Source organism: Trachypithecus francoisi, unplaced genomic scaffold (genome assembly GCF_009764315.1).
Source record: "Trachypithecus francoisi isolate TF-2019V2 unplaced genomic scaffold, Tfra_2.0 Lachesis_group16, whole genome shotgun sequence".
Classification (NCBI taxonomy): Eukaryota; Metazoa; Chordata; class Mammalia; order Primates; family Cercopithecidae; genus Trachypithecus; species Trachypithecus francoisi.
In genome coordinates this window covers 51088427-51145258 of record NW_022681461.1, presented here as the reverse complement: position 1 = coordinate 51145258, position 56832 = coordinate 51088427, and the positions used below count along the sequence as shown (strand labels likewise).

Here is a 56832-nt window from a genome sequence, read left to right as displayed (position 1 = left end):
TATGCCATATATAATTTATAATATTTAAGAATTAGGCTGTAATAAAACACAGTAGTAAAAGTGACAATAACTTGATTTTTTAAAATGTTGTTTCAGAAAGTATTTTCAAATTTTACTTATGGTAACTGAGGATACATACCCTAGAAATTAATTTTCACAAAAATATAAATGCATCCATAGCAAAATAGTCAGAAATTCATAGTTAAATATTGCATAGCAAAGAATGCACAGTATTTCAGAAGTTTTTCCCGTATAACTAAGAGAGCTAATCAAAATCCAGGAGCATGTGCTTAAATATATTAGGTGAGTGCAAAAGTAATTGCGGTTTCTGCATTGTTGGAATTTGCCATTTGATATAGGAATACATTCTTAAATAAATGTGGTTATGTTATACATCATTTTAATGGGCATTTCTCACTCTAGTGTTTTTGCTAATGATTTACTACTCATTGTTTATTTTATGTTTATTTTAGATTACGAAAATGATGTTGGACAAAAATCAAGTTCAAGCAATTTTCTTATTCAAGTACAAAATGGGTCGTAAAGCAGTGGTGTTCGCAACATCGATAATGCATTTGACCCAGGAACTGCTAATGAATGTGGTGCAGTGGTGGTTCAAGAAGTTTTGCAAAAGGGAGGAGAACCTTGAAGGTGAGGAGCGTAGTGGCCAGTCATCGGAAGTTGACGACAAATTGAGCGCACTCATTGAAGCTGATCCTCTTACAACTACACAAGAAGTTGCCAAAGAACTCAACGTCAGCCATTCTACAGTCATTCACCATCTGAAGCAAACCGGAAAGGTCACAAGGTTCAATAAGTGGGTGCCTCATGAGCTGACCAAAAATTTTTAAAAATCATCATTTTGAAGCGTCATCTTCTTATTCTATGCAACAACAATGAACCATTTCTCAACTGGATTGTAACATGCAATGAAAAGTGGGTTGTATATGACAACTAGCAACAACCAGATCAGTGGCTGACCCAGAAGAAGCTTCAAAGCACTTCCCAAAGCCAAACTTGCACCAAAAAAAGTCGCTGTTTGGTGGTCTGCTGCCCATCTGATCCACTACAGCTTTCTGAATCCCAGTGAAACCATTACATCTGAGAAGTATGCTCAGCAAATCAGTGAGATGCACCAAAAACTGCAGTGCCCGCAGCTGGCACTGGTCAACAGAAAGGGCCAAATTCTTCACAACAACACATGAACACATGTCCCACAACCAACGCTTCAAAAGTTGAGCGAATTGGACTAAGAAGTTTTGCGTCATCCGCCATATTCACCTGACTTCTTGCCAACCGACTACCATTTCTTCGACCATCTCAACAACTTTTTGTAGGCAAAACGCTTCCACAAGCAACAGGATGCAGAAAATGCTTTCCAAGAGTTTGCCAAATCCTGAAGCATGGATTTTTAAGCTACATGAATAAACTTATTTTTCACTGGCAAAAATGTGTTGATTGTAATGGTTCCTATTTTGATTAATAAAGATGTGTTTGAGCCTAGCTATAACAATTTAAAATTCATGGTCCAACTGCGATTACTTTTGTACCAACCTAATACTTAAGTTCCTTAGTTTTGAATCCAGTGATTGATAACTACAACAAGGAGAGGCAGTGTGAGAAGTAATGAGTACATGACTTGGGTCAGAAAATCTGGCTTGCAGTATGTACCAGGTATGGACAGCTATATATTATGTGACTAGACAGTCAATCCCTGTGAGGCTCCAGTTTTCTTAAGTCTGAAACTAGACTAATAATATTTACCTTTCCTACTCATTAGGAAGATCAAGTGAGATACAGCATATAAAAGTACTTGGGAAAATGTTAAATAAAATGTGAAATCTACTACCAAAATACATTTTAATTAAATCTCCTACCAAAAAGTACATTTAAAGATAATTCAAGAAACTGATCGCATTATTTGCCACTTAAATATTTTAAACCATAACAAAGCCTAATCTATTGCAACATATTTATTTAAGTAGCAAGTTACTGGTTTATTAAGAAGCACAATTTTGTTCTACTGTAACTACTATGAGGATGAGGTGATACCTGTTTCATTAAGAAAAAGTTAACATGTCAATTTCTATTGATTAGCAGCAAAAAATATTTTAGCACCAAAGTGAGTGTGCCATCCTTGCAGATTATATAGTTTAATAAATAATTTATTAAATTTTAGCTACAATGAGCCAAGCACCATGCTACCACCACACACACACACACACCACACACACACACACACACACACAGAGCGATGCGTGATTTGGGGTGTCAACTTGACTTAATCAAGGGATACCCGGATAGCTGGTAAAGGATTATTTACTCTCAATCATTGCATTAATCACCCTCAATGCTTCAGTGAGCACTTCTGTTGAAAAGGGAACCAGGTGGTTTGGCATTTTGATTAGAATGATTGGGCTGCCCCAGGTGTGTCTGTGAGGGTGTTTTTCAGAGGAGACTGGTATGTGAGTCTGTAGACAGTGGGAAAGATCTGCCCTCAATGTAGACAGGCACCATCCAATCAGCTGGGGCCCCAGATGGAACAAAAAGGTGGAGGAAGGGCAAATTCTTGTTCTCTCTTCCAGAGCTGGGACACCTTTTTTCTCCTGCTGTTGGAAATCGGAACTCCAGGTTCTCCAGCTTTTGGACTCTGGGACTCACACCAGCAGTCCCCCAGCCCTGCAGCTCTCTGGCCTCGGATTGAGAGTTGCATCATTGACTTGCCTGGCTCAGAGGTTCAGACTTGGAAGAACCACATCCTTGGCTTCCCTGGTTCTCCAGCCTACAGACAGCCTATCACCAGACTTCTCAGCCTCCATAATTTTTTTTTTTTTTTTTTTTTTTTTGAGACGGAGTCTTGCTCTGCCGCCCAGGCTGGAGTGCAGTGGCCGGATCTCAGCTCACTGCAAGCTCCGCCTCCCGGGTTTACGCCATTCTCCTGCCTCAGCCTCCCGAGTCGCTGGGACTACAGGCGCCCGCCACCTCGCCCGGCTAGTTTTTTTTTGTATTTTTTTAGTAGAGACGGGGTTTCACCGTGTTAGCCAGGATGGTCTCGATCTCCTGACCTCGTGATCCACCCGTCTCAGCCTCCCAAAGTGCTGGGATTACAGGCTTGAGCCACCGCGCCCGGCCTCAGCCTCCATAATTAAGTGAGAATTTCCCCCTAATCAGCCCCTTCCCATGTATTTCTCTACACGTCCTATTGTTTCCTGGAATAACTTTAACACACCAAACAAAATATGACTTCTTCCCCACCACAATGCTGTGAAGTTAGAACAAATACTTCACAGACAACGAGACTAGGGCTTAAAGGGATGAATGAGTACCTCACTCAAGGCCTCTTAGGCACTACCTCTAACTTGATCATTATATTCATATTGTTTTTAAAAAGACTTTAACATTTTTGACAATAAATCATTATGGCTTAGTTATCATCTTAAAGATTTTTCTCCTCAGTTTATCACCCATCAATGTTATCTTCTTCTAAATTATGCTGTAACACCTGTGAGGACTCCATCCTCAAGATCTCTACAACACCCCAACACTGGTGTTGTGTATATTTTCCCATATACATATAAAGGGCAGGTCCATCCGGCACTACCAAGCCCATTTAGAGGCCTGTACACTGAGCTCGGGAAGCTAGGCTTACACAGGCCTGCACTCAGCCTCCCAGACTGTGTGTACAACTCAAGTTTGTACCTTGATGAAATCACAAACATCTTGAAGGTATCTCTCAAATCAAAGCCAAACAAGCTAATTGCCTAATCACCAAAGATCTTCAACACAGTATCCTTCTAGGTGAGCTAACAATTTTCCTATTAGAAAATTTCTAGTGTTCAAAGAAACTCTTGGAAGGAACCTTAGTTCAGGAAGAGCAGAGCCAAGAAGGTGAGGACACATCCCTCTCCTGTGCATTCCTTGGCATCCTTCCCTCACCCTCTCTCATGATAATATCCTGTCTTTATTTCATAAGCAAATTTAATCACTTACTCTCCACAGCATTCTTTTGCTGGGTCTTCAAACATGCATAGCTTCCCAAGTGTGGAGAACAACTTTGATAGTAATATCCACAATTTTCCTGGAATAGGATTCTTTAGCATCCCCAAGTTACCTGACAGCATTCTCAATAGTAGCTGTTTCAAACAACATTAAACCCCAGTTCATGAGTAGCTGCTCTGCACCTAGTATCGTGCTGGGTGGGGGTGAGGATGCAAAGGTTCCCGTACTCAGAAAGCTGGAAGGGTAGTAAGGAGGCACACATACAATCAGTACAGGTTATGGCAAATGGAAAGCCTGAAATGAAAATGAGGACCCAAGAGGGAGAAGCAGATAGGGTAGTGGACAGCAGTAGAGCACTGAGGGCTCAAAAGCAGGAAGTGGTTAACAACTGGCAGAAAAGCCAGGAAGATGAGGTCTGAAAAGCATGCCATGCTTGGCTGTAAATGGAAAGACAGAGCTAAGGCAACAGCTGGAGCAGAAGGCACAGATAAGGGAAAGAGCCTTTAGTTGCATCTTAACCTGCCTTAAGGATGACAGATTCAATTGCTTTAATATGAAGATCTTCCCCTATGGCTGACAGCTGCCACGGAAGATGAGGTGGTGATGGATGGGTATCTGAATAGCTTCAGATATAATTAAGTTGCAGGGGGAACATCCTATGGGACACAGACTGGAATTTTAGATTAGTGTAAAGACAAGCCAAACATTCTGTTTAGTTACTACTGCCTTCTAGAGTTCTGAAGCAAATTTTAATTCAGCATTTGTAAAACAGTACATATGTGAAAGCACTGTTCAATCATTTGAGTAGGCCTGAGTTAAAATACTAGCTTTACCATTTGCTAGCAGTGCTAACCCTGGGTAACTCAAATTGTGTTCCAGTTTCCTCACCTGTAAAATGGAAACAATAAATAGTACTCCTATTGCAGCTTTGCTGGAGGAACAAATTAGTTAATCCACATAAAGTGTTCAGAATAGTGACTAGCAAGAGTCAACCCTCAATCTATTTAGCTATAACTGGCATTATAATGATTACCATTTGCTCTTGATCAGTTTCTATCAAAGTCAGACTACTTACCTCATTTTACAGATGAGGCAAATTGGTTTCCCATGAGTAAATGATTTTCTTTGCACCCTATCCCAAGCCAGAATTACAGCAAAATTTGCAAACTTTCACTCATACACAGCCTAGTCTCTGTTAAATATGAACAAACCTTTACATGAAGGGCATTACAATTGCAAAGCAGTCTAATTATTTTTACTTAAGAATTGAAGCAATAAAAAAATTAGACTCAGGTTCATTTCATCATACCTGCCTGGATCACAAGGTCTACAAAAGTTAAATTAATTGTATTGGAAAAAATAACAGTAAAAGAAATTAAAAGGAAGAAATGTTGATATCTGATAAAATATCCAACCTGGTATCATTCATAAGCAGCCCTAAGTTCTGTGGGGCCTTGAAAGGGCTCTGATATGAATATAAACAGAACAGCAAATCAGCCCTAAGTTTTTATGTAAGAAACACACCAAGGAAGCTGTTTTCATGATTTTCCATTTTGTAGGGAGTCACAACACTCCTCTCCATCCTTGAAATGCCAGCACTTAGCACCTCACTTGGCATGAAATTGGTATGTGACAATGTAGGTTTGAATTGAGTGGAAAAGTAAGTTAAAGAGTTGAAAACAATCTAAATCTCCTTTGAAAATGGACAGAAGTATACCATCCATTATAATACAGAAAATAAAATGGAAACATTCAATGATTCTTAATCTGTAACAATAGAGGAGATGATTCTAAAGAGATAAAGCAAAAATCAGGTATATTAAGCATTGGAATGCACCAAATAATTATAACTTATAGATTTATTTTTATGCTATGCATAAACTAAGACAGGAATAATTTAGTTTTCCAAAGGTCAAATGGTGGGAAAAGGTAGGGGGAATGAAGAGAGACAGGGAACAACACTCACATGGATGTGGGTCCTACACAAAATATAGTAACGGTTCATAAATATCAAGTTCCCATTTCATGAGCTCTTGAGGGGATCCATGCAGAATAAGGTTTATTTATAACTGTGACTAAGTTCTTGATAAAGGAGTAAATAGTATTAGTGTTTCATTTTGAAAATCAGAAAAATGTATACTATATTTTACAACTTCTATAAGCAATCTTTACTTTTTTAAGATTCCCGTGATTGAAGTTTAAGTGTCAGTTATCTAGAGAGTTCACCTGTATAATGATTCTGGATTGGATAGAATAATTGGTATCACACTTTAAATGATGATAGAACTTAACAATAAATCAACTCTATAAATCTTTCAGGCACTGGACAAGAAAGAGTCCATGGCTGTGGTCCCTGAGAGAAGGGTAACACCAGCTTTCTGCCTAGGGGAACTTTCCAAGTCATGGCACAGGGAAGTGAATTCCTATTGGAAAGCAGTAGTCTCTCTGAGAGAGAAAACAAATATTGGAGTTTAAGGAGGCTGAAGAGGCTAGAAGTGTGCTGTTAGAAAGAGCCATACAGTGAGGGATCTCCAGATGTCTTCATAGGTGTCCCCTTGTGTCTTTTGCCAAATGCTAACCTATACAATCACAAGGCAGGGATCTGCAATGCCTGGCTGACAGCAGCTACTAGAAGCTGAGAGCCAAACAGAGACTCCAGAAGCTTTTCCACAGAAAAAGGTGTGGCAGTTCCAATCAGCCAGAAAAGAAAGACTTTACTGAAGACCCTGCTTATTTAGTTAAGACCTGAGACAGGTCATGTTTTAGAAGGGCTACTCTAACCCTAGGCTAATGGCTGCTCTAGATCTGCCCTAAGCAAAAACAAGCTTGGACAGGATCAAGCTGCCTGCCAGTAAATCAACTGCCTGCTAGCACAAAACCCAATATTCTTAAAAGGATAACAAAATACAGAAATGGTATGAGATGAAAAGAGAATCTATGTGACAGAATGAAGAATTTCAGAAAAGGTACACATGGGGGTAAAGATTTCCTCCTATTGGTATGAGATGAAAAGAGAATCTATGTGACAGAATGAAGAATTTCAGAAAAGGTACACATGGGGGTAAAGATTTCCTCCTATTTAAAAATTTATATAAAAGGCAATTGACTTTCTAAAACAAAATAAAATTTATTGTGGGACTTATATGCAGAAGCAAAATGTATGACAGAATATAGAAATAGCAGAAATTATGAAAGTGAACAAATGGAATTTTGTTGTAAGTTTCTTACAATACAGCGTATGTGATGTGCTATAATATTCAGTGTATGTTATGATTATGATACATCTGATAATTCCTAGAGAGATCACTAAAAGAATCAAACTTATAGCTAAAAAGCCAATAGAGGAAACAAAATGGGATTCCCAAAAGTACTTGATAACTCCAAAAATGTCAGGCAAGGAGGGAAAAAAATTAAGGCAAATAGAAAATAAATAGCAAAATGGTAGATATTAACCCAATCATAGCAATAATTGCCTTAAGTATAAACTAAATAATTAAAAGGCAGAGATGGGCAACTAGATTAAAAAAAAATAAAACCCAGCTGTGTGCTGTTTATAAGAGACACAGGCAAAATGTTAGAAAAAGGCTAAAAGTAAAGGAATAGGATGAGATATAACATGCAGTCACTTGTCATAAGAAAAATTTAGAGTAACTATTAGTATCAAACAAAGTAGACTTCAAGCCTAATATACTGGCAAACAAATCTATCAACACATGAAAATGATGACACATCTTGACTAAGTGTGAGGCTCGACCCAGTAATGCAAGCTTGCTTCATCACATTAACAAATATAATCTCAACAGATGCAGAAAAGTCCTTTGATGAAATTCCATACCTAGTCCTGATTAAAAACAAAAAACTCTCAGCAAACTAAGAATAGAGGAAAATCTCCTTAATCTAACAGAATATCTACAAGACATCAATTGCTAACCTCATACTTAATGAAGAAAAAGACTTAATGATTTCTCCCTAGGAACAGAAATAAGGCAAGGATGTCCACTCTTACTACTTCTATTCAGCATTTTATTGTGGATTGTAGCCAGCGTAATAAGCATGTAAAAGAAATAAAAGGCATAAAGATCTGGAAGAAAGAAATAAAACTAACTTTATTCACAGATGGCGTAATCTCATTCTAAGGAATTTAACAAAATTAAGTACTAGAACTAGTAGAATTTTAGCAGAATACAAGGTCAATATCCAAATAATTGTCCTCTAAAAGAAAAAAACAGGCAAATATTTTTGTCAATCTTAGGGTAGGTAAATATTTCTTAGAGATGACACAGAAAATGCTAATCATTAAGAAAAATCAAACTTTATCAAAATTAAAACTTCTGTTCATCAAAAGACACCATTAAGAAAATGAATCTGTCAGAATCTGAGTTAAAAACTGAATAGTTGTATATTATAATATATGCACAATACATACATCTGACAAAGGCCTTGTATTCATATTATACAAATTCCTATATTTCAATCAATAAGACATGCAACCCTATAAAATGGAGAAAACACTTGAAGAGACACTGCACAAAAGAAGATATATAAATGGTTAAATAAGCACATGAAACTGCACTTAACATCCTTCACCAGGGAAATGAAATTAAAATTGCAATTGTATACTATTATGTACCCACGGAATGGCTAAAATTAAAAACACTGACTACATAAATTACCAAGGACATGGAACTCTCATTCATCACTAGTGGGTATGTAAGTGATTCGATTACTTGGGAAAACTATTTGGCAGTTTCTTATTAAATACTATATATATATACACACACACACACACACACACATATACACACACCCTATAATCCAACAATTCCATTCCTAAATATTTACCTAAGAGAAATGAAAACAAATTTCTACAAGTAGACTTGTACAAGGATGTCACTAGCTTTCTTCATAATATTTTCAAATTGAGAACAATCCAACTGTCTATCAAGAGAATGGAGAAACAAATTGTGCTATATTCGTAAAATGGAATACTACTCACCAAGAAAATGAACCACTGATACATGCAGCAGCTTGAAGGAATCTCAAAAACATTATGCTCAACAAAAGCCAAATATGAAAGAGTACATAATGAGCCCACTTATAGGTTTTAGAACAGACAAAACAAATCTGTAGTGATAGAAATAAGTCACAAGGAAGGGACATGAGACAGGAACCAGTCAACTGAGAAGACATGAAAGAACTTTCTGGGGCAACGGAAATGTTCTATATATTCATGAGGAGTGAGTTATCTTGGGTATACGGTTTTTTGCAAAACTTATTGAATTTTATATTTGAGATTTTTACATTTTACTATATGGAAATGATGCTAAATTTGAAAAGGAAAAAACATTAAATGGGCCAACTTATTCCCTGAAGATGGCCTACTGTCAATAGTATATGAAACCATGATATTTATCTTGTGACTAAGGACCATCTTGCAACTGTTTGTGTATATTTCTTGTGGTGTGTAAATCAGTGTTTTATAAAAATGGGATGGGATGGTCTGATGCATATACTCTACCTGGTCATATCTTGTTTTCCTCTTTCAGGAATACATAGCAGAAATTTCACCAAATGCGCTGGATTGGCACTAACTCATTTTGTCCCTATTAGCAGAAAGTGTTACAGCTTCTTAAATTTTTTGCCAACCTGATGGATCTAAAATATGCTATTGTTACTTCAATGTTTATTTCCTTGACTATTAAAGAGTCAAGCATCTTTCCATATATTTAACATAAATTTGGATTCTTGGCTGGGCACGGTGGCTCATGCCTATTATCCCAGCATTTTGGGAAGCCGAGGTGAGCGGATCACTTGAGGTCAGGAGTTTGAGTTCAGCCTGACAAACATGGTGAAACCCCATCTCTACTAAAAATACAAAAATTAGCCAGGTGTGGTGGTATGTGCCTGTAATTCCAGCTACTTGGGAGGCTGAGGCAGAAGAATCATTTGAACCCGGGAGGCAGAGGTTGCAGTGAGCTGAGATCGTGCCACGGCACTCAGCCTGGGCAACAGAGTGAGACTCTGTTTAAAAAAAAAAAAAAATTTGTATTATCTTTTCTGTGAATTGCTTATTTATCTTCTTTGCCTATTCTTTTGCATTAAAAAATCTATAATCCTAACTTGGTTGAACAGCTCTTTCTAACACATAGGTTGTCCAAATAATCATCTAAATTTTATAAAATGTTTTATTGCCTTTGTCTTTACCTGTAATTCTTTAATTTTATGTGGCGTGTGGTAACTTTCCAAATTTACTTTCCTCCAGATGGATTAACTAGGTGTAAAAGCTGTTTCTCAGATAATAATCTTTTATTCAGTATCTTCTTTATTTCTAGGGATCTTACAGTTTTGTTAGTATTGTGAATGGAATTTATAATTCTATTTTTTTAACTGGTTATGGCTTTTATAGAGGAAGGATTTATCAAAAAAATTTTTTTTTATTAAAGCTCATATCTAGAGCCTTTTGGAAAAGTGAGAAGAGATTATCTCATCACATAAAGGCAAGTCTGAGCCAACAACATCATCAATCAGGATTCAACAGAACTAGTCCCATTTTCTTCTAAATCTCTGTCTCCTCGTGGCTTCCTTACCTGGCTACTCTCTGATTTGGGCACCTATTTTGCAGTTCTTTTCTGTTCTTCCTTAACTAAATTCTACTGGCCCTCTATTCAATGCCTTAGCTGCTCATCAGGCTGGTCTGAGAGGATGCCTGCTGCTTCCCAGGGGCTGAAGCCAGCACATCTATGGATCTGTCCTCTCAGACAATACAGTAGACACCACTAAAGCAATCTCCAGCTATAGAGAATAAAACTTTATATGAGCAATATAAAACAACCATCTGCACTGTGGTCTTAAAAGTTTTATATGCAGTAAAGATTATTCCTAATGAGGAGATAAGAAACCATTACAATCTTGAAGAGTGGACATTTAAATGTAGTTATATTGAGCTAATAAACCTTAAAAATTAACCGACTAAATCTCAAAGCAGGGTTAACCTGCATTGAGTAGGCCAAGCTTAAGTAGCCCACTACTAGTGTTAAACAGGGGAAGTTTTCTTTCTCTTCCCTTGACCCTGGTATCTAATGTGTAGAGATGCTATCTAGCGATCTAGCCATCCTCTGATACACCCTACGGAGATCCAGTCTCTACCTACCTTCAACACACCTAGCCAGAGACAGTGAAACCCGTTTTCTATCTGCCTAATAGGCAAATACAAGCATACTTTGCCTATGACATCTCTCTGCCTCCTCTTCCTGCTTTTGTCTAGTCAATCCTTAGTTAGAAAACCAGCCCAGATATTCCTATCTGGGTTCAGCCTTGACTTTTTGATTCATTACAGAAGCCTCCATTTCTGAATCCATCTCGTCTCTTTCCTTTGTCATGCTGCCCCTGATCTGATCTGCTCATTACCTCCTCTTCTATGATATGACTCCTTCTCAATACAGAAAATGTATTGAGGTCTAAGCTCTTGAATTTCATTTGTGATGATAATTCCTTTGTCTACCATGGCTTGCCCCCCACTTTTCTGTCTTCTACGGGGCTCCACATAATTTGACAGGCAGCATCCAGGGCTCTACCTTCAAACTTGCTTCAGGCAGGTTGTTTGCTGGGCTTGCCAGGACCTTGGCCTCCATATCATTTGAACTCTGACAGTTACCTCAGTTAGTCCTCACATGGGAAGTAGAACAGGGTCTGTAACAGCATTACTTTCACTTTAAAAATAGAGGAGCTGGGGCTCAAGAGAGGCTTTAATACTTGTCCAGCATCACAGAGAAGTGAAAGCTACACTTCAACCCAGGTCTCTCGAATAGGTCTCCTGACTGAAAATTCCTTGCTTCCTGTAACTGTTTATTTCTGCCTCTGAGAATAATTTAATAAAAATATCTGGCCTTTTATTAAACTGTAATTTTCTTGAGGATGGAAGCCAGGTCTTTTTGCCTTTACATTTATTATCTCCCAAACATCCAGTAAGGGCCCAGGTCTTATACAATATTTTTGATAAACAATTCTGTGGAAAGTATACACAAACAGCAGAGTGAAAATGTAAAACCAAAGCATGAATGAAGAAGTACAAACATTAACAACATTTACAGCTGATGGCTTTTCTAGGAACAGCTTTTATAGAAAGTGTATATTTGAGAAATTGAATGAATCATGGCATTTTAGAGTATTAGAACCAGATCATAAAAATCTTTATGATCTTCTTATCTAATCCCTCTGAATTGAGAGAATAGCCAACATTTAGGAGGCAATATGGAATAAAAGAGTCTGAGGAGTAAATCTTTTTTCTTGATCTCAGAAACCCATTATTCAAGGAAGAATTTTTTCTGGTCATATTTTTATTGAGACCAGCATTTCCTAGCATTGTTAAGTTTATATAAGTATATAATATGAGCTATGTTCATCTACTTAAACATCCAGTGAGTTGATAACTTTTTTTTCTTTCTAAAGAGGTTGGTCTTGAACTCCAGGGCTCAAGCAATCCTCCCACCTCAGCCTCCACAGTTGCTGGGATTACAGGCATAAGCAGCAATGCCTGGCTTTCAATAACTTTTAGACAAATTAATTTTAAATGCTTAGATCATGTCTTTTAACGTTACCTCTTTGTTTTTTAACTTTCCTTATTCAAAAATAGATTACAAAAGACGTTGCAGGGGCCAGTCATAGTGACTCATGCCTGTAATCCCAGTTACTCAGGAGGCTGAGGTGGGAGGATTGCTTGAGACCAGGAGTTCAAGACCAGCCTGAGCAACATAGTAAGACTCGGTCTCTACTAGGAAAAAAAAAAAAAAAAAAAGTTGCCATTTTGCTTCTTGACTCTGTGTATATCAAACAATTACAAACTCTTAAATTCTTACAGGCTCATTCATTTCAAAAACCTTTTACCTTAGACTACCAAAAAGCAACACTGCCTTTAATAATGACCAGAATATAACACAAATGATTTTATCTGAGATACTATAAAAGTTATCTTCTTTTGAAACTATTTATATCTACAACCCAAATAATGTTCCCATTACCAAAAAACTGAACTCTAAAGAATTAGCATATCAGTTGGTTTTCTCTGAGTGATTCCTCTAAGCAGTTTATAAAGTGAGTTAACCTAAGAAAAGTCATTTTCAGTAATCATAGACAATGAAGTTGAACAAGAATATATAGAAATGAAAATTGTGAATTTAAATAAAACTTGAACTACATATAACAGGAATAACAGTTTTTAAACATATTACAGTTGGCTCTCCATATCCGGGAGTTCTGTAACTGCAGATGGAAAATACTTGGGAAAAAATACAAATTAAAAAATATATCACAACTATTTATATAACATGTACATGGTATTCAATATTATAAGTAATCTAGATTGAAAGCATATGGGAGAATGTGTGTAGGTTATATGCAATTATGTCATCTTCTATAAGGGACTTGAGAATCCTGGACTGTGGTATCTTGGAGTGGGTCCCGTAGCTTGTCCTGGAACCAATCCCCCATGGATACCAAGGGATGACCGTAATATGATTTTCTTTTTGCATTTCTTTGCATGACCTTCCTAGCCTGCCAGAATCATCCTTTTTGCCTCAGGAAATTTGGCTTGTGGTAGGAAGAATGTAAAGGAATGAAATGGGTTCATGCTGGGTTTTTACCTATCAAAGTGGGCTCTTGCAGTCCCCAGTGAAGCAATGGTTTTGAGTAAGAGGAATTTCTCAGTTCCCCCAAAGGACTTTTCTTAGGATAGCAAAGCTTAGAGAGCTGTGGACTGAGTTTTACAATAAGCCACAGGGAACAAAAACCTAGGATATGAAAATACAGGAAGACACACCTGCCTAGGGAATTAGTAGCAAGGTTTCTAGGATAGGAGGAAAGAGATTCTAAAAACGGAAGAATGGAAAAATGGAATGTAGAATTTTAAAAAAACATATAGAATGGAAAGATCTACATAGCAAAGTCCCTATTCCTTCTCCCCAGCTCCCTACCCCAGGACTAAACCAAAACCACAAATCAGGACAGGGACCTAGTGAGAACAGGAGATGCCTAAGTTGCAAAATTTAAGCAGGCATCCCCTCTCAGTACTGCAAGCTTGAATGGGAGCTCCTCCTCAAAGTCCGTACCCTAGGTGCCTTGCTAGCCTCATCTACCCCAGTCCTGCTACAAAAACAGAGATGTGGTAATAGAAATATCCTAAGTCAAGAGGAAGAATCACACACCATAGGTTTAGTGTCCTTTCTCAGGCAGATGCAGGGAAACCTGTGAGCTCTTAGGGCAGCACCAAATTCAGGGCACAATGTGGGAGAGAGAAGGCAGTGCCTGCACAGAAGTTTCCTAATGAACTGCCAGGGGGATGAGGAGATGCAGAGAGAATGAAGAACGAACAGAGGCCTGGGGATGGAAAAGAAGACTGTCAAGGGAAAGACAGAAGACAGGAAGTGATGGGGGGTCTTTAATCGGTAGTAAGTGGGCCTAGGTTACTATTAACATATTGAGTGAGGATACATCTAGTGTACAGACACCAGTGCAAGCAAGCCCCTCAAGAAGCTATCATGAACTAAAAGACAACCCAGGGGCCTATGTGTACAGGTCTGAGACTCAGTCTTCACCAACTGCAGGTTGTATAAATGTCATACGCGAAGGTGCCTTGGGAAGAAGGGCAATAAATCAAAGAGTCTGCCCTGGAGGATATTGCGTTTTTTTTATTGACAAATTTTGTTTTGTATTGTTTACTTTTCCCTTGAAAAGTATAGGATGTTATATCATAAGTAATAATAAAAGTTATTCTAAACAAAAAAACCCTACATTTCTCTTTATAATATACTTCGCCTATTTTTGGGGGGTTTATTGTCTTCCAATTATTGAGTTTTGAGAGTTCTGTATATATTTGCACACCCATTCTTTATTAGTTATGTGATTTTTAAATATTTTCTTCTGCTATATAGCTTCTCTTCACTCACTTGAAAGTGTCTTTTGAAGGCCTGAAGTAACTAAGAAATGCTTGCTTAGCTATCTAAGAAGGCTTCTAAGAAGTATCTATGAAATACCTAAGAAATCTCTGCCTAACCCAAGGTCACAAAGAGTTTTATCCTGTGTTTTCTTTGAGAATTTTTATAGCAGGGAGAGGCGTGACCTCTGAAAACTCAAGGTGCTGAAAATTTTTAAAAGAATTTCTTTTGTAGCCAGTCTGTTACTGCCATGAAATATATTTCAAGGTTTTAGCCTCCCAGTTGGTGCTCTTTGGAATGAAAACAAATTGAAACATTTGCCCAAGGAAAACAAAATTGACATGTTCAAATAATTTTAAAATGTCTTCTAAAGATTAGAATATATTAATTCAGTTATTATCTTGGACTCTGACTTCGGTACCAATGGATAACTGGAAGTTGAATATACATAGTTCAGTAATGGAACTATCACTGAATGTTTTGTTTTGGTTAAAATTATGGAAAACTCCAGAAAACTCATACTGGATTTAATTCATTCATCCAAAATGTTTATGGATACATACTATGCCAAGCACTGTACTAGGGGCTTATTTTCATCTATATATTTTCTTATTTGATCTTTCTAATAACTATGTGCTTTGGGCAAAAGAAACTTCATTTTTAAGGTTAAAAGTTGTGAAATTCTCACTGTTAGTGAAAGAGAAGCTTCTGAGAATCTATAATCTAGTTTAATAGTCAAGTACCTTGACAACAACAATACCCTAAGATAAATGTCATGATAGACATACGTTAGCCTCTGTGGCTCCCAGAGGTTCTTAAAGAATAGAATTTTGACAGGTAAATAATGGGCTTTGATAAGGGGAGGAGGTAGAATAGAAAAGTTATAGGGGAAATTTTTCACCGAGGCGCATTGGCCTGAGAATGCCTGGTGTGGTCATGGAACAGCAAGTTGCTGTGATTTTTGGTAAGGGGATAGGATGGTAGGAGATGTCAGCATGTGACAGGTTTGGGGGCAAGAAGAGATACACTGTAGCAGGCAACAGGGAGTCAGCAAAGGATTTAGATCAGGAGAATGGCTACATCAGAACTGTGTTTCAAGAAATATTTTTGCCATCCTTAACTAATCCATGGCAGTCTGTGTAGAAGGAGGAAAGAGATAGGAGGCAGGGAGGCTGGGGGAGGCCATCTTGATAATGCTGGCAGGATGTGGGAAGGACTGGGAACTGACCAGGGGAAAGGGAGAATTTCACTTTTCATCCAAAATGTTCTCTTCTAAGCTCTTTTTGTACTCTTTCCTTGGGAAATAACGTAGAATCAGCTAACAGCTTGATTTGAAAGGATTTTTTAAAATTTTTTGATTGACTGGCTTGTTCTTTCTTTGACAACTAAAAAGGGCAGCAGAAAGATATAACCCAAGACGCTCCAGGAAAGTCAACTGAGTTATGATGTAAAGAAAGGATGTGAGGGATGAGGGAGGCCAATTACTCCTCACCCAGGTACTGGAAAATAAAGAATGGACACAGAACACTACTGATCAGTAGGAGATCTGGAAAGGATGGGATCAATTGAATTTGATTGGATGGGGGTACTTAATGATGACTCCCCAATTTTAAAACCAAGTGGCTAGAAAAATGGTGGTCTTTCTGTGGGAAATAACACAATGATTTAGGAAGAGAGATAGTGTGCTTATTTTAAATAGGTTGAATTGGAAGACGTTCCTATTCAAAAGATAGTCCAAATGATAGGACTCTCATGAGGAAATATCCAAAAGCTATTCATAGGCCAGAGATAGTGTTCATAAAAGAAGAAAGGGCTGAAAATAATAGTCAAAAGTTGTCCACATGGAGATAAAGCCATGTGTGGTTGTCTGTGCTGAGGGATAACATGGTGACAAATAGATGGTGACTAAGGGCAGACTTTTGAGGAAATTCAGCAGGAGAAGAAGACCCATCCAGAGAGACAGAAAGGACATAAGGCAAGAGACGCAGAATATGTAGAACTTCAGGGGTAAATGGAAGACAGGCAGAATTGGTAAAATGCAGCAGACCTGTCAGTGAGCATGTGGATGCAGGGGCTGTGTTTGGTGATAAAGGATCAATTCTTCTGGGCAGGCTTTCCACCTTCTCCCTCCTGCCCCACTCCAGGCCATCTGGGTCTTTACTTTCTCTCTTGTTGCCTAACCTGAGCAGAGACAACACTGATAATGGGTTAGCCACCAGTTTACCCTTTGGATCAAATGTTCTCTAAAAGCAAGGACTGTGGGGCCTCATCCCGCAAGGTCATACAGGATGGGAATTTGGGGAAAAATAAACATAATCCCTGATGGAGCAGTGTCAGGAGAGTCAAACTGTAAGGTATTATGGAACAGGAAGATGGTAGGAAATGAAAGAAGCACTTGATTATAGAAGGCAGGCAGGGAATTATGAGAAGATTCCATTGAGAGAGAAACAGAAAGAATAAAATGTTTAATTATATGGTAAGAGAGAGTTGTCTATGTCCCTAAACTGCAGTGAAAGCCAATGGAAAGGAGGAGATGACGATGCAGGAAGAGGCAATGTCTAACTACTGATGGAGTGATTCTGAGAAGGGACTGGTAAACACAAGGGTGGGGTTAACCTCTGACTGACGGCAGGGTATGAGAGAAGATGCAGAGAAATGTAGAGGTGAGAGGTAGGCATACTGAATGGAATGGACTATGAAAAAAGGAAGCCACGGCCTAATGGGAAACAAACAAGAAATCCCCCCAACCTTGAAGTTCTGATACTGCCATTTTATCAGTTGTGTGACCTGTGGTAAGTGACTTAACATTTTTTAAATGCCTCAACTTCCCTTTTGGTAAAAATGGGAGCGCTAACTTCCAACTCCAAAACCAGGCGCCATTGTCCCACTTACTTGCAAGTGCCCTCTTAGATGTTTCTCTGTTTTTGTTTTAACGTTTCCTTTTCTGGGTAGATGAGCTGGAAGATGGGCTGGATCTTATTAGCAAAGCAGGAGGTTGGGTCATCTGAGTACGGAGACAGTGATGCCATAAGCCTGAGAGATCACGAAGAGGTTTTAGTAGTGCTGGGCATAGGTTAGAGAAATTAACACAACGTGAATAAAGATTTGCAGGCACCAGTGAGGACCCAAGGGAGATTAGAGGGCAGGGAGGCCTAATAGAAGAGGAATCAGGCCCCTAGCTGAAGAAGTTTTGGGGAAGTGTGCTACAAACTTCGTTTTATTTTTATTTTTGAGACAGGGTCTCGCTCTGTCACCCAGGCTGGAGTGTAGTCGCCCGATCTTGGCTCATTGCAGCCTCTACCTCCCAGGCTCAAGCGATCCTCCCACCTCAGCCTCCGGAGTAGCTGGGACCACAGGCCCACGTCACCATGCCCGAATAATTTTTATATATTTAGTAGAGACGCGTTTTCGCTATGTTGCCCAGGCTGGTCTCGAACTCCTGGGCTCAAGCGATCTTCCCGCCTCGGCCTCCCGAAGTGCGGGATTACAGGCATTAGCTACCGCGCCCGGAACAAGCTTTGTGTCTGAACCTGGCTCACAGGTGGGCGTTGAGCGGAGCCCACCCTGGAATCCACACATCTCGGGAGGCTTGGGGATGGGCTTCAGCGAGTTCGGAGGCCCCGGAAATCGCCCAGATGCATTAATTTCCACAAGGCTTGCAAAGGGTTCTCCACACAACGATTAGGAACCTGTAATTAGAGCTTGGTAAGCCCTCCGGGAACGCGAGCCGCCTCCCAGCCTTTCGCCCTGACGCGCTCTAGCAGTGCTGCAGAAACTTCAGGAACTTCGTTTTCATCTCTTCCCCGACGCACGACCTCGGGCTTTTTCTTTTTGTAAACTGCTGAGTGTGGAGAGGCCCCGCCCTTCCGCGCCCAGCCGCAGGGCCGCCCCTGCCTCCTCCCCGGTGCTCCTTCCCGGACGGCGCTGGAAGCCCTGGCGGCGGCCCATGGGGCCCTTGGCGCTGCCTGCCTGGCTGCAGCCCAGGTAGGGCGCTCGGCCGAATCCCGAGGGGAGGGGGCCTGGGTGGAAGGCCTGGGGGCGGGAGCTCCCCTCTGCGGCGGGCGGGCGGCCGGGCGGCACCGACCAGGAAGGCACAGCGCTACCGTGCCCAGGCACCCCTTGGAGCTCGTGCAGGTATTTGCTTACTTACCCCTCTTGACCACCCTAGGAAGCAGGCTCTGTTATTTTCTCCATTTTACAGATGAAGAAATGGGAAGGACAGGCTGCATGGCTACCCCTGCCCTTGTGAGCCCTCTGCCAGTACTTCCCTCCCTCACCAGGGGCCCTTCTCTTGACTTTCTCAGATGCAGAGTTGCGGGGTGATTTTTAGATCTAACAGCGGTGGAAACACCTATCACAAGTATGGATTTCAGGGCCCTGTTGCGGGGGGGAACAGATTCAGTCATATAGCGGTAGGGCTTGGGGGGGTGTATATGTTTAACCCACAGACCAGGTGATCCTGATACAAGCTGAAGGAGGATTTCCTCTTCCCAAACTCTTTAGCAGTTCCTGCCTTATGGGGGATGTCCCCAGATAAAATCATTCTGTCTCCCAGCTTATTTTCCTTGTTTCTCGGAGGTTTTACATCTCCAAGGAGGAGTAAATCTTGACCACACTGGCAGGGCCACTCCCGTCACTCTTCTGAACACCCAGGGAACATTTCAAACAGTGCTTGTTCCTAACTCCCTCAAACCATGTATCTGTCAATCTTCTCTTAGTCATCTCCCCAGCAACTCACAACACATTGTTAAACCCAACTTGACTTCCCTTTTCTGGTATGAGCAACTAAATCGCTTTCTGTGTGTATCTGATGAAGGAAACTATCTACCCTTGCAAAATATTAATAGGCAGTGGCAAGATGTTAATACTAACCCCAATCACATAATGTGTTCAAAAGTCAGGTGTGTCCAGTTACTGAATTATCCAACATTTGGATTGCTCCCATCCCTACCCCCCTTCAGAACCAAAACACTTGTGTCTCAAGTTTCGCACTTAGCAAGCTGAGCTACTGGAACACATAGTGACACGTCAACCCCTCTGCACACATGGATTTTTTGTTGTTGTTTAATTTTTTATTTATTTTTGAGACAGAGTTTTGATCTGTCGCCCAGGCTGGAGTGCAGTGGCACTATCTCGGCTCACTGCAGCTTCTGCCTCCCGGGTTCAAGTGATTGTCTTGCCTCAGCCTCCTGAGTAGCTAGGTAAGCTGGGATTACAGGCATATGCCACCACATCCTGCTTTTTTCTTTTTTTATTTTTGTAGATATGAGTTTTTGCCACGTTGGCCAGGCTGGTCTTGAACTTCTGGCCTCAAGTGATCCAACCCACCTTGGCCTGCCAAAGTGTTGGGATTACATGTGTGAGCCACTGCACCCAGCTGGTTTTTTTTTTTTTTTTAAAGAATATTCAAAGCCGCCTTCGCAGTGGTTTCTTTTATTCCTTGGTGAGCAGCAAGGTTAGAACTTTATCAAAGATGAAAGCAGATTTTGAAAAAGCACTATATTTGGTTTTAAGCAAACTCACTCTACAGATGGTCCATGACTCACATTTTTTTAAACTTTGTGATGGTGTGAAAATGATATGTATTCATTAGAAACCGTACTTCAAATTTTGATTTTTAATCTTTCCCCAGGCTAGCGATGTGAGGGTATGATACTCTTTCATGATGCTGGGCCGCAGCATCGGGCCACAGCTCCCGGTTGGCCGCATGATCAGGAAGGTAAACAAGCAGTACTCCACAGTGCACTGTGTTGCCAGATGATTCCGCCCAATTGTAAGCTAATGTAGGTGTTCAGAGCAAGTTTAAGGTAGACTAGGCTGAGCTGTGATGTTCTGTAGGTCAGCTGTATTACATGCATTTTCAACTTATGATATTTTCAGTTTACAATATTTCAGCTGATGGGATGTATCAGGACGTAATTTCATCGTAAGTGAAGAAGCATCTGTACTTACTTTAGCAGGTAGTGTAGGCTATGGCTCCCTTCAAAATCTGATATGTACTTGGGGATAACCCGATAAAGGACTGATATGGAACAGTTTTCTTTTGCTTTCTCAGGGTGGCCAGTACATTAAAGGACATGTGTACAGTGATGAAAGGATGATTATAAAAGAAGTGTTTAATGGTATTTTCCTGTATTTCTAGGTATAGGAAGAATGCCTATCTTTTCATCTATTACTTAATCCAGTTCTGTGGCCACTCTTGGATATTTACAAATATGACAGTCAGATTCTTTTCATTTGGAAAAGGTAAAACTCCAAAACAGTTTTTTTATTTTTAACTTTTAATCCTTGTTTTTGCCTCATCCTGCTTAAATTTCTATACATCTCAACCTAATATCCTTCTCTAAAATTTTTATTTTTCAGCAACCATGTTTATTGCAAAACCTTCTTGGAGAAGGGGGAAGGTGGGATATGTAAGGGAAAGGGATTTGGCTTCCCTCTGAGTAGGCAGTTTGCCTAAAAACAGAGATGGATGGCACTGGGGTGGCATCATTTCATTATTCCTTTTCCATTCTGCACCAAACCTTAGCAGATTTCTTGTGTTTTGAGGAAATCTCAGCATAACATTTTATGCAGAGAAATCAGGAATGAATCAAATTCTTCCAGTGTTTGTATTATTCCCCAGGTTTGAGGTAACTGGAGACTACTAGTAAGTGAAATACAAATTTTATATTCCCCAGGCCTCTATTTGGTCCCTTGAAGAAGTTATATGTAAATGACACACACTGTAGATGGCTAACCACTTATATAGTAGTCAGCATTAATGGTTCAAGTCATAAACTTCCTCTAGTTTCCTGAAAAGTAAAGTCACTGTTGGGTGACTAAATGACTATCAAAATAACATTCTCTTCATGTTCCATCCGCACATGGGTAAGTGTCATCACAGTTTACAACTGTTGAGTGACTTGACAATCTAAGCAACTGCTGGCTTCAGCTAAAAACAAATGTTTAGAATGCAGCTGGGAAAAGTCATGCTGTGCTCATCATTTCAGATGTGTGTATCATAAGAAGTTATTCTACTTGCAAGGTCCCATAGCTATTTTATGTTACTTTTTCTTACTGAAAATCTACAGATATATTCTCACCTTTGTTAAGGCCCTCCAAAGATATAACCTAAAGCTTGAGTTTCAACTACAAATGTTGAGTTTTCAAGCAGAGGAAAACACAGGTGATGGGAAAACTTCTTCTATATTTTTATTAAAAAAGCCATCACTTCTGGCCCTTTGAGGTTTGCTGAGGCAGTGTAGGCATATTACATGTCATTTGCAACACAAGCCATGGACTCTCTTATGCTGCCTCGCCTTTCCAGTGAGAAAAGTTGCCTTAGCGAGTATTTCTTTTTCTTTTTTTTTTTTTTGAGATGGAGTTTCCCTCTTGTCGTCCAGCCTGGAGTGCAATGGTATGATGTCACCTCACTACAACCTCTGTCTCCCAGGTTCAAGTAATTCTCCTGCTTCAGCTTCCTGAGTAGCTGGGATTACAGGTGCCTGCCACCATGCCCGGCTAATTTTTGTATTTTCAGTAGACATGGGGTTTCACCACGTTAGCCAGGCTGAACTCCTGACCGCAGGTGATCCACCCACCTCGGGCTCCCAGAGTGCTGGGATTATGGGCGTGAGCCACCGTGCCTGGCTCGGCGCATTTCTTTCTCAATTATTACCCTGCCATTATAATTGTAGAAGCTACTTATTATTAAAGAAACACAACTGATTCATTCAGGAGACAGACTGAAAACAACCAAGTGTGGATTCAGTACAATTTTTGAATCAATGTATAAATGACATAAGTAGCTCAACAGAAACCTGAAACCCTGAACATGTTATACCTGCTACCTTCTTCCTTCACAGAGCTGTGTAATTCATAATGCTCTGGTACAGCGAATGCAGAGCAGTGGATAAGAGCATGGACTGTGTGCTTCGGGAACCATCTCTGAAATGGGGATGATGATAATAGTGTCCATCTCGTGGGGCTGCTGAGAAGAGAAATCCTTAGTGCTCAATAAATTATCATTATGTGAATTACCACTGGGCAGTAAAGAGAGCAAAATCTTCCCTACGAGTTTCTAAACATGGCAGGATTTCATTTTAAAACTTAAAGCAACACATTTATCCTATGTAGAGGAACATTTGTTTCCCTTCCATTTCAGCTCCCTCTAAGCGCACAGCATTTCGTTTGAACCCTCTGCAATGCAAACCCCAAAAGTCCTGATCGGAGGCCCAAGTTCCAGTGTTTCATAAAATCCAGAAAAGCACTAACCAAATATGTATAGAAACAAAATCCTAGATACATATGTTATTTGATATCATGGCATTATTAGTGTCATTTCCATAAAGTTTCTCTGAAATCATTTTTTTTCTCATTTTTGTCATTTCCTTGTCAGTGGAGGAGCTGTGAGCACAGTGTCTTTAACAAGTTTGCTTCTATCTACACTTGAGGTGGTCTAGATTCTAGGAGGTTACTCTTATGTGGGAATTGTTTTATAATCTTAGAAGTGGGGAATAAATGCTACATGTACATTTGCCCATGAAATCCTTCTCAAGTTTCTACTTCTTTTGTAACAGAAGCAATTAAAATACACTACAGTATGGGGTGCTTTTTTGGTGTGCATTGTATTCTTAATAATTTAGTAGCTACTTAAGGAATTGTTCACATATACAATGAAAAAGGAAGTGAATACTCTCCATTTGATTTCAAAGTGCTGCATACATTTGGGTTATAATCCAGTTTTTACTTACTATATCTGCATTTTTAACCCATGGGACACAGATTCAATGGTTGACACTTTTTATGCTATTGGACTTGTGATGCGACTTTGCCAGTCCGTTTCTCTCCTGGAATTGCTGCACATATATGTTGGCATTGAGTCAAACCATCTTCTCCCAAGGTTTTTGCAGGTAGGTTTGAATCACATTATTATTATAGAATCTGTTTCATATTTACATTTTTTCTATGTACAGCTTCTCCTGACTTTTTGGCAGTTAGAAAGCCAACCCTTGTCTTAGGTCACTGATAAGGACAATTAATTTCATGGAAGGACAACCTTATTCTAAAACTGCACAATTAGAACAACCAGTTGGAAACATTCAGGGTAGTGATGCTTGCTGATCTTGCAGCACTGCATTGGTCCTATCCTGGCAGGAGATTTCACAGCCACTTGCTACTCTCACTATATCACTGCCTGGGGTAGTAGAAGACAATGATAAGGCATAGGATTGGAGACTTGGGTTTGAGGCCTGGCTTTTCTGCTTACCACTATGGGATCATACCACCCACAACCATTGGGCTGTTGAGGTAAAGGACACCACAAATAATACCTGGCAAAGAGTAGATGATTAAAAAACAAAAAGCTTCCTTCATCTACATCCAGAGACTAGAGTACTCCTAGGCCATTCATTCTTGCTCATTCCCTCTTTTTTACTAAACATCAATGGAAAGGGGAGATCATTTGTGTTTATCTAATACAGCATCTAAGCATAGACTTGGGGAACACACAGACCTGGATTCAAATCCCAGTTCTACTTTGCACTAGTTGTATACCTTTAAACAAGTCATTTAATCATTCTGAACTTCATTTTCTCATGTGATATGAAAATAACATGTATCTTATGAAGTAACTGAGAAAATGGATAAGTTCCTGGCACTTAGTTAAGAATACAATACTTGGTAGCTGTTACTACTATTTTCTTAACTATTCTTTGTTCCCTCTTCCATGCCTCTAGCCCTAGATTACCATGTTCTTTGTAAAGGCTGGTTGAAGGAAGATGGGAAATTTACTAGTAGTGACTCCATGTAGAAAATCATTGCTGGATAAAGGCAAAAAAAAAAAAAAAATAAAGATTTTCTTTAGATTTTATATAGTTCATACAGTTGTCCCTTTCTTGTGGGATGGTAAAGGTTAGGCAACTATAAGAACATGAGTTTAAAGTCTACAGAAATAGGTATCTACGTGAGTATAATTTTAGGTATCCTCAAAATAAATTTGAAAAATTGATAATTTTGACAATTTCACATTGTAAAACTAATTAAAATATGTCAGAATTCTATTGTGTTGCCAGCACCTAGCAAAGTGCTTAGAATGTAAATGTATACTTTAAATTTTTGTTAAAGAGTGGCATAGATCCTTTTATTAAAATTTGTCTAAAATATCATGAAAGTTTAAAAGATATAAATAGTATAATCCTAAGGAGCCTTTTAACAACTGAGCATTACAAGTTTATGGAGTATTTTAAATTTTACTTATTAAATAAGAGTAGGGAAATAGTATCCATTAGGATAAAGACATTTAAGATGTTGAAATATCAAATGTAAAATAAAAATTAGGGTAATGGTGCATAAACTAATAACATAGTAGTCAGTTAACTAGCTAAGACCTAGATGGAATTCCCTTTAACATAGTTCCTTACAAAATCAACGGGGATACAGATCTGTCTCAACAGCAACATAGTATCTGGGAGCATGATTTATTGGTGTTTATTACTTATTTACAATGTGGTGTACCTCGAAACAACCAAAATACATATAGTACCAGCATCCCATAATGCTAATCTTGGAAAATAAAATTAACAACTAACATTAAATAAAAATTGTATTCTATCATCTGGAATGATTTTGCTTGGAGTATGACTAAATTCATCTAAAATCTCAGTTATGTTTTCTATTGGTATTTTTTTAAAGGACTTTTTACCTTTTTAGGCTAAGTGGCTACTGCTAGTTTCATGGTAAACATTTTCAAAATTAAGAGTAGTGTTATTTTAGTTATTGCCAGTGTAGAGAATGCACCTAGAGGGAATAGATAATTTTGTAAGGAAGAAAACTCACTGAGCAGCTTGAATGTGCCTAGAAAATGTGCACATATGTACTTTACAAAATTAGGCTTGTTTAGTAATAGAAATTATTATATAACTTAGAAATCTGATTTCTTGGAGTTCCAGGAATGCCACAATATACACCTGATTTTAATCACTGCTAATTAAAACTTTAAGGGCTTATAGAAATATAACTATAACCAAAGAACCAAATCTTGGTTTGGCAATTTAAACATAGTGGCAAATATATATTGACACCTTTTATTCAAAGGCGAGTTTGCAAAGTCTGATGTTAGCAGAGTGCAAATGATTTTTAAGTCTTCAGTTACTGGGAGAGATAAGTCAGAGATCACTGTGTTAGGGAAGAAAATTATTCTCATCCTGAGTATTATCAATTTTTGTTGTGGTTGTTTGGCTTCCTCTTTTTATCTCTTTTGAGATTTTATTTGGCCCCTATTTCTTTTATTAATTTATCATCCTTTTTGTGGTTCCCACGATGGAAATGGTGTTGGATAAAGGTTCAGAAACATGCCATTGTTCCCAAAGTTTCATTTTCTACCTCCTTCTTGTATTAGAGTTATGCAGACAATTAGAATTCCCTCATTATGGGATGGCACTGAGGCCCCTGCTTTAAAATAATGAAACAGAACTCTCAGATTGTGTAATCATTCTTGGTTTTCCTGTTTCCCCATTTTTAAATGAAGAAACTGTAGTTAAGAGAGTGGCTGCTTTTAAGTAAGCTGAAAAACCATGTCTATACAGTTGTCATGTGATTTTGATATTACCATCAAGAGATTGTTAAGTGGGCCGGGCGCAGTGGCTCAAGCCTGTAATCCCAGCACTTTGGGAGGCCGAGGCAGTCGGATCATGAGGTCAAGAGATTGAGATCATCCTGGCCGACATGGTGAAACCCCATCTCTACTAAAAATACAAAAAATATTAGCTGGACATGGTGGTGCGCGCCTGTAATCCCAGCTACTGGGGAGGCTGAGGCAGGAGAATGGCTTGAACCCTGGAGGCGGAAGTTGCAGTGAGCCGAGATCGTGTCACTGCACTCCAGCCTGGGCGACAGAGCAAGACTCCGTCTCAAAAAAAAGGAGATTGTTAAGTGACAACTGAATTCTTCTTGGGGGGAACTAGTCCTCCAAAATATCTAGAGAAATAATTCCAACCAACAGTAGGAACTGATTACCTAGTTGAGCAATTAGCATTACAGGTATCAAGTAGTGGTGGTGTGTCCACAGGAGATAGGTTTGTTTTTATACTGTGTTTCTGTTTCTTGTGCTTTTGTTTCCTGTGCATTTATTTTTATATTTTTTTATTATGCCTTAAGTTCTAGGGTACATGTGAACAATGTGCAGTTTTGTTACATATGTGTACATGTGCCATGTTGGTGTGCTGGACCCATTAACTCGTCATTTACATTAGGTATATCTCCTAATGCTATTCCTCCCACCTCCCCCCACCCCACGACAGGCCCCAGGGTATGATGTTCCCCATCCTGTGTTCAAGTGATCTCATTGTTCAATTCCCACCTGAGTGAGAACATGTGGTGTTCGGTTTTCTATCCTTGCAATAGTTTGCTTAGAATGAGGGTTTACAGCTTCATCCATGTCCCTACAAAGGACATGAACTCATCCTTTTTTATGGCTGTATAGTATTCCATGGTGTATATGTGCCACATTTTCTTAATCCAGTCTGTCATTGATGGGCATTTGGGTTGGTTCCAAGTCTTTGCTATTGTGAATAGTGCCTCAACAAACATACGTGTGCATGTGTCTTTATAGCAGCATGATTTATAATCCTTTGGGTATGTACCCAGTAATGGGATTGCTGGGTCAAGTGGTATTTCTAGTTCTAGATCCTTGAGGAATCACCACACTGTCTTCCACAATGGTTGAACTAGTTTACAGTCCCACCAGCAGTGTAGACGTGTTTCTATTTCTCCACCTGTTGTTTCCTGCACCTGTTGTTTCCTGACTTTAATGATCGCCATTCTAACTGGTGTGAGATGGTATCTCATTGTGGTTTTGATTTGCATTTTTCTGATGGCCAGTGATGATGAGCATTTTTTCATATGTCTTTTGGCTGCATAAATGTGTTCTTTTGAGAAGTGTCCATTCATATCCTTCACCCACTTTTCGATGGGGTTTTTTTCTTGTAAATTTGTTCTTTGTAGATTCTAGATATTAGCCCTTTGTCAGATGCGTAGATTGTAAAAATTTTGTCCCATTCTGTAGGTTGCCTGTTCACTCTGATAGAAGTTTCTTTTGCTGTAGAGAAGCTCTTTAGTTTAATTAGATCGCATTTGTCAATTTTGGCTTTTGTTGCCATTGCTTTTGGTGTTTTAGTCATGAAGTCCTTGCCCACGCCTGAGTGGTATTGCCTAGGTGTTCTTCTAGGGTTTTTTATGGTTTTACGTGTAACATTTGAGTCTTTAATCCATCTTGAATTAATTTTTGTTTAAGGTGTAAGGAAGGGATCCAGTTTCAGCTTTCTACATATGGCTAGCCAGTTTACCCAGAACCATTTATTAAATAGGGAATCCTTTCCCAATTTATTGTTTTTGTCAGGCTTATCAAAGATCAGATGGTTGTAGATGTGTGATATTATTTCTGAGGGCTCTGTTCTGTTCCATTGGTCTATATCTCTGTTTTGGTACCAACCATGCTGTTTTGGTTACTGTAGCCTTGTAGTATAGTTTGAAGTCAGGTAGCATGATGCCTCCAGCTTTGTTTTTTTGGCTTAGGATTGTCTTGATAATGTGGGCTCTTTTTTTGGTTCCATGTGAACTTTAAAGTAGTTTTTTCCAATTCTGTGAAGAAAGTCATTGGTAGCTTGATGGTGATGGCATTGAATCTATAAATTACCTTGGGCAGTATGGCCATTTTCATGATATTGATTCTTCCTATCCATGAGCATGGAATGTTCTTTCATTTGTTTGTGTCCTCTTTTATTTCACTGAGCAGTGGTTTGTAGTTCTCCTTGAAGAGGTCCTTTACATCCCTTGTAAGTTGGATTCCTAGGTATTTTTTCTCTTTGAAGCAATTGTGAATGGGATTTCAATCATGATTTGGCTCTGTTTGTCTGTTATTGGTGTATAGGAATGCTTGTGATTTTTGCACATTGATTTTGTATCCTGAGACTTTGCTGAAGTTGCTTATCAGCTTAAGGAGATTTTGGGCTGAGACAATGGGGTTTTCTAAATATACAATCATGTCATCTGTAAACAGGGACAATTTGACTTCCTCTTTTCCTAATTGAATACCCTTTATTTCTTTCTCCTGCCTGATTGCCCTGGCCAGAACTTCCAACACTATGTTGAATAGGAGTGGTGAGAGAGGACATCCCTGTCTTGTGCCAGTTTTCACAGGGAATGCTTCCAGTTTTTGCCCATTCAGTATGATATTGGCTGTGGGTTTGTCATAAATAGCTCTTATTATTTTGAGATACGTCCCATCAATATCTAGCTTATGGAGGGTTTTTAGCATGAAGGGCTGTTGAATTTTGTCAATGGCCTTTCTGCATCTGTTGAGATAATCATGTGGTTTTTGTCTTTGGTTCTGTTTATATGATGGATTACATTTATTGATTTGCGTATGTTGAACCAGCCTTGCATCCCAGGGATGAAGCCCACTTGATCGTGGTGGATAAGCTTTTTGATGTGCTGCTGGATTCGGTTTGCCCTGTGCATTTTAAATTGTTTTACATCCACATCTTTATTTTGACACCTAGCGAAAAACCGTTATGAATTTCTAAAATTACATACAAAAGGAAAGGAAAAAAACGATTGACCAAAAGACAATAATCATTTAACTGACATATATTTTATTTTTTTATACACTTAGGGAAAAAGGGCAAAACCATAGCGTAGCTATTTATAGACTTCCAATTTTTGAAATAATTACACGACAATAAAAATCATAAGAAAATACAGTAAACTTTGATACTTTTACTTTTTAAAATGGAAATATTAAAATGGTCCAAAAGAAGCATAAAGGAAATGATAATATAAATGAAAACTAGGTTTCTCCCTTTTCCAATCCCCTCCTCCCAAATGAGCTTGCATACTTTATTAGCTTAGTAAAAAATATTGAATTGGAAAAGTAGTTGATTTCAGTAAATTTAATCAAAACAACTTGACTTTTATAGTACAGAATCACTGTCAACCCTGAAATGTTGATTTTGAGGGGCTTTGTTCAGTTTGCTTGTACAGAAGCCTGAGAAGGAGATTTTTATTTATACTGCTTTAGGATGTTTCAACTCAAGAAGAGGGGAAAATAGCCAGCACTAACCTTTGTAAGTCATAACATTAGACTGATATCCCCTATAGGAAACCCTTAATAGATTACTCCATCACTTTTTGAGAAATGCTTTAAATGCAAATATTTCATTTATAATTGAATTAAAATGATTCAATACACATCCTTCCCTCTGTGTCATAATAAACACTCCTGCAGTATTAATTTTACATATTTTTACTCAATTTTTAAAATTTCTTAACCAAAACAGTAAAAACGAATATTCCTAAATTATTGTGCTTACAGAGATTCCATTTATGAGCCCAAATCACATAAACTGTTTCTGTATTTGCCAGTAACACTTCTATTCCTGATCAGGGCAAGCAGGGATCTGTTTGTCAAAAATCCCTCTAAAGATTTCACAGTCACATACTCTTAAGAGAACAAATATGAAGGAATTCCCAAAGGGAAGGAAGTATCTTAAACCCTTTTAGGCAAAAAGCCAGGTTTTACCCTAATTTCTTTTTAGCTGTGAAGCAGGTGCTTATTTGTGTTGCTAGACTAAATAATCTGACTTTCCTTTAAAATCACATAGATTTTTCTCACCAGTTTTGAGCTTGGAATAGGCTTATATTGTTAGAGAAGAAACTACCAAAGATAGTGTTGAGCTGTAACATTCTCCAAATTTGGAAGCCTCCTGAGAGTGAATTACATATCCCATTCACTCTGTAGGTAAGATTTTAGATTTTTCCTCTGTTTTTCACATTTGATCCATGTAGTTCTTCAGTGTGATAAGTACAAAGCTATATTCCTAGCATAATTTTACAGATGCTGAGGTTGAATTTTTTAAATTCAGTCATTATCTACATAGAAAAATGTTTTCCTGTAAATACACTGTAAATCACTACATTAAAGTATATTTAAATATTCATTTTCCTAATCATAGCTTACATTTATTTGGGCTTTTATGTGTGTCAAACACTCTTCTTAGTTCTTTACATGTATTAACTTATTTAATCTTTACAACAACCTTTTCCTGTATATAATAATTACTATGTAACAATAGATGGTAATTATTATCTCTACTATAATTACTTAACACAGAAGTAAATTATGCAAGGTCACATAGGTTTTGAATATTATAGCAGACATTTAAGCTATTTGGCTCTTGAGCTCTCAACTATTATGCTACATTTGTTTAGTGTTTCACCAAGTATAATATAAATACTATGAAGGCAGGGGCTTGGTCTTGTTCACAGCTGTATCCCCTTGGACCCAGAACAGTGCACTCAATAATTATCTATTGAATGATGAATAAATAAAGAAACAAATACAATGATTTAAATGCATTTGTCTTACAGAAGAATGTAATTGGTAGTTTTTGAATATATAAAGATAGATTTCTGAAGTTCTCAGAAAAGTTCAGAGGATTGAGAGTTTAGATTTTCATTTTAGTAAAATAGTAGTCTTTGAGACTAAAACTAATTTTAAGATTCTCGAAATTTTCCCTGTAGTTGAAGTATCATTTTACCCTCCCATAGCTTATAAATCAAGTACTACCTGCCATTTGTAAAGTAACAACTTAGTTTCAATTATTGCTCAACCTGGAGTTTAGGATTCCCAAATAGAACTTCAAAATGCCCAGCATTTTTATTATATAGTTATCACACTTTTGAGTAGATGACATTATCACCATGTTTAATTTAACCCAAGTTGTAGGATATTTACTATACGTTTTACTCTACCTATTTGAGTTGTACTAAACGAGACCATTCTCTAGTAATTAGTCATATTTTCATAGGATTTGTTAAAAATTACAAAGGGCTAAATTCTTCCAAGTGTCAAGCTCTAAATAACTGGCCAAATGGTCATATTAAAGAAGACTGATAAATTTTAAAAGCCTTTTCTTCAAAATTGTTTTGGTGTTAAGAAAATCAAGGAGGCTCTTGTTTTAAGGCTTAATTTTTAAGGAGATGCTTTTTGAAAGAATAGGCGATAACTTGGATACTAGGTGATGGAGTAACTCATATCAAGTAACAATGGTGAAAGAGTCTTAGTATTTCAGGAATTTGAAGTCGTATTGTCTAGATGTTGATTCCAGACTTGTAAGTAAGTCACTTTCAGTTGGTAAAATGCATGTCTTTTGTAAATCGCATATAACAATAATAGCACCTACTTCTTAGGGTCATTATGGAGATAAAGTGAGATGGTGTATATTTGGAACCTGGCACAAAGTAAACAATAAAAGCTTTATTTCAATTTAAGAACATCTCTGCCTAAATTTCCCCATTGTATTGCCATTGAATGGTCAAGTTAGAGTTAAATAACCATCAGATGATTTGTTAACTAATTACATTGACACCGAATATAGAAGGAGTCTTCACTTGTGTGTGTATGTGTGTTGTGGTTTGGTTTGGGGGGCCATCCTGTTGCTGCTTTCTGTGCAGCTGGGATTTTATTGCTACCTTGCCACAGTGAAGTGATGATTTTCAACAGGGTGAGTTTCATCATGCAGCTCCAGTCTCTCCCTTTTAGGAGATTTTCCCCTCTGTCCTCCTCAATTAAGGGGTGACCTGACATCACGGGTAGCTTACAACTCTGGAAACCAGGAGACTTCGGATATATATATATATATGTTTCCAGGTCTGTTCCCATATTCCTTATTTCTAAAAAGGTGGGGCTGGGCTAGTATCAAAATGTTTTATTTAGAGGAGACCCTAGAGATTATCTTATTGAGAGGTGTCTAAGATTTTTCAGTAGTCAGCCATGTAATTAGAAATCTGTATTTTATTCATGTATCCATTCATGTATGTGTATCTCCTGAGATTTCTAGCAAAAACTAGAAGGTTTTCCTAATTACCAAGCATTGATCAAATATAAGAGAGGTACAGCCTAAGAACTTGTTTGCTGCTATGATTGTGTATCTGAAGGCTGAGAGGTGTCATGACATCAAGGTTGGATTGTTCAGTAATTATAATTGCAGTTCAGTAGAATTTATTATAGAAACTAAATCAATAGAGTATTATATTGTAAAGAAAGAATGAAAAAAGAAAAACAGCTACGTAGATAGCTTCCATAGTTTGACTAAGGTTTGAATCATATCTAATTCCCCTTAGCCAAGCATAGACCCTCTTGACTCACCACCGTAGTCATGTCATAAACATGCTGATATAGCTTATACACGTGGATTTCTGATCATGTGGCGCTGTTGGCAAATCTTGGATTTCTGTGGACTAGGTGATTTTCCAGGACTAGCAGCCTATAAATGCTAAGTCACAGGTTATCCCAGTCTTTTCTCCTTGATCCACTTTAAAAATAAAGAAAAATATAAATCATTCCCCTCTTTTCTTTACTGCGAATTTGACTCTTCAATCTTAAGTATATTTTCCTTTGACCATTAAGAGCAAGTAAAACATTCTATTAAAAACACACAAAATACAGAATGTACAGGATATATTAATATAACGTAAGAAGGCGCTTTATATTTAGGTTGGGAAAAAGGAATGTATTTTTTTATTTTTTGAGGCTAGTAATTGGGGCAAAGCCAAAAATGTGTGAAGTCTCGATGATCTGTAAATGCTGACTTGGAATATATTGAATTCTTTTCATTTTCCACTAGCTTATAAGGGTTTGGATTATATTACTCCCCTACTGAAAAAAAAAAAAAAAAAGCTACAATAGTTTCTCTATTGGATGGAATTGAAATTTCTCAGCCTGTCATTCAAAACCCTTCACAACCCAGCTCCGAACATGTTTTCAATTTCATCTCCTTTTATTCCCTTGTATGCACCCTCCCCTCTAGCACCCCAGTGGTTCACATTACTCCCCTGGGCACCCTACATTTTCACACCTATGCCTCTTTGCTCAGGCTACTGCCTTTGCCTAGGATGCCCTCTCTCATATCCAGTCTACCTGACAAACTCTTATTCATTTTTCAAGATCCAACTTGGATGAAAAGAAATGTAGCCTGTCTTCATTAATCTCTTTGCATTGTTTCTCTAGGCAGAAAGTATCTTGCTCACCTGTGCTCCCATATCTAGCACACACTGTGCTATTGTTCAGTTCTCCCACCACTGCTACCCTCTCTGGAGCAAAGACTGTGTTTTCATTTTGGCATCTGACACACAGTGGACACTCAATAAAGCCTTGTCAAAGTGAATAGAAACACATGCATGTGGCAAGAAGAAAGGAAATATCCTGATTCACATAAAATATGTCATTTTTTCATTCATTATATATTATTTGTAAAATATAGACAAACAAATGAGGAACTGAAATTCAGCCATAAACCTACTCTCTCAGAGGGAGGCATTATTAACAATTTAGTATACATATTTCCAGCTAAAGTATACTTTTGAAAGGAGATCTGGTTTTTAAAATTAGAAAATTACCTACATAGCCTAACAGATGATCCTAATTTCCGACTTTGCTGTTTCTTTGTTAGCTCACAGAGAGAATAATCATCCTTTTTGTGGTGATCACCAGTCAAGAGGAAGTCCAAGGGAAATATGTGGTGTGTGTTTTATTCATCTTTTGGAATCTATTGGATATGGTTAGGTAAGAAGGTAAAATAATGTCTTAAAACAAGGCTAAATTGCTTTCTGCAGTGAAACCAGTACTAGCTGCTTACATTTGGTTACTCGGTACGAGGGAGGAAAACATATCCCCTTTCCAATTATTTTGTCTTGATATGGAAATGTATTTTTAGTGTTCTCCATAATGGGCATATCAAAAATAATGAAAACCTACCATGGTATCACAACAGTAAATCAGCACATTCAGGTTTCTTCAGAAGGCTTGGCATAAAACCAACTTGGAATAACCCTCAGCTGTTTCCTAACGAAGGCATTCCTCACAGTTGCTTTAGTACAGTTGCTTTAATAAGCAAAGCAGGTCTTTTATTATATCACCAGAATTTACAGTTAGTTTCTGTGCATTCAAAAATCTTTTAAATATAGGGCCTCTCAGGAAGAAACTGCACTCCCACATTCATTTACAATTCCAGTGGGTTCAAATGACTAACTTAAGTCCTTTTACTGCTAATTCTAAAACTTTGCAGTGAGATGTGCCTAGTCTTACCTCTACAAGTGGTGGTGTAAAACAGTCCCCTTTGCTCAGTGAGTGCTTACACCTCACTCTGGGGAGGTGTCCTAACTGCTAGGTCAGCTTTCACAAATGAGAATTGTCCCTCCCACTTGAGAGATCTGGATTTGGATAGGTAACACAAGAGCCCTAGTTTGTTTTTTAGCCAAGGGTATGTAATTTTTAAATTATATTTTCAATAACTTAACTGGATTAAAATATGTTTAAATAATAAGTTGAGTCCTAGAGTGAATCAGAATGAAATCTTTTGTTGAAGTAAAATGAATTTAATTATGTATATAAATTAGTAATTTCTCATTTTTGAATTGATAGTTTAGTGGATTTGGGGCAAACTTCATGGACTTTTGTAGCCCATAACTTCTATTCATGAGATAGTGAAACATCATTTGGGATTGAAGCTTTCTAGTATGTTACTCTTGGGTATGCTTACTCTTTCAGTCTCAGAGAAGCTCAATAAATACATTGAAGAACAAAACGTTTGCACTGAAAGAAGTAGCATGCTGTCATAGGAAGACTTTTGAACATGAAGGTAGAAGATCTCTCTGGATGAAACCCACCTCCACTACTCACTTGCTAAGTGATGTTAGGCAAATCACTTAACCTTTCTTATTTTAATAACAACTTTATTGAGATATAATTTATATACTATAAAGTTCACCCTTTTAAAATATAAAATTTGTGAGTTTTAGTATATCCAAAGAGATGTGCAATCACTACTATCCTAGAACATTTTTATCATCCGTAAAAGAAACCTCATACCCAGTAGCAGTATGAGGAGGGAGTAGCAGTATGAGGAGTACCCACTCCCTTCTTCCCCCAGCCCCTGGAAACCACACATCTGCTGTCTCTATGGATTGCCTATCCTGGAAATTTCATATAAATGGAATCATTCAATCTGTGGCCTTTTGTAACAGGCTTCTTTTACCTAGCATAAGGTTTTCAAGGTTCCTTTGTGTTGTGGCATGTGTCAGTACTTCATTGCTTTTTGGGCTGAGTAATATTCTATTGCATTGATTTACTACTTTCTGTGTATCCAGTTATCAGTTGATGGACATTTGGGTGGTTTCTACCGTTTGGCCATGAGGAATACGGCCATGAACATCCATATACAAGCTTCTGTGTGCACATATTTTCATTTCCCTTATACCTAGGAGTGAAATTCCAAGGCACCTAACTTTCAGAAACTTTTATTTTCCTCTGTAAAATGGGGGTAAACATATCTTCCCACTCTACCCTATAATTATTTTTCCTAAAGAAATGAGCAAGAAATTTCCTCAGCCTGAAAAAAGCATCTGTGAAAAATTCATACTAACATGATAGTTAATGATGAAAGACTGATGCCTTCCTCCTAACATGCAGGAACAAGACAAGGGCATCCACACTTGCCACTTATATTCATCATTGTGCTGGAAGTTCTATCCCTGGCAAGAAGACAGAACAGAAAACAAACAAAATGGTATAAAAGGCATGTAGGCTGGAAAGCAACAAGTAAAACTATCTCTATTGGCAGATGATATCTTATTGATAAAAAATTATCAATATGTAAAAATGAATTATTTTTTATACATTTGCAATTAACTACCACAAAATCAAATCAAGAATACAATTCTGTTCATAGCAGCATCAAAAAGAATAAAGTACTGAGAAATAAACTTAACAAAAGATGCACAGAATTTATACATTGTTGAGAAAGCATTGTTGAAAAAATTAAATATCTAAATAAATGAAAGGACATCCCACATGACTTGAAAACTTAATATTGTTCAGATGGCAGTATTCCCCAAATTGATCTGCAGATTTAGTGTAATCCCTATTAGAACCCAGATAACTTCATTGCAGAAACTGAGAAGATGATCCTAAAACTCATATTTAGATTCAAGGAACTCAGAATAGCCAAAACAATCTTAGAAGAATATAGGTGAAGGACTCACTCTTTCCCATTTCAAAACTTACTACAAAGCAATAATTAAGTGTGGTATTGTGTAAGGATAAATCACGGAATAAAATCGATAGTCTAAAGATAAACTCTCACACATTTTTGGTCAATTAATTTCTGACAACAATGCCAAGACCATTCGATGGGGAAAGAATAGTCTTTTTTAACAAATGGTTCTGGGACAACTGGATATACACACACAAAAAATGAAGTTACCACTCACATATAAGTGGAAAAACTATGAGACTCTTTGAAAAAAATATAGGAGTAAATCTTGATTACTGGATTTGGCGGTGGATTATAAGATATGATACCAGAAACACAACAAAAGAAAAAAAGATAAATTGGACCTCATCATAAGTGGCTTTTTTTTTTTTTTTTTTTTTGAGATGGAGTCTTGCTCTCTCACCCAGGCTGGAGTCCAGTGGCGCGATCTCAGCTCACCACAACCTCCGCCTCCTGGATTCAAGTGATGCTCCTGCCTCAGCCTCCTGAGTAGCTGGGATTACAGGCACCTGCCACCACGCTTGGCTAATTTTTATATCTTTAGTGTAGATGGGGTTTCGCCATGTTGGCCAAGCTGGTCTTGAACCCTGGACCTCAGGTCATCTGCCCGGCTTGGCCTCCCAAAGTGCTGGGATTACAGGAGTGAGCTACCACAGCTGGCCAAAAGTGGCTTTTAAACATGAAAAGATGCTTACCTACTCTTCTAATATGAGGGGAAAAAGATGAGATACCATTTTTCACTTTGATTGGTAAAGATCAAAAAGCTTGATTATATGCTATGTTCAGCGAGGTCCTCCACTGCTGGTATATATTATATGTAGTAAATATGCACATAGATATGTAAATGCAAAAACATTTCTGAAAGAATACCTAAGAAACTGACATTGGCTATTGTCTCTGAGGGGCGGAATTCAGGTCCTGGATTGAGAGAGATTTACTCTTCCCCATTCATGTTTTCAAGGTTGTTTGGGTGGTTTTGTCATATGTATTTATTGTCTGTCTATATCAGTAGTTCTCAAAGTGCGGTCCTTAGACCAGTGGCATCAGCATCATCTGGAACTTGTTAATACAAAGTCTGGGGTGTACCACAGTTCCACTGGATCAGAAACTTTGGAGTAGGGTCCAGCAATTTGTTTTAACATGCCACCTAGGTGATTCTGATATATGCTTAAGCCTAATAACCCGTGTCCTATTCAAAGAAATAAAACACAATGTAGACTGCTTAATCTATTACATCACAGTGGTAGGCTTACAGCTCCCTACTATACCCAAATCAGCTCCCAAGGCCAGTTCTTTAATTGATCACATAGATAGTACACCTGCAGAAGCAGAATTGCCAAATAAAGATTTGGAAGTCACATTTTATTTTTAAATGAATTCCTGAGCTATTTACAAGTATGTCTGTCATTAAACAACCTAGCTGCTTGGTGCAAAAAATGGGCTTGGCTTTTTAATGAAATTGAAGTCACTAATCAAGGAAAATTGTTACTGTATTTTTCTGAGGAGGGAGTAAGACTTACTTGCTCTGTTTAGCTTTATAATTATTCATGATCTACCCCATGAGACAAGCCAGATTGACATGGTCCCTTTCCCTCATTTAAAAACAATCTCTTGCTTAAATTATAGGAAATAAAATACATAATTTGCACACTTTCCAGTTGTATCTCTGTATTTAATTACACAGTACAGTCATTCTATTTCCCAGGTATTAGCAGAAAATAATGTTTATGAGCTTTTCATCTCCTTTCAGGTACACTTATAGCATGTTATCAGTCATAGGAATATCCTATGCTGTCTTGACATGGCTCAGTCAAACACTATGGATGCCCATTTATCCTTTGTGTGTTCTCGCTGAAGGTAAGAAAAGAGTGACTTGCTGTATTGCTTACTGACAAAAGCCATCTAGTTATAATGGTTCACTAAAGTTCTTGATGATTAAATTACTATTTTTGCGAATGCTTAGCTCACTCAATGTATCTTTCCTGGGATATTTCCCTTGATGCAAAGAGGCAAAGTTGAAGAGGGAAGCAGCTCTGCACAGTAGACAAAATACTGGACAGAAAGCAACGGCATCTGAGTCCTTCCCTTCATTAACTCGCTGTATGAATTTTGGGTAACTCATTTAACCTCTCAGAGTCTTTTTACTCACCAAAAAGAGGTTAACATTTAGAGAGTCTATGATTTTTAACTTTTAATGCACAGAAATTCAGTTCCCTCTGGTGAGACTCTTTCCCACTTACCATTTACCATGTATCCTACCCTGTCTCAGCAACTAGTTAACTCTACCTTGAGATTAATCATCATTTTCTGAGGGAGGCATTCCCTAACTTCCTCAACTGAGTTCCCCTGGGTACAGCATCATGAATCTTTTTGTAATAGGGGCCCCCAATCCGGGCTATGATCCCGGTCTGTGGCCCATTAAGAACCAGGCCGCATAGCAGGAGGTGAGCAGTGGGCTAGCAGGTGAAGCTTCATCTGTATTTATGGCCACTCACCATTGCCCACATTATCGCCTGAGCTCTACCTCCTGTCAGATCAGTGGAGGCATCAGATTCTTATCGGAGCACAAACCCTATTGTGAACTGTGCATGGGGATCTGGGTTGCATGCTCCTTATGAGAATCTAATGCCTGATGATCTTTCACTGTCTCCCATCACCCCCAGATGAGACCATCTAGTTGCAGGAAAATAAGCTCAGGGCTCCCACTGATTCTACATTATGGTGAGTTGTATAATTATTTTGTTATTTATTACAATGTAATAATAATACAAATAAAGTACACAATAAATGTCGTGTGCTTGAACCATCCTGAAATCATCCTTCTTCCTCCGGTCTGTGGAAAAATTGTCTTCCACAAAACCAGTACCTGGTGCCAAAAAGATTGGGGGCTGCTGTCTTATAGGGCTTATCTCAGCATAATTACACATTGGTATGATTCTTTGATTAATGTCCATTTCCTTGACTAGACTCTAAGCTCCATGGGGGTAAAAGGATGTCTGTGTCTTGTTTCTTTGCTTCCTTCCTTCCTCTTATGCACCAGTATATATGCTCAATAAACACAGAATGAATTATTGAATATAATATGAGTAGGCTAATTATATAGCCTAAATATAAACCTAAAACTTAAGATCAAATCATTCAGATCATCAGTTTGCAGAGTTTGAGGATATTTGGAGGACTTATAGTTTCTTCTGCAATGGATCTGGTAGACTGGTAAGGAGCATTCTGTAAGACATGATTAAAGTTTTGAAAATTGAAGGCATAAAATAAGAAAGCATGTTAAGGTAACTAAGGGAAAAACATAAGGACATAGATTTAACATAAAATGATGACATTGACAAAGTATATGACAAAGTATATATAACAAAAGCCAGTTATAAAACAAAAACATGTATTTTCTATCTACTGATGAGCAGATAAAAAGAGCTTAAGTTATTGTAAATCATGTTAGAATTTCTAAATTTGTTTTGATTCAAAAGGAAGAATTATTAATTTTGGAATAGACTATGCCAAATGGATCTAGAGAATAATTGTCTTGAAATCCACAAAAAAACCCTGATTGTCCATTCTTTAAGAATCAAATCACCTCTCATTGAAATATCATGTACATATCTTTATTATATAATAGTACTGTAGAGAATATAGAAAGGAAATGGGGAGTTGTTGATCAAAGGGTACAAAGTTTGTTAGAAGGAATACATTTTTGAGATCTAATGCACAGCAGGGTGACTGTACTTAATAATGTATATTTCAAAATAGCTAAGAGTAAATTTCAAATCTCACCACAAAGAAATGAGTGAGGTGATGGATATGTTAATTAGCTTGATTTAATCATTCCACATTGTACACATACATCAAAACATCACATTGTGCTTCATATATGTATACAATTATGATTTGCCAATTAAAAGTTAATCACATTTAAAAGAATATATAAAATAATAAGGTAGAAATATAACTAATCCCTTCCTAGGAATAAAGGATGGATAAATGTATAGGAAACTTTTGCATTCCTTTATTCCATAATTTGAATCCTTTTCCTTTCTAGGAAAGCCATGTTCTTATATGGTTGCCATACAACCCTTATTCTTTTATTCACTTCATAAACTTATTCTTGCAATTACAAAATAAGGTATATGCAGAAAATAGTCTAGAGATATATATGACAAAAATGTCAATAATGATTAACTCTGGGTGGTGGAATACAGGTAATTGTAATTTTATCTTTATATGTTTCTGTATGTCAGATGTCCCAAAGTATAAACTGCACAGTTAAATAAACCTATTAAACTTTTGACAACTTTACTAATTTTTAATGACTATAATTTCCCATCTGACAAATATAAGATAAAAACAAAGCTTATGTAAATAACCAGATCAACTAATTATACTGATAAAATGCTAGAGACATAGGTGCAGCCTATGTTAACTTTAAACTGCATGTTTGGTGTCAGTGGCAGATCCTATAATGATGCTACTCATACCTCCACTCGGCTCTAACAGTTGTGAACTCCTGCCTTTTCTTCATCTTTCTCTTTTAAAAAACCTTTTACGTAGGGATAATTTTGACCCATAAGAATTGCAACAATAGTACACCATTCCCATGTACCCTTCACCCAGCTTACCCTAATGATAACATCTTACATAATGTTAGCATATTACCATTTCATTCCATGAAATGTTACCAAAAATATTTATACATGGGATACAATGTTACCGAACTTTCATCATTTTTTACCTGATACCAGCTCCCTCCCTCAAAATAATTTAGGCCAGCATTTCTCATAGAGTTCTTCAAAATACTTATTAAGTACAACTGGTGGTTAAGGAGGAAGAATCAGATATTCTAAGGCCAGTTAGATTGAGGAAAGGTTAGGTGGTATTTTTTTTTATTGCAGAATTTCTCACAATCTCTACTATGTTAATACGTGTTGTGAAACTCTTAAGAGGAAAATATATGCACCATTTTCCAAGTTCATCTGTCTATCACCCCTATTTGTGGCTAGGTGGACAAATGTATTTTGAGATAACATTTTAAAAAACATTGTAAATTCTTCCTCTGTAGGCACGATAAAGCATACCATGGACATTCAACAAGTCATACTACTGTAAGCACCTTGCCAACTTAATCATTTCTCAGATTTCTGTATTAAACTAGGTTTAGCAAAAAGATTCAGCAACTATTACAAAACTGTCATTATCAAATTCAAAATATCCTACAACTCTGAAGACATATATACACATCCCTGTAACAACTTAAGGAGGAACACCTTCATGATGCTTTTCTTTTTTAACAGCATTTGCCATCTATCAATCGCTGCCTTATTTTGAATCATTTGGCACTTATTCCACCAAGCTGCCCTTTGACTTATCCATCTATTTCCCATATGTGCTGAAAATATATCTCATGATGCTCTTTATAGGTAAGTGACTTTTTTGGTCTTGTTTTTGCATTTTTCCTGTGCTTTTTGGTTAGTGCTTGCCATCTACCTTAATATACAGGTTGGTAAACATGGGAGAGACCAAAGAGGAAGCCTGACATGATGAACTAGATCTTGTTAGTGAAGCCCCTGGAGGTTATAATGCTTTTTGCTGGGCATCATGGGATCATATATTTCCCTTTCACTGTACAAATAAGAACAATTTTACTATCAGAAAACATAGCTGCATTATGTATGAGATATAGAAGTTTGGACCATGTGCACAGGTATCTACAAATAAAATCTAGATGTCAAACTAAGAAGAACTGGCCATTTCTGATTTTTCCATTTATATCCATTTTGTTTCTTGTTTGTTTGGCTTTTCAAGCTAGCACTTCATATCAGGCAAATGGAAGTCGGTGTTAGAGACTCAAGAAAAATGTATGGAACAAAAACTTACCCTTGAATAAATTTGATCATTAAACCTAATCATTTTCCAGGAAATTGGGGAAAAAACTTTCACTACTAAATTTTTGTTTTCCCAGTTCTAACCTTCACAAATCCCCAAAATAATGATTATCTCTAGAAGGTAACAGATATCAAACATAAGAACAACACATAGAGAGAAAAGACAAAAATGTCAAACTTTAGAGGGAGGTGGAGAGAGCTATGCTAAAGAAAGGAAGACAATTCCTTGCATTAAAAAAAGTAGGATAGAAGAGTTTTATTTACCTCTCTTTCTGCATAAAATCCAGACACTTCTTTAAGCATTCCTTCTCACATCTCCCTTGCAAGTGTCTTCTCCCTGGATTTGGGCAGCACTCTGTATTTTAAACTCAATGTTCCTTCCAGAGAAATAGTTAACGTTACTTAGTTTTGCAACTTCTTTCTCCACATTAGGTATGTATTTTACCTACAGTCATCTATACTCAGAAAGAAGAGACATCCTCGGAATCTTTCCCATTAAAAAAAAGAAAATGTGAAGTACAGCATTCCAATGTGACATGAGAAAAGACAGGCTGTGGATTCAACTGCAGTAAATACAACACAGGAAGTATTCTGGTGGAAAAATACCTTATGTTTGATAAAAATCCATTACATGAAATGATTGCACATACCCCCAAAACTGTAGACATAACAGGATATGTTTTTCACACATTGTATTTTTAAGACATATATATTCTCCATACCCTGCTTCACCAAAATTCCTGCTTCGTTTGGATTTTATACAAGTTACACTTACATTGTATGTAGTCTGATTATTTTCCTGTAAGTTTAATGAGAAATAGGAGATTAACTGCAATAGATTCAATTAAATTAAGAAACCAAACTTGATAACCTAAATTACATGTATTCTTTTTCACTTCCGAGTTCCCAAATAGATTTGTAGGAGGGGAGGGATGGAAAATATATTCCACAGTTGCCTAGAATAACATTTTATAGACAGATTTCTGTCTTCAAAGCTAATAATTCAATACTCACCCTAAACATTAGATATGTTTAGAAAATTAAGTATCTTTCCAAGCCCTATGTCTTAGCTCAGGTCGCTATAAGTAGAACACCATAAACCAAATGCCTTAAACAACAGCAATGCTTCTCACAGTTCTGGAGGCTGGCAATTCCACTCAGGATCAAGGCACCAGCTAATGCAGTTCCTGGTGAGGGCCCTCTTCCCAGTTTGCAGGTAGATGTCCTTCTGTGTCCTCACATGAGACAGAGAGATCAACTCTCTTGTGTCTCTTATAATGGCACTAATCCTATTCATGAGAGCTCTACCCTCATGACCTAATTACCTCCCAATGGCTCCACCTCCAAATACCATCATATTAGAGGTTAGGGCTTAACACATGAATTTTGGGGGAACACAAAGATTCAGTCCATAGCATTCTGTACCTGGCCCTACAAAATTCATGTCCTCCTCACATGCAAAATACATAAATTCCATCTCAACAGCCTTAAAAGTCTTTTAACTCATTCCTGCCTTAATGCTAAAGTCCAAAGTCTCATCTAAATCAGATGTGAGTGAGATTCAAGGTACAATTCATCCTGAGGCAAAATTCCTTTCCAGCTGTGAACCTGTGAAATGAAACAAGTTATGTGCTTCCAAAATACAATGATGGGACATGCAAAGCAAGAAACAGGAAAAAAGGAAGGTGTAATGGGTCCCCAACAAGTCCAAAACCTAGCAAGGCAAACACCATGAGATCTTAGGCTTAGGAATAATCCTCTTTGGCCTGATACTCTGGCTTCAAGACCCAGTGAGGCAGAGGTATTGCCCCCAGGACTATGTTGGAGGAGGATGACCCCTATATCACCAGGCAGAAGCTGTCAGGCCTATTGAAACCAAGGCAATGACTGCCCCTTTTGAAACTGAGAAGGTACCCCTGATGTTCTCTGAATCACCGTTTGAGGTCAGTCTCTCCTTTTCTTGAAGAATAGTGTACATTTACAGCTGAATAGCTCTATGGTCCCAAATCCAAGAAGTCCAACAGTCTTCCTTCATTCTGTCCCATCTCCATTCCTTTCAATACAAACTGGCAGTGTTCCTGCTAGGGTGGCTGATTAGGCCTGTGGTTCGCACCCACACAAATCTAATTGGATGACTGGTCTGCTACACCCTTAGTGTTCTCTACCAAACATGTTTTCTTACCTTTTTGTAATGCAGACAAACTGATAATTTCCCAAATCTTTAAGTTCTGGTTCCGTTTTGGTTAACAAGTCTGTCTTCATTTTTTGTCACATTTTACTTTAAGCAGTCAAGATAAACTGAGGCACTGGTTCAACACTGGTTGGAGATCTCTTCAGTTTAATATCTAATTTCATGGCTCACAATTTTACTTTCCACAGAACGCTAGAACGTGAACACAATCATCCAAGTTCTTTGGCATATTATAACAAAGATCACCTTTCTTCCAGTTTCCCATAACAGGTTCCTCATTTTCATTTGAGACTTCATCAGAATGGCCTTTATTGTCCATATGTCTACCAACATTTTATTCATAGTGATTTACGTGTTCTCTATGAAGATGGAGGCTTTATCTCCCACCTTCTTGTCTTTGAGCCCTCACCAAAATCACCTCTATCAATCCCTCCATGGCAATATCGACCTTTTCTAGCAAAAAAACTAGTGCCTCAAAACTCTTCCAGTACTCTTCCAGGTACTCTAGTACCTCAAAACTCTTCCAGTACTCTTCCAGGTACTCTGGTACCTCAAAACTCTTCCAGTACTCTTCCAGGTACTCTAGTACCTCAAAACTCTTCCAGTACTCTTCCAGGTACTCTAGTCCCTCAAAACTCTTCCAGCTTCCGTTACCTAACGTCAATGCTGCTTCCACATCTTTATGTATTGGTTATAGCAGCACCGTACTTCTTGGTACTAATTGCTGTCTTAGTCAGCTTGGCTGCTATAACAAACTACCATAAACTGGGTAGCTTAGACAACAAATATATTTCTCACAGTTCTCGAGGCAGGGAAGTCCAAGATAAAGGTGCTAGACAATTAAGTTCCTGATGAGGTTCCAAGGTGCTAGCTGATTCCTCTTCATGGTTTGCAGATGGATGCCTTTTTGCTATATGCTCACATGGTGGACGGAGAAACCATCTCTCCCTTGTTTCTTATTGTAAAGATACTAATCCCATTTATGAAGGTTCCAGCTTCAAATGCCATCACGCTGGAGATTAGATCTTTAATATGTGAATTTAATGGGGGACACCAGGATTCAGTCCCTAGTGCTCTGATAGAGTATTCATTAATGTCATGTATTCATTAACATATTTTAAGTTATTTGGGCTTTGATGCCTTAAAGGAAGACCCTGGCCAGGCACGGTGGCTCACACCTGTAATCCTAGCACTTTGAGAGGCTGAGGTGGGCAGATCACTTGAGGTCAGGAGTTCAAGACCAGTCTGGCCAACATGGTGAAACCCCATCTCTACTAAAAATACAAAAATTAGCCAGGCGTGGTGATGCATGCCTGTAATCCCAGCTACACGGGAGGCTGGGGGCATGAGATCACTTGAGCCTGGGAGGTGCAGGTTGCAGTGAGCAGAGATTGAGCCACTGCACTTCAGCCTGGGTGACGGAGTGATACTCTATCTCAAAAGAGAAGACCCTGATGAAAATAGTAAACCTTTAGCAAATACACAAATGATGCCCCATTCTGTATTCTTTTTAATTTTAAAAATCATGACACACACATACATTACAGGAAGATAAAAGGTATAAAAATATAGTACTTTTTAAAAAGGAAAATTCAAATTCATGTTTTGGATTATTACTGAATTATTGCTAGTTACTGTAATGTAAGTCATATGTTCTCACAGTTTTGAAAAATTCTTTGAAGATCTAAAAAAATGTGTGAATAACTGATAGTCATTGCTGTATCATTGATGTATCACTCAATTTTTGGTAAAGAATTATAAAGATCTTATCTAGTAACTATGTAAAAAGGTATTAAAAATATTGTGATGTGAGAATGTATTAATAAAAATGTAATTTAAAAAACGGGTCACTTATTTCCACTAAAGAAAACATTTGGAAAGAAACAATTGAGTATTAGGCTGCTTGAAATATTTATAAATATATTTGGATTTTAAAAAATTATCCTTTTAAAAAGCTACATTTTTTTTCTGCTTTTATAGTTATCTTCTAAATTTTAGAAAAGTTACTAAAAGCTTTAGTGTGCAAGGAGAACAGAAACGCTTTGCAAATTTTAAGTGGTTAATCTTAGTCACTCCCAATAAAGATGGCTACATACACTGCTGAAGTACATGTCCAATCAATCACTAAAATGAAGAGAAAATTAGAGAAACTACACGTTACTGGGTCATTATAATAAATTAAAATTTCTTTATTAAGTAATGCTTTAATTTTTTTAAACCAGATTACCTTAAAAACGTCTTAAAATTGAAAACCAAAAGAAACAAGTGAATTTATAATTATTTTAAAACAGAAATGAGGATTGACAGTAATTTGAGATATCTGCAACAATTGTAACATAAAAAGATCTGCCATTTCCTTTGGCGACGACACAATTGTTAATACTACTGTGGTTGGTTGCCTATATTCATAATGGAAAGGAATACTAAATTTCATTATCAGTTAGTGAAAATAAAGATGTAATTTCTTTTTCCACTGAAGTACATGTTCCCCAGGTTAAGAAACCCAGACATAGTGAAGTCAAGATAGTAACTATCTGGTTAATTGGATGTTACCAAGATCGCAAAGTTGATTTCTTTGACTATCTGTCTTTACTGTATGTTCACCAAATTCCTATTTCATTTTCTACAGTGTAGACAAAAGCTTACTTTCTCAAATTTAAGTAACATAGATGAAATAGGAACCATTAGATATTTTGAAAGCATATCTAAGACAACTTTTTTCTGAATTTTTTTGTTGTAAAAAATATCGCATCTTAATCATTTTTAAGTGTGCAGTTCAGTAGTATTAAGTAATTTATATTGTGCAACCATCACCACTATCCATCTCCAGAACTTTTTTTAACCTTGCAAAACTTAAATCCTTATACTCATTAAGCAATGGCTCCCTATTCTCCCATCTGCCCTGTCCCTGGCAACCACCTACTTTTTGTCTCTATAATTTTGATTGCTCTACGTACCTCATATAAATGTAATCATACAGTATCTGTCTTTTGTAATTGGATTATTTCACTCAGCATAATGTCCTCAAGTTTCATCCATTTTGTATATGTCAGAATTTTCTTCCTTTTTGAGGCTGACTGATAAGGAGGAAATTAATCTTGTCATTTTGCTATTTTCTACATAGCTTAGCTTTTTTGTCCCTCATTTCCTGCATTACTGTCATCTTTTGTGTGTAGTTTACTTTTTTATAGTGAAGCATTTAAGTATCTTTCTCAGTTCTTTTGTGTATATTCTGTAGCTGTTTTCTTTGTGGTTACCATAGGGTGACATTTAATATTCTGAAGGTAATTTGGACTTATGCCAGCTGAACTTCAAAAATATACAAAAATTCTGCTCTTTATATCTGTCAATCACTCCTTTAAGTTTCACAAAATTATATACACTGTGTGTCCAAAATCAATTTTTAAAAATGCAACAGTCTCTATGTAGAAAACAAAAAGTAGTAGATTTTCCAATTGCCCATGTATTTTTCTTTACTGAGATCTTTATTTCTTCATGTGGCTTTGAGTTTTTGTTTAGTTTTGTTTTGTTTCCATTTCAGCCTGCAGGAACCCTATTAGCATTTCTGGCAGGGGCAGGTCTAGTGGTAACATACTCTATTAGCTTTTGTTTATCTGGGGATGTCTTAATTTCTTTCTCATGTCTGAAGAACAGTTTTGCCAAATACAGGAAATGTGGTTGATGATATATTTTTTTTCTAACACTTTGAATATATGAGCTCACTGCATTCTGGCCTCCAAAGTTTCTGATGAGAAATCTGATAATCATCACACTTATATGTGATGAATTGATTTCTTCATGCTATTTTAAAGATTCTGTCTTTGTCTTTTGATAGTTGTGTGGATCTCTTTGAATTCATTCTGCTTGGAGTTTGTTGGTCATTATCTGGCTGTTCTTCAAATATTCTCTCTGCCCCTTTCTTTCTCTCTTTTCCTTCTGGGATCCTCACAATGTGTACGTTGGTCTGCTTGATGGATCCCACAGATCCTTATATGCTGTTCACTTTTTTCCAATTGTTTTTCTGTTGCTCAGACTCTAATAATTTCCATTGTCCTATTTACATGTATACTGATTTTTCTGCTGCTCAAATCTGCCTTTGAATACCTCTAGTGAGTTTTTCATTTCAGTTATCTTACTTTCCAGCTCCTGAATTTCTTTTTTGTATCGTCTTAGATGTTCTCTGTATTGATACTACCATTTTGTTCATCCATTGTTTTTTTTTTTTTTTTGACTTTTTCCACATGCTCTTTGGTTCTTTAAAAAACATCCTTAAGGCAGTTGTTGTACAGCCTTTAGTGGATCCACCATCAAGTCTTTTTCAGATATAGTTTTTGTTTTGTTTTCATTTGAAAGGGGCATACTTTCCTGTTTATTTTCATGCCTTATTATTTTTTTTTTTTGCTGAAAACTAAACATTTCAATCTAATAATATGGTAACTACATCTCACTAAGGTCCCTAAGTTAATGTTTTTCTTTTTTAAAACTATTCCTTACTTTGCCCGCCTTGAGCAAGTTGTCAAATGTGAGAATCCGTATTTGTTTCAGAAGTACAAATAGATATAATCTCAATGTCCAAAATATTTCCCCAAAGAAAGAATCTTACAATTATTTAAGTTTATATATGGAGAAAACATTTTATGATACTAAAGTGTTAAAGTGATTTAAAATTAAGTTTAAAATATGCTAAAAATTATCTTCCTTTACCCAGTATCTATCTTCTACTCATTTATTATTGCTTTGTAATAATTATAATGTTTCCCATTGGTTCAGATAATTTTAATATTCTTCTCGGTCTGAGTTATATGCTAATGTTGATATGACATGTTTCGCCAGGGTGGTGTTCAGATTGTACGTTCAGGGAGCAATAGCCACAATTAACAAGGTCACCTATTTAGAATGCAGATTCCAGGTCTCCATTAAAGATAGTTGAAGCAGAAGCTCTGGGAATAAGCTCAGGATCATAACTTTTGATAGACTCCTCAAATGAGCCTCATGCAGAGAAAAGTTTGAAAACCACTGCTTTTGAGTCTAAATTATTTCAGCTTTGAACAGAAAGAAAACTGCTAATAAGAACTACTTATATAAAAGCCACCAATGTTTTCACAACAGAGATGAATTTTTATGGCTTTAAAAATCCTTAAATAGTAGTTCTGAACATGTTTTTAACATGCCAAATAAGAATTACTAACTAGTTTTTGCTAAGGGTAGCTGGAGTTTTAAACCTCATCTAAAATAAGGTTAGTTAATTCCATATGAAAGTCAATTAGTAAAAACATGCCTTACTTCATCACATAAATGTAGGTGTCCACTGTTACTTCATGGTATTCAGCTGAGTGATGGGGTCTTGTGAAAGATAATGTGGTCTGCAATTAAGAGCACTAGGTTTGATTTGAGATCAAGCTCCAGTATTTACTAACCGAATGACTCTTTGAGTTTCAGTTTCCTTAACTGCTTAAAGTTATTATGAAGACTAAATGACATATGGTAAATTAAACTTTTGCAAATTATAAAGGGCTTTGCATAAGTAGGACATTTATAACATGTTCTGTTCTTACTTCATGATGGTTTGGTGATTTATATTCTCTGACCGTAAGTTCCATGAGAGCAGGGATAACACGTTTTGTTCAGATTGTACCCCAGAAACTTGTATAGTGGCACATAATAGATGCCTATAATTGTGTGTGCAACTCTCTCTTTAAAGAAAACCACCCCTGCATCTAGAAATATATTTCAAGCAATCTATCAGCTTAATTAGGTAATGAATTTCAATTGTATCTCAAAGGGTACCTTATACTTAGAAGACACATAAGTTTTGGTTTTGTTTTTCTTTCAACTTATATAAGTATCTTAACATGCTACTTCTAGAATGTTTTGATTGTTAAGAACAATTTCTTAATAAACTTCCATTGTCTTCCCAAGTCCCCACATATGTCAAGAATGTGTTCAAGCATTACAGCTATTTATTTGCAGTGAAACACAAAAGTGATAACATTTCAATAACATTTTATAATTTATAAACCATATTTTTGTATTATTTATTTTAACCCTCACAGCTACTTTGTGAGGTAGATCATTTTATCCAAAAAATAAAACCAAACCTCAGGGAATAATCATTTTTATTCAGTTTCATATTTAATAATTTAGCTGGAAATGATCTTACAAGCTCCCTATGTTTGACAAGAATCAGATGAGCTAAGTTGTAGTTTTAAAGTTTTTAGTATTTATGAAGATTAACATATTAAATACATAACTCACAACTTTATAAATACTATATATATATCACATACATTTAAGATGAGATTTTAGAGTTTCCAGGATCACAGTAAAGTATTTCCCCCAGAAAATATAAAAGCATGTTACCTCGTCCAGGACCACAGCTGTGATGACACACATTCATAAACGAAGATGATGCTGTTGGGTGTCTTTCCACAAGAGTGATGAAGAATGTGAATGGTTCCAGCCACACTCTGTCCCATAGTTCCATTTGAAGTGGTTCCTATGAATAGGCTGGTTGGGTCAGAAATACAAACTGACCAAACAGGGACCTACCCTCGGGCTTTAATGAAGGCCCCATCTCTTTACCAAATGATCTGATTTCTCTTCTAAAACAGCAATTTACTAAAGTGTTTGCTAAACCTCTAAAACTGCTGCTTGCTTTCAACGTTACTAAGTTACTTCAAGATAGTAACTGAATCCTTAAATCTGACTCCTTATATAATTACAGTACCACTATCTCTGGTTAAAATCATTTTGGAGACATTAATGTCTCACAATTAACTTCAAAAAAGATTATTAACAGCCTTTTGGTTACCATGGAGCCATTACATTACAAATAAAACACAAAGAGGATTTTAGGCACTTGCATGGATCCCAACATCTGTTCCAAATGTATACTTTTCAAATCAAGAGTCAGAGTGTTTAGATATTTCTGAGAAACCTATCAGGGCTCAAACCCCACACATTAATTTGTTAGTACATCTCAGCATGCTATTTGTCTTGGCCACTTATGTTTTTAAAAACTAACAGAAGATGACTTGTAAGGAAACTTTCCATAAAGTTAGGAACATCTGGCCTAAAAATGCAGGGACTTCTGGTTTCTGGAGAATAAACTGAAAAATCCTAAGGGAATAATTTAATTCTCACCTGAGGTCATACAGATATCAAGAGAAAAGGTCTTATTATTCTGGTGATCTATATCTTAGAATGTTTAGATGCAAGAACCTTTGGAGTGTTGAATTTAGAATCTTTAGTGGTTCCCATGAATAAGAAAATACTACAAATCTTATACTCAAGGCTGCTCAAAATAAAAAGAAGGAGCTGCAGAAAAAAGAATAAACATCTTATTTCCTCCCTTTTGTACTCTTCTGTTTCCTTGTCAAGGGCAGGAGCAGGGAAAGGTTTGAATGAGAAGAAACTGGGCTGAACTGAAAAGGGCAGTTTGGGGTTAGAAGACTAGGCTGATTCTTCACCCCTTTACTTGGGCATTGGCAGTCTCTGGCTGCTGACTCAAAAAATAGAGAGTCGTTCTTCAGTGCTCACTTCCTCTTCACTGCTCCTGTTTGCCATTCACGTTGCAAGCTGGCCCAGGAATCTGAAGTCCTTCGACCCATGAAGACCTACTCATTTACACTACAGACCTAAACTTCTCAATTCCAGAGGTCTACCGATATGAGGCAGAGTTGTTTCTTTATTTGATTATAGCAATCTACATTAAGGATGAATAAGGTTTCATCCTCTGTGGGAGTTTTCATCTTAAAGGGGAAGCTGATGAGCCTGGTGCATAGAAAGAGCATTGGGTTCTCTGCCACTTACTAGTTGTGTTTGCACCATTTTAAAATAGAAAATGCCTCATTGTGATACTGTTGCAAGAGTTAAATAATATAATACAACGGAAAGCTCAACTGTTCTGTCATTCTGATATTTGTTTTCTATCTGCTTTATAGGTTTTGTCCCTTATTTCCTGCATGACTGTCATCTATTGTGCTTATTTTTTTGTAGTGAAGCATTTAAATACCTTTCTCATTTCCTTTTGTGTATATTCTGTAACTGTTTTCTGACACCTAGCAGTGAATGTTAGATGAATTTCAACCTCTCATCAGTAGGAAATATAAGCAAGTATATATGGATGGGAAGGAGAGGGAAGCTGGTTTCTAGAGTAAATTTTCTATCTTCTTGGCTTCCTTCAAATTCATTTTCCTCTAGCCTAACCTCTAAGGAAGTAATATATTTGGAAAACAAAACTAGTAAAGCTATTTTAAACCTAAGTGACAAGTACATTGGTGACAACATGAAGGTACAGGCCACAGGGGAATGCTAGAAGCTCCATGGTGGTTGAGCAGCACCAGGCACTGTGCTATGGCATGACAGACACAAAGGTACATTATTTCAGTGGCATACTTTTTCTTCCAATGATCCCATATATGCATCAGTACGTTTATATGATTGGCTAAACACAGAGCCCTGATACTGGCTGTGAGAAGAGTAATTAGCAAACAGACCAAAATTTAAATGCTGGTTGAGTCTCAAGCCATTGAATAAAATGCAACCCTTGAGAATACTGTCACAAACCTTCATTTACATTAGTCCACTACTCACCCTGATTAAGACAGAGATTTGTACTTACTTAAAAAATTGATCTTTAGGGGAGATATCTGTCATTTTTTTGCCAGTCCAGCACCCCATCATCTTTCTTCTGGAGGAACCCCAGTTCAGGTGGTTTGGGCGGGTCTGCCTTGGCCCCTCTCTATCCAGAGACTTAGGAGTGGACATATGACCCAGGCCTGGACAGTTAGAATTCCCCACCTCCCTGGGCCCAGATACTTGCTCAGAGACTCACATGTGACCTACCTCCCTGGGTATAGGGATCCAGTCTGAACCAGAGTCCTCCTCATGTTGCTTCTGCTGTATGTGGGCAGACACCTTTCTTTCCCTTTGAGGTCACTGGCAGACATCTTGCCAGCTACAAAGAATGATCCTGAGAGGAACAAAGCCTGATGGCATCACTGGATTCACTGGATGCAGCTGTGTCAGATGGGATCTACTCTTAAATTTCTTAGTTTGTGAACTAATCTTTGGCTAAAGCTATTTGGAATCACAACTTTCACTTGCATGCAAGAGAATAAAGCATAAGGAAATTATAGACACCATTAATGAATCTGATCTAGCTAATATTCAGTGTTATACTTATTATTTAAACGTGTATAGCAGTTCCAAGAGAGTGTTTTATCAATAAGGAAATTTGTCTAACTCATTGAGTCAATGAATATCCTCATGGAGATTCATGGAAAATAGATCATAATGCCATTGTCACCAAGTGGTGCCGGCACCTTCCCCCATGCCTTAAAACAAAAGTCACACACACAAAATTGACAAGATTATTTTACTGGAATTTAGCAGGGAGAAGATAATCTATTCAAGTCTTCACAGAGAAAATCTCCACATTGAACTCTAGCCAAATAAAGAAAATCCAAGTTCCTGTTTCAGTCTCAACTGGCCCAGGTACTAAAGCAATGCACTCCTCTCTTAGGAGGCATGTGTCAAGCTGTCAGTGATGTGGCCACCTTTTCATGACCTTTAACTCTCTGCATCATGTCTCAGCAATCCCAGGCATGAATTCTGAAAAACTTCTTCCACTTATATAGTTTTCCTCATCCAGCTGAGAATGCTGCTGGTTACTGCAAAACTGTTCACCAACCATATGCTCTGGTCCATACAGCTTTCTTCTTAAACTCTGGGAGAACTCTCAAGGACAGCAGGGTGGCTGAGGGGACAAAATATAGGTATAGCTGCATTTGAAAAGGTCATTTTGATCAAAAAAGGTGTCAGAACAGAATTTGTCTTTTTCTCACTTGGCTAATGTTCAAGGCTAGGGAGTCCCATCAAGATTTTGGCAGAATTTTAATGGCAGAAAACCATTTATAAATATTGGGGGGAACGTTTTTTTTTATTTTTTAGTTTTTAGTTATCCTGTAATCAGTTAATGGGAAATATTGCAGAATTAAAATGAAAGCTGACTTCTGGGATGCTGGTGATGTTTTTTTTTTTCTTGATGAGGGTGCTGATTACATGGCTGTGTTCCCTTTGTAAAAATCTACTTACAATTTGTGCTCTTTTCTACATGAATATGGTATTTCCATTAAATATTTACTTAACGCTAAAAAACAACAATGAATAACCTGACCCTATAATCAAGTTAGGTTCATGTATTCAATGGAGCAAGTATGACCATACTAAAGTATATCTGAACATGTATCCCCAAGTCCAAACTATTTCTGATCTGTCACAGGTCCCTCAGGGATCAATTTAAAATAGGAAGTTCTGTGTACTTCCTTTAAGTAATTTTTTATATATTTTATTTTAGAATATTAATACAAATATATTGAGATTTTATTTGAAATATAATATGAAGGAATGTAGGTAAGCCAGAGTTACACAATTATTGTATGTGAATCTAATAAGCCTACTATATAATCAAGTGAATATGAGCTTCCTTGGCCCAAATGACTGCTTTCCTCATCCGTATGAGTTGTTACCTTTGTGACCTAAGAGAGTATATCTCTGGAGCAACCAGCATTATTATGGCCATTAAAAATGAGCACAAACTCCCAGGGGCAAACAGAGTAAGCCCTAGCAGCAAGTCTCTAGGGATGGATAATGTGAAAACATGTCAGACCATAGCCCTGATTTTCAATGAAGTTCTGTGGTTTATGAGAATCATGTGGGAGCACTGTTCTAGCACACAAATGCCCTCCACCACTATGAGGAGACAGATTAGAATCAATTACTTACTTGTTTGGCAATCAATAAACTATACCATAGTAATAGGTAAAATATGGATCATACTCTGACTCCAGTCTGACCAGATAAATTATTCCAGAATAGGCCAACAGGCAACTTTCTGAAGGTGAAAGTTTCAGTGTAGTATCTCACAGCATGTCAGAGACATCAGATCAGTGGCAGCCGCTGGTAGGCTCCAGACCCCCAGGTCACCAGACATGAAGGACAAGAACGAGCTATTGTATTCCATACAGCCAATGCCCAAATGACTTCTCAGATCTGAGTAAAATAATCTACATAAGTTTTACAGAAAGATCTTCCATGTTTGTGGATCCTACAATCATAGTTAACAAAGTCAGTAGAGAAGTACAAAAGACACAGTAATCATCTAAATGCCTGAAAGTATGAGAAGTGTCTAGTTTCCCTGGCAAGATACTGTGAAGCTCATTAAAAACACTACTTATAAAGCCAGTATAAGAACAGGTTTAAATGTTTGAAAAAGAATGTTAAAATTAAAAAGGCAGTATTTGAGCTATATGTATTTTCAATTGTATATGATTATAAATATGTAAGACAACACACACAAAAGGGATCAAAAATTTCTTATGGAAAATATAAAAATTGTCATTGGGCAACAGGACTCTGGATTTCTCTTTGCTGCTTTTTAGTTTTCTGAATTTTATGAATTTTAATTAAAATAATATTTAACTATTACAATAAAACATTTTAAAACAATCTAAATAAATGCTAAATTTAAAGGGACTGGCATTCTTTTTAAGTCTACTTTCTGGTTCAAAATACCACACTAAACAGCTCCAGATTAGCCCATTCAGAAACCAATATAGGTTGAGCATCCCTAATCTAAAAATCCAAAATCCCCCAAAATCTGAAACTTCTTGAGCCTCAATATGACAACACAAGCACTTGTGTCAAAATTCCACACATAAGTACTTAACACC

The 56832-nt window shown here is 37.4% G+C and overlaps 2 protein-coding genes across 20 annotated transcripts in view; one reads left to right on the top strand and one right to left on the bottom strand.

Annotated features, from left to right (window-relative positions):
• Positions 1-16914: 16914 nt before the first annotated feature.
• HACD4 (3-hydroxyacyl-CoA dehydratase 4) lies at positions 16915-46940 on the top strand. Of its 10 annotated transcripts, none has more exons than XR_004443504.1 (8): positions 17518-17719; positions 21070-21173; positions 23694-23821; positions 34418-34530; positions 38769-38875; positions 42316-42441; positions 43339-45596; positions 45675-46940. XR_004443504.1 is itself a non-coding variant. In XM_033237463.1 (8 exons), exons 2-8 carry the CDS (start codon positions 19232-19234, stop codon positions 43419-43421), a joined length of 717 nt encoding a protein of 238 aa, XP_033093354.1. In that variant the 5' UTR covers positions 18352-18911; the 3' UTR covers positions 43422-46940. The 10 variants fall into 10 exon arrangements, 7 of the variants coding, with proteins under 7 accessions (XP_033093358.1, XP_033093352.1, XP_033093355.1 ...); XR_004443506.1 differs by having other exon boundaries at positions 45636-46940; XR_004443505.1 differs by having other exon boundaries at positions 43339-45635; positions 45714-46940.
• Positions 46941-54457: 7517 nt separating this feature from the next.
• The window catches only part of FOCAD (focadhesin), a 326657-nt gene continuing 324282 nt past the window's right edge, over positions 54458-56832 (bottom strand). For 7 of the 10 annotated variants that reach the window (XM_033237455.1, XM_033237458.1, XM_033237457.1 and 4 more), the window contains one exon: positions 54460-54857. In XM_033237455.1, the coding sequence (XP_033093346.1) occupies positions 54784-54857 (74 nt within the window). In that variant the 3' untranslated portion in view covers positions 54460-54783. Of the gene's footprint in view, positions 54858-56832 lie in introns of all 10 variants that reach the window. The other 3 variants (XM_033237451.1, XM_033237452.1, XM_033237453.1) reach the window with 1 other exon arrangement.

Excerpts from the sequence above, each read along its gene's own strand:
- HACD4 (XM_033237461.1), top strand. The coding sequence starts at position 17,616 with ATGGACTATGAAAAAAGGAAGCCACGGCCTAATGGGAAACAAACAAGA. Across the intron at positions 17,720-21,069 it reads TATCAGTTGTGTGACCTGTG|GTATAGGAAGAATGCCTATC; the intron begins GTAAGTGACTTA and ends CTGTATTTCTAG. Across the intron at positions 38,876-42,315 it reads TTTGTGTGTTCTCGCTGAAG|CATTTGCCATCTATCAATCG; the intron begins GTAAGAAAAGAG and ends CTTTTTTAACAG.